General features: G+C 36.6%; 2 protein-coding genes across 7 annotated transcripts; both read left to right on the forward strand.

Moving 5' to 3' along the window:
* The first annotated feature begins 14,204 nt into the window (after window positions 1–14,204).
* LOC113356138 lies at window positions 14,205–21,098 on the forward strand. 5 transcript variants are annotated; one of them, XM_026599168.1, is made up of 14 exons: window positions 14,205–14,574; window positions 14,724–14,819; window positions 14,970–15,319; window positions 15,412–15,737; window positions 15,837–15,929; window positions 16,024–16,114; window positions 17,164–17,257; window positions 18,285–18,382; window positions 18,864–18,933; window positions 19,330–19,433; window positions 19,530–19,646; window positions 19,752–19,828; window positions 19,924–19,968; window positions 20,051–21,098. In XM_026599168.1, the coding sequence occupies exons 2-14, from the start codon at window positions 14,735–14,737 to the stop codon at window positions 20,562–20,564; spliced, it is 2,064 nt and encodes a 687-aa protein (XP_026454953.1). In that variant the 5' UTR covers window positions 14,205–14,574; window positions 14,724–14,734; the 3' UTR covers window positions 20,565–21,098. The 5 variants fall into 5 exon arrangements, with proteins under 5 accessions (XP_026454953.1, XP_026454954.1, XP_026454951.1 ...); XM_026599169.1 differs by having other exon boundaries at window positions 14,206–14,574; window positions 14,724–14,841; window positions 15,409–15,737; XM_026599166.1 differs by having other exon boundaries at window positions 14,206–14,574; window positions 15,409–15,737.
* A 275-nt stretch (window positions 21,099–21,373) lies between these two features.
* Window positions 21,374–24,956, forward strand: LOC113356139 (DAR GTPase 3, chloroplastic-like). Of its 2 annotated transcripts, none has more exons than XM_026599171.1 (9): window positions 21,374–21,639; window positions 21,861–21,989; window positions 22,098–22,214; window positions 22,615–22,758; window positions 22,835–22,921; window positions 23,113–23,228; window positions 23,429–23,610; window positions 24,223–24,286; window positions 24,367–24,956. In XM_026599171.1, exons 1-9 carry the CDS (start codon window positions 21,469–21,471, stop codon window positions 24,491–24,493), a joined length of 1,137 nt encoding a protein of 378 aa, XP_026454956.1. In that variant the 5' UTR covers window positions 21,374–21,468; the 3' UTR covers window positions 24,494–24,956. The 2 variants fall into 2 exon arrangements, with proteins under 2 accessions (XP_026454956.1, XP_026454957.1); XM_026599172.1 differs by having other exon boundaries at window positions 23,429–23,606.
* The last annotated feature ends 47,133 nt before the right edge of the window (window positions 24,957–72,089 follow it).

Raw genomic sequence — 72,089 nt, forward strand, 5'->3', positions numbered from 1 at the left:
GATTCACTTGAATCAATTCATGAACATTATATCTAGGGTTTGCAAAAGATTGCATTCCTTAATATACAATTGTATTAGTTCATGAACAAACCGATTTTAGAACATAACCTACTCAAGTATGCAAACATGTATGCATAATTATAGTTCCGGGCTTGGTCTGGTTCGCTAGTATGCGAACGGGTACGCATACTATCATACGTGACCAGACACAGTTGAATTCCCGGACTTGAACTTCTCAGCCGGTATGCATATGGGTATGCATACTAAGTTCACGTACTTCAACTTCTAAACAAGTACGCATACGGTTATGCATACTATGGTTCCCGGACTTTGAATAACTTGCAACAGTTAGCATACAAGTACGCATATTGTGCTATATTCAATCAATGGTTAATTGGACTAAACTCCATCTTAATCATTGAAACATTCTTGGAAGACGGGAATAACTGTCTCACACAAACTATTAGCTTCAAAGCAATTTTCAAGTGATCAATAGATGAATACGAAATATTCTGAGTCTACATCAAATGACTGTCTCACACAAATTATGTAAGATGCTACCAGGCGATTTTTACATGATCATATTTTGACTTTCTTCAAGAATAAAGATGAACTTGGTTAAAGCGAAAGCTCACCAACACATATATCGAGAAATATGTAAGCGAGTTAAACTCAGCTTGAAATATCAAATGTGTATAAATTAAAGTCTATATAGCTATACGACTTTTGTCTCAACAGGAGATAGAATAAAAATAGACTTCTGAGTGATAGATGAGTTCAAATCTCCACATACCTTTTGTTGATGAAGTTCCACAAGCTCCCCTTAGTAGTTCTTCGTCTTCAATCGATGAACGCCGTGAAGTATAAAGCTCAACTACACATTCTATCCCAATCCGAGACATAGCTATAAGTAGACTATAGTTTTGGCAACTAAACTTGACAACAAGCTTGAGATAGCAACGATTGCGAGTTTAACCCAGCAGTGCTCTAACAAAGAGCAATATGATAGAAACAAGAAACAGACTCAAAGAAAGAGCACGAGAACACAAGTGAAAAAATATTTATTATAAAATGTATAGCCGTTTCTATGGCATTAAGTTACCACAATCGCACGTCGTAATTGCAGCATGATACTTATTCATCGTTTTTTGTTACTTCAGCTTTTTGAGATAGACACAAGCGAATGAGCGATCCTTTTTGTCTCCATTCTCTTGTAGGATGGGGTAAAAAGGAGGATAATAAAGAATAGATCGGGGGAGAGTACGCAAAGTATGGTAATAGCCAAGCTTACATATCCACCACCAGGAATGACTTGGCTGAAATTCAGACTTCCAACCCAACTGACTTTAAAACCATTGCTAAACTTAAAGATAGATTGGCCTTCTTGTATCACGAAGAAATCTATTGGAAGGATAAGTCCAGAGAGGTTTGGTTTATGGAAGGTGATAGAAATACTTGTTATTTTCATAAAGTCACCCTTTTTAGGAAAATGAGAAATGTTATTAGCTGGATCAAATATAATTTGGATATTATTCTAACTGATAGATAAAATATAAGAAAATCCTTTACAGATTATAACCTCTATTTTTTCCACCCTCAGCAATTTCAAGATATTATCCTTTAGAATCTTTCTCTTAAATCTTCTATAGAGGAGAAAAACTGTCCTTAATACCCCGCTATCTGCTACGGAAATAAAGAATGTTGTTTTTAAATATGATCTTAAAAGGCTCATAGTCCTGATGGTTTCACAAATATCTTTCACCAAAAACATTGGGATATTAGAGAGAATTATTGATATGACCCAGACTTGTTTTAGGATTGGCCATGTAGCTAAATTTCTAAATCATACTAACATAGGTCTAATCCCTAAGGTCCTTTTGGCTGAGGTAGTCTCTCAATTCAGACAAAATTGGTATTTGTAAATTTATTTATAAAATTATGTCCAAAAATCTAGCCAATCGACTGAAACCCGACTCTTATGGACCAACTCATTTCCCAAAATCGCAGTGTTTTTGTCCCTGAAAGAATTACATGCCAAAATGTGTTGCCTGTTAATGAGGTTGTCTGTTATGTTAAGCATCATAAGGGAAAATAAAGAATAAATGTTATAAAATTGGAAATGCTTGAAGCTTATGATAAGTTGAAATGGTCATTTCTTAGTAAGGTTCTCAGGAAGCTTGGGCTTTGTGACCATCGGGTTAACTTAATAAATCAATGTCTTTATATAGGTTTTATTATGTTCTCCTTAAATGGTGTCCCTATTATCTTAATCAAAACCTGATAGCATACTTAGACATGGAGATCCTCTTTCTGCCTATATTTATATTCTCTACTCTAAGGATTTGACTGCCTATATTGACAAACTTACTAGAAATGGCCTTATTGAAGGTATTCAAGACTGTATTAATGTACCTGCCATTACTCATCCCCCTTTTGCTGATGATTGTATGCTCTTTTCCAAAGGCACTGCAAATGATTTTCAAAACATCAAAGACTATTTTCATAAGTACTGCTTATCTTTTGGACAAGAGTAAATTTTGATAAATCGGGTATCCTGTTTAGCCATAAAATCCCTGATCACTTGATGGATCAGTTATCTTTGCTACTAAATATCCATATAAGGGATCTTAAAGAGAAATATCTTGGTACTCCCATCTCTTTCAAAGCTTTTAGAATCCAAACACACATGTGTATTATGCAATCTATTGATTATTGAATTACTACTTGGTACCATAAACTGTTATCCCATGCCGCTAGAATTTTTCTTGTTAAATACGTTAGTCAAGTTATCCCTTTGTTTCAGATGGTTGATTTCCTTATTCTTAAGTATCTTTGCAGAAGAATGGACTCTCATTTGTGTCAGTTTAAGTGGGGAAAAGCGTGACCCTAATGATAGGAAACTCAATTTGCTTGGATAAGACATTTTGTTCTCTCTTAAATCCGATGGAGGTTTAAGTTTTTAGAAAGCTGAATCGAATCATCTGGCAATGTTTTCTATAAATGCTTGGAAACTAGTTGTTATTCCGGACTACATTCTTGGTTCCATTCTAAAAGATAGATATTTCCCCAAGTCTGATTTTCTAAATGCCAAGTGTCCCGGAAACTGCTCCGAGACATGGATTTTTATACTATTAAAGAGCTGGTCACATCATTTATTTCCTATATTATGGCACATGGTCATTTTATTGACCCCCGATGTGATAAGTGGACATCGTTTTTGGGTTCTGCTAAGCCAAATCCTCAGATCCATCAAGATCCTAGTATTAAAGTCTCATACTTCATTAATCATGAAACTAAAACCTAATACATAAGTAGATTAAATACCCACTTTGGAAATGTTTCTTTTAAAAAAATTGTTACTATTCACTTAAGCTAGATTTGCAATCCTGACAGGAAGGTTCGAGAAATTTTAAAGAATTTTAGATTCATTATTTAATCTCCGTACTTGGGTCTTAGAGGTATCAGACCTTCCTCAGGTAGTAATATTTGGAAGTGCATTTGGAAACTTAGAATTTCTCATCGGATTTAATTATATTTTCTTAGAAGGTTGTTAGAAATACAATTCTTTTTAGGACTAAATATTCTAGGATGCCTATGACTTCTGTTGTGTGCTACATATGTTTTTTACATGATAAGTCTATGATGCATGCCTTTGTTCTCTGTCCCTTTGCTAGTCATGTTTGGTATCTCTCTTCTTTCTGCATGCATGCTTACTTCAAACTTTAAAGATAAAAATATGCTAGATTGGCTCCTTTTTTGGCTTATTGATCATCTGTCGTGTTTTCATGAAAATTCCTAGTGTTTCTTTGCTTCCATTATATGGTCCATTCGGAGTTGTAGAAATAATCTAATTGTTTATACCAGAAAATAATTTCAGGCGCAGAACACGAATGATTTGATGGTGGTGATAAAAAAGTATGGTTAGAAAGTGAATCAAAGATAAAATAGACACGAATTTAACGTGGTTCGGCGAGTAACGCCTACATCCACGGATGAATCCCCTTAGGATGAGATATTTTATTGATAAGAGTTACAATGGTTTTCTATGGGTATGAAACCCTAGAATCGCTCCCTACCTTAGGGTTTTCACCCATATATTTATATAAATATAGACTTGTTCGCCAAGTAAACTGGAATGCTCCAGAACTTTCTTCTTGAGTACATTGACGAAAACGGGCCGGTGGAAATGGGACAACGCACACGGGTGCTGGGCATGGATCGAAGGTTTTCTCACTAGCAAGGCTACAGTTAGCCTATATTGGTACCCAAATATTAGGGTACAAACACTAATCTTCAATAATAAGAAAGAGACCCCATTTTGTGCTTCAGTTGTTTTTGAGTTTTCCTCTTCTACTCAAGCTGAAACCCGGATTGTTTGGGTTGTTTTGAAGAAAGTTGTGTAACTGAAGCTTACACATGTAATTATTGAAAGTTACCCCAAGGATTTGATCGACCAATTCTCAGCAGGGAAATTTGATAGTGATCAAAGGATGAGTTCCCTCTTTTTTTTTTTATTTAAAAGTTTTCAACTTGTTGCTTGTAAATTTACTTTCCAACCGAATTTTTGTAACGAGGTTGCTCATGCTTTGACCCACTTGGATAAAATAAAATCTGTAATCATGATTTGGTTTACACCTCCATTACAACATCTGATAATTGTTGGGGTAAATCTTCAGCATTTTTAAAAGCCTTCATCTATAATTTTTTTTATCTCATGACCTAAAATATTATTTTCAATATAATTTCTCACAGAAATGCAAGATCCAATTCATAGAATTGAATGGTTATCCACTCACACAACATAAAAAATAAAATAAAATAAACTTCCTATTTCTGAACATTTTATACATTCATTATTACAATAATGTTTATTGTAGTAAACATAATAACAATTTTATTATTCTGAACAAAAATCGTTGAACTAACATATTTGCACTGATTCTGCAATAGTTTGATACAGGATCGTCATGTGCTTGTTTTTTAGAGAGTGTTGTCTTTGAACATCATTATATGGAAGGGAACTACGCAGTCGATATTATTGTTCAAAATAAGCCGCATATCTCAAATGTCTGAACAAATATTTCTTCCTTTTTCTTGTCTCATGTTTTGTACAGTGATGTGTCTGGGAGAGCTTTCCACAGGCTTCTCAAGTAGTTAGCTTTTTTACTTTTATTTAATTGGGAGTTATTGGAATTAATTAAGGGCTAGTGAATAAGATAAAGTTGGGTCATTTTGAAGTAACTTTTCAGAACCCCTTATCCATATATTTATTGTAATGATTAATGTGTCTTTATATAATTAAGACTAATTTGTACTTAATTATTAGAGATAATTTTATTTAATTATTTAATTATCATACAAAGGTTCTGCTTCTCAGTCGGCTCTTCAGAATTACATCCAAGTATGTGGTTTACCTTCTAATTATTGTGTTGATGATTCTGCCCACCCCCTTGGCAGTCACCTATCTCGACGCAATTAAGAAGCAAATCCCAAACCAATTTTCAATGTCTATAAGAGATTCCATTCTGTGGAAGTGTAACCGTGTTAAGCATGCTCAAGATTACCTGTTGGCCATACCTATCAGTGGTCTGAATCAATGCCTTGGTCCTAGACAGTTTCGTGCTGTTGTTTGTTATCGTCTTGGTATCCCCTTGTTTGCTGAAGGTGGCATGTGTTCTAGATGTAATAGACCTATGGACATTTTTGGGGATCATGCTCTTCACTGTGCCAAGGATGTTGGGATCAAATTTCGGCATGACCATGTACGTGATGTTGTCGTTGACATTTGTTGCAAAGCTGGTGTGCCTGCGCGTAAAAAAGCGGCTCTTGGGCTTCTCTCTGCTGATAACAGGGACTTATGTCATGCTGATATTCTTGTTCTTAATTGGGAAACTGGACAAGATGTTTGTATGGATGTTACATGCGTCTCTCCCTTTACAGGTGATGGTATCCGCGCTTTTGTCCCAGGTCAAGCTATTGCCAATGTTGTTTTGCGTAAACACAACAAATACTTGGATCAATGCACTTCACACGGTTATGGGTTGGGGGTATTAGCCTTTACCACGTTGGGGGAACTTGGGAATGATACTTTGTGTTTTTTTGAAGAGATTGAAAAATTTCCTAGTTAGTAATGATGTCGGTAGAGGTGTTGGGAAATTTCTTTTTCATAGACTAGGTGTTGCTATTCAGAAGGGACTTGATGCTCGGCTTGTTGTTAGGCTACCAACAAAAGTCTTGTACGATTCTATCGTTTGATTCGTTTGTTTTGTTTTAGATAATGAAAATATTATAAATTAGGAGATAATTATTATATTATTTTTTAAAAAATTAGTTTCTTTTTTTAGGTTGTTTTTCTTCTTTCTTTTTCTTTTGAATTTTTCTTTACTCGGATTTGTATGAAAAGTCATCTTGGTTATAATTTATAAATCATGGTGATTCTTTTAAATTTCCATGGTACAAATTTATAGACCACTCTTACTTAATGAAATGTCATAATGATTTATAAATTTGTACCATGGACATTTAAAAGAGTCCTCATGTCTTATAAATTAAAATAATGACGACTTTTTACTGTCAATTTCTGGTTTAAATTCAAAAGAATAGTCATGGTTAAAATTTAGAATATTGACATCAGTAATTAAAAATTGTACAAGTTCATTTTTTTTTCAAAATGGGAAAGAATCATCATGGTTGGAATTAGCCTCCCAAGTTTTCAAGTAGAGTCGTCACAATCGATAAATTTATACCTTGGCGACTTAGAAGAGTCATTATCGTCTATAAATTTGAACCATGGTGATTTTTCATGATCAATTTCAATTTCAAAATCTAAAAGAATAGTCATGGTTAAAATTTAGAAAAATGACGACCATAATGGATACCATACAAAGACATTTCTATTTTAATTAGCGAGAACCAGAAACCAGAAACCTTTTTGTCCAGAAACAAGTCCCGGATAGGGCTAGAGATATTTCTATTTTAATTAGCGAGGACCGTTACAGTCAAAATCAAGACCATGAGGACTCTTTTTATTTTTTTACTCAGAATTTAAGTGGGTTGTCATGGTCGTGATTCGTCAACCATGACGACTACAACAAAAATTTATGATAAAACGAGAAAAAAGAAAAGAAAAAACTATTGGTGGGTTTGTTCGTAGAATTTACGATTCCGAGGATTTATAATCCCATGGGATTACAAATTCTGGGATTCATGTAAATCCCTCATGTGTTTGGTAACTCATTTAAAATTCGTAGGATTCATATAATTATCTTGGTTTAAAGTCCATATAATGTTTGGTATTACTCTCAGAATCTTAAAATTGTATATATATGAGATTTAAAGTTTAAAAAAAATGGGTCCATAAATCCCTTGATAAGTTTCCCAGCAAATCTTAGGGGGAGGGGTCGGACTCCATATAAAAGATTTGCTGGAAAACAGATTCCGGTGGGAAACGTGATTCCAGGGATTTGGGCAACCAAACATAATGCCACTAAATCCCATGGACCCATAAATCCCACCTTTAAAATTCTACATCCAAGCCCACCATATATAAAAAAAATTATGCGTGTCATAATCTCAAGGGTTATGATATCTAGCATTTTTACTATGTTTAGACACCCTTCTCCACCCCGCAGATGAGACTAAATTTGGGGTCCCTAGTTAAGACCATTTAAACGAGGTTTTTAATACATGGCTCTTACTAAAAGGGAAAAAAATGAAAAATCCACCTACACTGGTAGGATACACACGGTATTAGTCATCCTTTATTTTTGCTTATCTGGAGGGATTTGGGCAACCAAACATAAATCCCACCTTTAAAATTCTACATCCAAACCCACCATATATAAAAAAATTATGCGTGTCATAATCTCAAGGGTTATGATATTCTAGCCTTTTTACTATGTTTAGACACCCTTCTCCACCCTAGCATATGAGACTATAATTGGCAGTCCCTAGTTAAGACCATTTAAACGAGATTTTTAATACATGCCTCTTACTAAAAGGAAAAAAAATGAAAAATCCACCTACACTGGTAGATACACACGGTATTAGCCATCCTTTATCTTTTGCTTATCTTTACGCCCAAAAGATGACCTGTTCCGAAACAGAGATGGATATGTGCTCTTCCACCACCCGTAGAAGATCATTTACGTATGGAAAACAAAGAAATACCACTTATTTTAGACGAAAAGTGTTTATTGTATTTTGCATGTTGACTCATGTGGTCCTCATAATTCCACTGTCAAGGACAACATGGAGAATTCTCAATTAAGCACTAATTTAATATTTTATATTTTAATTTAGTATTTTCTTTTTTTGCTAAGAAAGATTAAATTCATTAAAAGAGAAAAGATTACAATTGTTCAGTGAAAAAGTTTGGCTCCGAAACTTTCACCATTGATCCTAGGAGTTTTACAGTATTTGGCTGCCACATTCGTTAACTGTGTGAAACTTTTATTTAGCAATTCAAATCCGATAGAACTAAAGGAAATCCATAAGTGACTTACAATCATCTAAAACATAATTGTTAAACCAACTCAATTGGTTATTATTTAAAATTCAAACAATCTAAAACTACTTTTGCATCACTAATAATGCCAGCATCGATCTTTCCTTGTTCCTTTGCCTACAATACGATTTCTAAGAAAGCAAGACTTTCATATTCTTCGGCATTTCTAGTTAAACCTGAAATTGTCTTGCACCCAATATAGTTCCTTGCAACGTACTAAATAAGAGAGAAAATCGAGAATATGTTTCTTCGTCTTTACAAAAGAAAAAAAGATAGGAGTAATTAGTTGTGACACGTTCACTAAAAAAAAAATCCTTTTGTTGCTTTTGGATACTGATTGAAATTGCGTTGCTGTGTCAGGGACGCTCGTTTTTCGGCGTCCGACTCCTAAAAGTTTTTGGGTGTGATAAAAGAACTTGAGATCGTCGATCTCTTCCTTCAAGATTGGGATAAGTCGATGTCGGTCGATGATGTGCTTCCTAATGTCGAATTCCGAAAACTCATGATCAAACCAATACCAGAAAGATTAGTATCTTTGTCAAAAGAAGCATCACAATAAACTATAGTACAATCATCATATAAGTTACTAGTGATAACACTATAGTCCAAGCCGATTGGTTGTATAGACGGAGAATCAATACGAGTAACAACATTATTGAGGTATTAATTGCATAATGTCACTCACTAATTTTAGCGTTATTCACTAATTCAGTTCAAGCCGACTGGTTGTATAGGCGGAGAATCAATACGAGTAACAACATTATTGAGGTATTAATTGCACAATGTCATTCACTAATTTTAGCGTTATTCACTAATTCAGTTCGCCATTGATTTGCTTTTTTTTTTATATACCAAAGAGCATATAGATTGGGCCGATCGACCAGAAGGCCCGAAGGGAAGGACTCCCTATTATGGCCATTTTTTTTTGTAAAGTGAAGCATAATGCAAATGTGCAATTTGATAAAAAGATTGGAAATGGTTACTATTAAAAAATCGAAAATGTCCCTCCTTAATTTTAATTTTTTTAATTATATAAATATGAAAAGTGATACTTTCACCCCTTGTCAAGAAAAATGATACTTTCACCCCGTGTCAGGAAAGTGATAATTCGCGTCGTGTCAGGAAAAACGATATTTTCGCTCCGTGTCAGGTAAAGTGATACTTTCACGCCGTGTCAGGAAAAGTGATACCTCCCTTCGTGTCAGGAAAAATGATACTTTCTCGCCGTGTCAGGAAAAATGATACTTTCACGCCGTGTCAGGAAAAATGATACTTTCGCTCTGTGTCGGGAAAAATAATACTTTCCCGTCGTGTCAGGAAAAGTCAACTGTCACTCCGTGTCAGGAAAAGTGATACTTTCATCCCGTTTCTGGAAAAGTGATACTTTCACCCCCGTGTCAGGAAAAGTGATACTTTCATCCCGTGTCAGGAAAAATGATACTTCACTCCATGTCAGGAAAACTGATACTTCACTCCATGTCAGGAAAAGTGATACTTTCACCCCATTTCTGGAAAAGCGATACTTTCGCCCGGTGTCTAGGAAACTGATAATTTCGCCTTTTGAATTTTACCTATTTTAAGTAAAAATGAATTTGTGAAAATATCTCATTTTCTGGAACAGAGGTGGTATATGCCTGAAAATATCATTCCAACAAAAAAGAAGATGCATAATGAATCATGGAGCCATCACAAAGGATACATAACAATTTATACAGATGTATTTTTGTTCATGCATCCACTAATTTGGTTATGCAACCACTAAAACGATGTATATGCCTCAAAAATAACATTCCAACAAAAAAAAGAATGTATAAAGTGTTATACAATCAGCGGTGTTTCGTTTTTTTTTTCTGGTCGTCCCTCCCCACCGTGGTTGCGGTGCTCTAGTTCAAATGGGATGTTACGATAATCCTTTTCTACCATATTGATAATATTATTCGGAATATTGTCTGAATAATGAAAACTACTTACATCATCTCTAGATATTTTTGATAGAATGTGTGCTACTTATTATCAAGCCTATTAAAGACTTGCAAAACCAAAATCTACTACTATTAAACTCATGTTTTATCAGTTGCATAATGTTTTGGTCAAACAAGTGAACATGTAACTCCTTCTCGTTAAGAGACCTTACTACGGCTTCACAATCCAATTCAAATATTACTTTAACTATTACCATCTCCTCCATCCAGTTCACTGCTATTTCCAATGCTTTACATTCGAAATGGTCAGCTCCATATTTCTCATAGAAGCTTATTTTTTTAACTAGTAGACATTTACCTGCAAAATTACTATATGATTAGACTAATATTTCCTTTTTTTTGTTTCAAATTTGTATGATCCATCTACATTTATTTTCACAAATTCCTTTTATGGAGGATTCTAACTTTAATCTATAAGGCATAGATGCATTAGTATCATGAACATTAGACAACTCCGAGTTTTCGAATAGTAGATTCTAGCAATATTAGTTTGAACATTAGGCTTAATGTTATGTAATATAAGCGAGCATCTGTATTTCCAAACATACCAAACAATGTACACAATTCTATAAAGAAGATTTTCATCATTTAAATATAAAACAACAATGTTATAATTGACAGAAAAACCAACTAATAACCCAGTCATGGAAGTTAACATATTTGATCAAATATATCTAGTATAACTACACCCCATAAAAAGATGGTTTATAGTCTCCATACTGGTCCTACAAAAACAATAGAGTGTTTCTATTCATACTTATAGTTAGCTATTTTGGTTATAACTGGAACAATATCCTTAATGCACTTCTAGATAAACATATGGGTTCTATGAGGAATTCAAAACTTCTATAAATTCCTCCAAACATCCTCATGAATAGTATCACTATAAATAATATTATTGACATCGCTGCTACATATAGTATTATAAGCTCTCTTTACAGAGAACTTTCCTTTTCTACATGACTTTCAAATAATGAATTCTTTTCCTACATTTGGTATTCTCATTCGTAAGATTAAAGTAGCACAATCCCGAGAAAAAGATATATCAACATTTCAATCTCTAGTACCTGGTAAGAAAAGATCACAAACAAAAGTAAAACTTTATATAACCCAACAATCTAGCCTATTAATTTTAGTACCACATTTCACACCCCCTTTCTGCACAATTTCAGGACCAGAGTAATTGCTTTTCCTTAACCAAGAAAAGTCATTTTTTTACCTTATCTAAGTGAAGAAAACTACTATTTTTAGAATATTTTTCCATTAAGAATCTGCTAACAAAGAGAGTCCTCAGCATTACAAGCTTTCCAGGCAACTTAAGTTAACAAAGAAGTATTGAATTTTTCAAGATTTGAAATAAACGTGATTGATAGGGATGCACAAAAACCGAGCCATATCCAAAAATTGACTACACAAATCGTTTAAGCCTAAACCGAATTGAATCATTTATTTAATGGCTTCAGATGGTTTTAATTTTTTGAAAACCGTTGTTGTTGGTTCAGTTTTGGTGAACTTCAAATCAAATCGAGAATCATTAGTTTTAATCGACTTAGATATTTAGTAAATATTTTGTGGCTATCTCCATCTAATTTTGTACGTAAGATCCAAATTAACATGGTTTCTATTTTGTCCAGCAGGATTATGTCTTTAATGATTTTCATAGTCTTCTTTTACCATAAAAAAAGTAATGTTGCGATGTCACTGTAATACAGGGATAAAATCGCCGAGGGACGCGACTAGCGATCTGAGTTCGAAACTCGTCAATACCAAATTCTCTGTTGATCAAAAAAAAAAAATGAAAAAAAAATGTAATCATTTTGTACTATGACATATCTTTGCCTTCCTTTTGTTTTATATTAAAATTTAGATAGTTAGATGCTTGGAACCGACATAATTGTCGGTTTAGCTATAAGTTAAGGCAGTTCGTATTTGCACAAACCGATTAAGAAATAGTTTGACACGGTTCCAGAAACCTAACAACCGTTCTTCTTAGTTTCGATTCTGGTATTATATGAAACCATATCATATACAGTACTGGTGCAGATGTACTAAGATTTTTGAGCATTTTTCTTTAAGTACAATCATCTGTAATTGGGATGCTGTTCTGACATGAGCTCTTAGCCATGTTTTTTTCCTGTGTTTAGTCATGCCTTTATGACTGAATGCTTCTTTAATTAAATTTTCCTTTTTCAAAAAAAAAAGCAGTACTAAAGAAGTTATCACTTCTCCGAACTATGCATGATAGTGACGCCCAATTTAGAAATTACCACCCAATTTAACATTCCATTAAAAAAAAAAGCCCATCCTAAGGGCGCAGCGCATACTGCAGCTTACCATCTCATCTGGATGCATGCTTGATTAGGCGAAATTACCTATGTATTTAGAATGTTAGTATCTATTAATTCTGACACACGAGACAAGATTACCTGTATATTTAGATTACAAACATAAATACAAGGCAGAATTACTCACGCGTCTAAACCACCAACATAAATGAGACAAGATTACCTATGTGTTTAGAATGTGAGTAATTTTTGAAACACGAGGCAAGAACTATTCAGATTGTCAACATAAATATGGAGCCAGGATACAGAACGCAAGGGTCCAAATTACCTATGTGTTTAGATTATGACCATAAATACAAAGCTCTACGTGTGCAAAATTACCCATGTACTTGGATTATCAGCATAAATAAGAGGTGAGATTAGATTAGCAGTGTGTTATAGATTTTCAAGTTTAAGAAAGTGAAAAAAAAAAGGGAATACTCGACCCCACCCGACCCGACCCGACCCGACCCGATCCGAAAATATGGACATTGGGGTAGGGGTGTAAATTCGGGCAGGCCGGGTCGCCCGACCCAAAAACTAAGACAGGCCGGGCAGGCCAGGCTTAATATTTGTGAGCCCGTAAACAAATTCAGGCCGGACAGGCCGGGTACAAGTAGATAATTTGCTACCCAAAAACCGCCCAAATCCCGCTTTTTATACGGGCAGGCCAGATCGGGCCGGACATGCCACTATTTTGATTTTTTTTTTTAAGTTTAAATTTTCAAATGAACGGTATTAAATACAATATCCTTTCCTTTCCAACATCACATATCGTAAGTAAAGTGATAGTATTATTTTATATTTAAATTACACTGACAAATTTTTAATTTTAGGCTATAATAAATAATTAATTAGAGTACAATAAACTTTCTAATAAGAAAATATATTACCATTAATGTTTTGAAAAGGTTAATTATAAGTAAAAACAATTATATATTTTATTTTTCTTGACACAAAATTGACAATTATAAAATTGCAACTTTTAAGTCTTTTTAAGAGGATATTAAATGATTAATAGCACATAGAAGCCTTTCAGGCCGGGCACCAGGCCGGGTATCAGGCCGGGCATCATAATTAATCGCAAAGCCCGAGACCGTCCAATAAATTAATCCAGGCCAGGCCGGGTAACCCGCAACGGGCCATAACAGGCTTTGGACAATTTCAGGTACAGGCGGGCTTGGGCGGGTACGGGCAGGCTGAGTTTTTTCGGGTAATATTTACGCCCTTACATTCGGGGTTTAAGTTCACACTTCACACTTACAGAGAGAGAGTAAAAATAGGGGGAGAAAAGGTGAGAAAAATGTTGAAGGAGAAACTTAACAGCTTAAGGCAGCTGAGTAGAGAGTAGATGGAGAAAGGTTGAAAAATTTAACAAACAAAAAAAACTCTTAGTAAAAGTCAGTAGTGGAGGGTTTGGGTTTGACCAACTCTCTCTCTCTCTCTCTCTAACTCACTCCATCATCTTCTTTACTACATTCATTCATTCATTTCTCTCAGTCTCTCTTTGTGTTGCCTTTGAGTTTGGCGTTTCTGTCCCACCCTGCACGCACCTAACTCTCTCTCTCTCTCTCTCTCTCTTGTTGGTGGCATACCCAGATTAATCCAGAACACAAGACTAATCATCTTTCTTTCGATTTCCATACAGATCTAATAAGCCCCCCTCCTTTGTCCTTGTTGCTTCAGTGAGTCAGTCATGTTTTGTACTTTGTGCTGTTACTTGATCTAAAGGTCTGTCTTTTTCTTTTGGAAAAGTCTAAAGGTGTGATTTTATTTCCTGGGTTTATACTTACTTTTTGTTACTTCATGTTCTGTGTATTATTATTTGAGGGTGATTTTAGGTTTTGATTAGCTGTTTTTTTTGTTTGTTTGAGAAATTCAATTGATTATTGAATTTGGGGGGTTTTGCAGTTCTAGAGTTGATGGACTGGAAACCAAGTAGTGATCGAAATCGAAGTTGTGGGACTACATGGTGGAATACAGGATCAAATTTCTGGACTTGGGCGGGTATTATTGACACCTGGTCTTTGTAATGTCCTCCCTCAGTCTTTTATTTGACTAATTGAGGAAGATTTTATTGTAAAAATGGTTACTTAAGTGAATATTTATTTTATCAGACTAGGGTTTGCTTTAATTTTTGTTTTTTGGTATCGGAAGGTCGACGGAGAAGTGAGATATTGTATTTAGTTGTTGAAACAATGGGAGGGATATGCTCGAGGAGATCGACTGTTGAGCATGCTCCCAGTGGAAGTTTACCACCTAATGGTAATCAAGATGAACATGATGCTTTTGGAATAAAATCCAAGACAAATGATGATGTTTTGACACCTCCACCCAATGGGGAACGCATGGAGAAACAGTTACAAGAACCAGTTGCATTTCAAGAGATGAGTAGAAATGCATATGCCACCAATCAGAATGATATTGATGATGGAATCCCACGGCTAGATAGGGCCCTTTCACACAAATCTAGGTCGACGAAATTGAGGCCTGCTGCAGTAGCTAAGGTATGAATATACTCTGAATTGTCATTAGAATTGTTATATCAATATTGTAATTGTCATGCCAAATGATAGACTGAATTTACCTCGTGCAGCAGGTTTCAGAGGTTAGCTCGCTTTTGGGCAGAGCTGGTACTGCCGGGCTTGGGAAGGCAGTGGAGGTTTTGGACACTCTTGGAAGTAGTATGACAAATCTGAACCTCAACAGTGGATTTGTTTCTGGCGTTGCAACAAAAGGCAATAAGATATCAATTTTGGCTTTTGAAGTGGCAAACACAATTGTCAAGGGTGCTGCTCTTATGAACTCCCTTTCAAAGGAAAACATTAAACATCTAAAAGAAGAAGTACTTCCTTCAGAAGGTGTACAGCATTTGGTATCGAAAGATATGGACGAACTCCTAAGGATTGCTGCTGCTGATAAGAGGTGGATCATTTTAATTCATCTCATCGTTTTAGTGCTGGGGGCCAAATCTTTTCGCATACTGAAGGACTAACCATGTCGCATTGCTGTATCATGATACAGGGAGGAATTGAAAATATTTTCAGGTGAAGTTATCCGATTTGGGAACCGTTGTAAAGATCCTCAATGGCATCACTTAGATCGGTATTTTGAGAGGTAATCGTTGATGGCATCTTAAGTTGTCATCATTTCTGCGTTATTGATAGGTAACTCATGTTTTTCTTTTGCTTTTGCATTGGTGGTTTGGTAGGCTGGCTTCAGAACTTGCCCCTCAAAGGCACCTCAAAGTGGAAGCCGAAACAGTCATGCATCACTTGATGACTTTGGTTCAGAATACAGCTGTGAGTATTTTCTTTATTATTACCAAACTAGTAAATTGAGATACAATGTCCTTCTGTTTGTGATTTAATTGTCATCAAAACTGTAAAGCAAGGACAAATTTCGATACATATTGGCTATTGCTATAATTTATTGGACTCGTTGCTGTGTGTTCGAAGAAAATATGCTTGTTTTGATTTTCCATTCCAACTATGTATCGTGGAAAATATTATGTATGGAGAGGAAGAGCAAAAGAGATGAAAAGATAAGAGTAAGGTGAATCAAGGACATCGATGCTCGAAGTCAATATAAATAGGCGTTAGCATTTAGTACATTGTCTTTCTGCTTCTTGACTTGCTTTAAAGAAATGGCTATAAGAACCAGAAAGTCAATTTTTTGTAAGCTAACATTTTTGACTTCCATCCAAGTCACTTTTCCTCAAAATGAATTAGCGCTGATTCTTTGCTCACCTTTTTTTTTTCCTCTTCTTCATTGCCGCCTTAGAACGTAATGACTGCCTCAACACTTTGCCATGCCTTACCCCACCTCTTCAACACCACCATAAAATCACCTCTCAACCATCATCGCTACCTTGTCACCACAACCACACCGCCCTGCCATGTTGCCAACCACCTGCTAATCATCTGCGCCGTCATGCCACCTCTTTCACTATTGACTTTTGTTACCGATAAAAAAAAAAAATTGACTTTTGTCATCTTATATTGCCAAATTGGCTTTTTAACTTATTTATTTTGCGGATCAGTTCTTTCTTAAGCTCACTTGTGTTTTGTAAATTTCACTTGATCTGTCATTTTTATCATTAAAATTCCTCTTAGGTAGGGCAATTCTATAATGTCAATAGCTTATGGAGCTCTTTCCAACTAAAGATAAAGAGTCTTGCTGTTGAATCTCTATTCATAAACATTCATTTCCTTCAAATAAAATATGTGTCTTTCTCTAAGTTATTTATAAGCATTCAACTCCTTTTATTCTTTAGCATCTTATTTGTCACAGGATTGTTTTATTGAGAATTTATGCAAAACAAGAGGATTGAACATTTTGTCTCTTACAGGAATTGTATCATGAGTTGCATGCCTTGGATAGATTTGAACAAGATTATCGTCGTAAGCTTCAGGAAGAGGATAACTCAAATGTTGCTCAAAAAGGTTCGAAATCTATGTTTTTCAGTTTTATGTTTACAGAGGACATTTCTGTTGTTTACTTCATTGAAGCTTGCCAAACATTTGGTCTCTGCTTGGCAAGTGGGTCCTTATGAGACATGAAATATGCAGGTCAAACAGTTGTTATAATCAGGCTTTGAAAGCTTTAAAAATATATGAAAAAATAAAAATATTTCCCAAGTCGTAACTAACAGGAGCTAGTTAAGTAGCATTCCGGGAAACATCGCCATTGTAGTATGCCAAGGTTGTAGTTTTCTCAGTTTAATGTTAAGTGATCAAAATGATTAAACACGGCCATTTTGGTGGGGAAACATCTTTAGTAGGAAACGTGATGAAACTGTTACTTGTACAAGATGGCTTAGAAGTTGTGTTTAGGTAGGCATAATAATTTTCTATGCTTTCATTTTTCGATTTAGCTGCAGTGCTACTGTTTGTGCCCAAGATGGCTTAGAAGTTGTTGGTTGTAGTCATGCCGAAAATTAAAACGTACAGCTTGAAGCTTTGTGACCCTTAGCCATTATTCAGTTCATGTGGGATAGCTGATCCTGCGGGAATCTAAATTCTTATAGTTAACGAATAGTATTTTTTAGGAAACACATTCATGAGGGATAGCTGACCCTGCGGTAGTCTAAATTCTTAAAGTTAACAAATAGTATTAGTAGGAAAAAAAAGCGATACATTTGCACTTCAATTCCTGTATAATATAATGGTATGTCCGTACTCTTAAACCATCCGTATTAGAATCTGAATCCTCGTAACTCTATCCACTCATATAATTTCAAATTCTAAAAACGAAATGACTGTTGTTCTCCTTGGAATTGGCTGCCCTCTTGAGTTCTCCGTTTAGTTACATTGCAGTTGTGTTAGTTGTCAAACTAAGTTGCATGGAGAATACGAAACAATAGAATAATATCTTCTTGTGCCATGTTTATTTATTTTAGTTACCCATGGGTTGCACTTTTTACACAGTTATCGACGAGCTATGGTATAACTGGGTTATGTTGGCATGTAGGAGATAGTCTTGCGATTTTAAGGGCTGAGCTAAAAAGCCAGAGGAAACATGTAAGAGGTCTGAAGAAAAAATCTCTATGGTCAAGAATTTTGGAAGAGGTAAAGTGCATCTTGATCTTCTCAGATAATTTCATTCAAATGCCAACAGAATGACTTGGCCGTGATACTGTTTATTGTATGGGTGGATGGATGGGTGCAAAATTCATGTTTTCAGTGGGTTAAATGTGAATACTTGGGAAACGCTAATATTGGTCCTGATACCACCTCATTTATACAGAGCTGGGTCGCTTTTGCAGAAGCAATAAAAGTTTTGCTTTTTAATGATTCGATGACAATATAAATTTCACATAAATGGGACCAATTAGCTTCTTTTTTTCTGGAGAATAACCTATTAACCTAAATATGTCCAGAAGTTGTTTTCAACTAATGTTATTTACATTTTCCTGCTCACCCCATGGATTGTGTATTCAGAATCGCTTAAGTGTTTTTTCTTATACTTCTAAAAATCCAGCTCTTTATGTAGTTACCCGCAAGGCCGCATTTTGAGTTTCTGAAAGGGTTGATATCCTATGTTTTGCAGGTAATGGAAAAGCTTGTAGACATCGTCCACTTCTTACATCTAGAAATTCATGAAGCATTCAGCACTGCTGGTATTTGTCTTACTTTAAAGTTTATGTTCATTTGTTACTATGACTAAGAGATCCATGGGATAGTTTCTTTGTGAACCCTTGATGTTCGAATGTAACTAAAGGTGGACTCTTTTATAGAATCAGACAACAATTTCTTGAAACACCAACTAATTATAGATATGAAAGGAATCAAGTAGTGTCTACAGTAAACTGCCAAATTAAAACGTAACAAAAATTCGGAACTGGAAAACCTACTTTCAAGTAACGGAATATGGGTACCGTACATGTCTGTTCAACTAACTAGTTTACAAGCTTGATATGTTAAGTCTACCCAGTACCCACAAACGATATTTTTCTTGGTGATCGATGCGAAACACAATATTCGTAATGTTGTCGTTTGTGTGGCCGATCTTGCAGATAATGATAAACTAGTGAAAGAATCTGTGAACAATCATGAGAGATTGGGTCCTGCTGGTCTTGCTTTGCATTATGCGAATATAATAACGCAAATTGATACCCTTGTAAGTCTTTGTAAATCCAATTATGCCTACATCATTTTATTTTAATTAGAATCATAAAGTCAGTCACGAGGCATGACTAACATTGGGTATGATTAGGTATCTCGATCGAGTTCTGTGCCTCCAAATACTAGGGATAATTTGTACCAGGGATTGCCACCTACTGTGAAGTCAGCTTTACGCTCCAAGCTACAGTCATTTCAAGTCAAGGAAGAGGTATCATTTGGCCTATTTTAGAATTTCTAATATTCACCAGGATTTCCTTAATTTTGTTTCAATCATTAAAACCATTCTAACCACCTATCTTTTCTTTCACTCCAGCTCACTGTTCCACAAATCAAGGCTGAAATGGAGAAAACTTTGCAGTGGCTTGTTCCAATTGCTACAAACACTACCAAGTAAATTTCTATGACGTTTTGTTAGTAGGCGATATTTTTGGTTTATATGGTTATTCATTTATTTAATATTTGTTTCAATGTTGTTTTGAAACCAGGGCTCATCACGGTTTCGGTTGGGTTGGAGAATGGGCTAATACAGGGTTAGTAAAATACTGAAACTTCTAACTAAAATTTGTGTAGACCAAAAATAATGTAACAGTACCTAATAACGTTGTTTTTCAGATCGGATGTAAACCGAAAACCATCTGGGCAAACCGAATTAATTCGAATTGAAACACTGCACCATGCAGAAAAGGAGAAGACTGAATCTTATATACTTGAACTGGTAGTATGGCTTCACCACCTAGTTAGTCAATCAAGATATGGCCCCAATGGTGGAATCAGATCTCCCATCAAATCACCAATTCGATCACCGAACCAAAAGACATTTCAGTTATCCTCACATAAACCTAGCCCACCATCACCACTGCTAACGGATGAAGACCAGCAAATGCTGCGAGATGTGAGTAAAAGGAAACTGACTCCTGGAATTAGCAAGAGCCAGGAGTTTGATAAGACCAGATTGAGCAAGCACTGTAGATTAAGCAAGAGTAATAGTCATTCACCAACTACTGGATTTAATAAGGAGTTCTTCCCAATTAGAAGGGTGCCAGCAGTCCCAGTCATCGATTTTGATATCGACAGGATCAAAGCTCTGGATGTCATTGACCGAGTTGATACCCTGAGAAGTTTATAGCATCTGTTTGATTTGTACAAGAGCTGATGATTTGGCGCAGAAGACAAGGCAGTGTGTACTTTTATTGCCTGCATATTTGTACAAGAGCTCTGATGATTTGACGCAGAAGAGAAGGCAGTGCGTACTCTCACGACTGCAGTCGATGTAATCCTGCTGTAGTTTCTTCTTGTTACGTGTGCCGCGTCGGAGTTATGTAAAGGGTCTGAGGTGATCTGAGTGATAAGAGGTATGCCGTTTGTAAGATAAAGATAAATTTACAAGGGTGATGTTCGATACTACTCTGTGGTTACGGGTTGAATGATGAAGGGGTACTCCTTGCTGTACATAAGAGGGTTTTCATTGTCGGGAAGTAAAAAAAAAAATACACCTTTGCTTCGGATAGTTTTCATTAGTTATTATCATATATGTAAATCAATGAGTACTAGTTCAGTAAGCTCATGCATCTCGTTCATATGATTTTCCATAACTGTTTCGTGCCATGATATTTGCACTTGACAAAATAATTTTGTGAATTAAGAAATGACTGCAGTGAAATCTGAGCAACATGCAATATGCCAATATCTATTTGAACTTGAGCAATACCAAAACCATACTTGGAAACACCTTTGCTAATGAAACTCATTCTGGTCTAGAAGACAGGAAAATCTTAGCATTTGAACATCAGCCATTTGAACTCTTGCTGATGAGGCAGCCTTGCAGACTGAATAAATAGCCAATGCAGTGTAACCCAAGTGTAAGCTTAAGCTGGTAAAGAACAAGGGCCTGCCTGACTAGGTAGAAATATCTAGCACGAAGAAATCCCCAAAACAGAACTCTTATCTACCTTCCCCTCCTCTTCTCTTCTCTCCCACTCTGAACCTTGAACCTGTAAGAAGCACCTACACTCAAAATCTTAAGAGAAGCAATGTCTATTCAGAGCTCTGGTCTGAGGCTACCACCTACTATCACCACCACCACCACCACCAACACCAGTAAAACCAGTCACCCTCTTCTTCTTCGGAAGCAAAACAAGTCAATACAAATGTGTCTTGCATCATCAACGGTTGTTCATCCATCTCAAACATCTTCTATTCAGGTAAATAGACAATCTTTTCTTTTTAATTTTCCACTACAAGTAGCAGTAGCAGTAGGATTAGTAAAGAGATTTTTATTCTATTTTACCCAGTCTGAATTCATTACTGATTGAAGAAACACATAATTCTAAAACCCAGTTGTTGAATTTTCTATTTGTTGTGTCTCCTTCGCGGGATAGTTGTAATTTAAAGGAAGGGTAACTTAGATGTAAGATATATGCAGATTGTGGGTGGCAAGGCGCCGAATTGGTACAGTAATGGGGATACATATGAGGGGGCTGATGGAGAAATTGATTGGCCTGATTTAGATGCAGACCTACAATATTGGACCAGATTACTTCGTCCTGTTCAGGTATAAATAAGGTGTGCTCTTCCAAAATGATCTTTGGAGATGGGAGCTCGTGGTCTAAGAATGACTGTTGGAAATGTGTAGTCATGACCTAACATGAGGTTTTTGCAGTGGTATCCTGGTCATATTGCAAAAACTGAGAAGGAGCTTAAAGAACAACTCAAATTGATGGATGTTGTCATAGAGGTTCGAGATGCAAGAATACCTCTTGCCACAGGTCATCCCCAGGTGGGAACTCTATTCACTTGATTTTGGTTATGTTTACATATATCTGCTTTTAGATTATTCATTAGAAGCTATGACCTAGGAACCGCGGAGACTGACATGGATGCAGAGTAAGGCAAGTTTGAAAACACAGGACAGAATCATGCAATTTGTACACCCGTAGAGATAGCCATTACAACTTCAATGTTGTAAATCCCAAGAGACAAATTGCAGTGGTATTTCGGTCAGATGCTATCCACAGCAAAAATCATGCGAACATGCATATGCTGTGTTTGACACATTTCCTTGTGTCCGACAACGACCTCTTCCCACCGAGGAGTTTGTGCTTAGTAGAATCGCAGTCATGTGTGTTGATGACATTTTCTGCTTTTAACCGTTCACATACTGTTTTATATTGGAGCAGATGGAGGCTTGGATTGGCAGTAGGAAAAGAATTCTAGTTCTCAATAGAGAAGATTTGATTTCCACTTCCGATAGAAATGCATGGGCACATTATTTCGCCAACCAGGGGACGAAAGTTGTCTTTGCCAATGGGAAACTTGGGACGGTATCTTTCTTTTAGAGCTTATGTCTGCTTGATCTGTACACGGACAAGCAATATGTATTGATTCTTGGCTATGCAGGGAGCCATCAAACTTGGGAGATTAGCAAAGTCTATGGCTGTTGGGGTGAATGTCAAGCGTAAATCAAAAGGATTACTTCCCCGTGCAGTGAGTTTCCTGTTAGCTCTGAACTTGATGTAGTACTAATAGGCCATTATTGTTGGATCTGTTTCCTTGAGAACGGTTCAGAAATCAATTTGTCGGCACCAAAAGTTCGTCAAATTGTTATTTTGATTTTATTTTATGAACTTGCTTATATTAAATCATATTTGTACTATGCTCTGTTCCTTACATATCAGGTTAGGGCTGGAATAGTTGGGTATCCAAATGTTGGTAAATCTTCTCTTATTAACCGTTTGCTGAAGCGGCGTTTATGTACTGCAGCTCCTAGACCTGGTGTCACAAGGCATTTGAAGTATGTATTTTGTTCAGACCCTATATAAGCATAAGTGCATGATCAAGATCTTTCTTATAGCATAAGCTCCCAGTTTATGGCCATCTTTTCTTTTATAAACATGCAAATATTCTGTACATGATTAAGGATGACCAATATATAACGCAATCATGCAGTACTTTCTTCTAATTGTTTGGTGTTTTATCTTTCTTATGAAAAAGATGGGTCCATTTTGGGAAAGATCTGGAGCTGCTAGATTCTCCTGGTATAATCCCGATGAGAATAAGTGACCAAACATCTGCAATAAAGCTTGCTATATGTGATGACATTGGAGAAAGATCATATAATGTCGCTGATGTGGCTGCAATTCTTGTACAGATGCTGATGAGGATACCGACAGTAGGTGCATTTCCTGAATTGGCTTAGTTCGGTCATGAAAAACGTTTTAATACGCACATCTGGTTCATTTTCCAAGATGCATGCGCCTAGAGAACTTTAGTTGCAGAGGGTAATAATTCATGTTAATATCATAGAGTAGAAGCTTCAACTGGACGTTTTTGCGATTCTTAATAGCTAGCTTATAGTTTTAATTTCTCGATGAAGAAATATGGTTTAGTCACGATTTCCATTTGCTTGGTATTAGGCTAAGGGGAAATGTTACTGTGTTAGTTACTGCTTTTGACCAGTTATGGGGTTGGTTTGTCCAAACCGATCAGATTCTTGAAATCTACAATATCAATATGTATGTATTGATGGTTTAAGGGCACTAAGGTGGCTAAGTGCGAAAAGGGAGGACACTTTTGGAAGAATTGTTCTTCGAAAGAGAGTTTGAATTTGGGTCATTTTCCCATGTCAACTGTTTGGAGATTTTTTAAAAATGATAGAATAAGTTAATTGGGATTTCAAGGCTGCTTTTACATCTTTCAGTTGTGAATACCGGTATTTTGCTCTTAAGTTTGTCTGATATCTTTTTATGGTCAACTTCTAATGATTACAACATCTACATTCTTATTAGGTTCAAAAGCTCTTTATCAGCGTTACAAGATCATTGCAGAGGGTCCTGGGCACAGTGGGAAAATGTAAGTTGCTTGCGGTGGAACAGGGTATATACCATTATTTTCATTTAAGTTCTTGATTTCATTTGGATTCTTAATTGCAGATTTGTTGATAAATTGGCTCTTCAAATGTTCAACGGAGATGTTCATCAAGCATCATTTCGTCTCTTGACAGACTTTCGAAAAGGGAAATTTGGTTGGGTTGCACTTGAGAGGCCACCAAAACAGTAATTAATGGTTGGCTATTTCAAATGGTTAAATTTTGACACTTCCATATAGTTTCTCTGGATAAAATCTATGTAGATACCACTGAAATTTGGAGGCTGCACCTGGATATCAGAATGGATGCATGTTGACCTGATGTTATAACTCGTCAAGGCCATGCCTGGTATCTCGCAGGGACATATCACTTCGGGGATGCTTGGTCTGATTTTATAGTATGCAAATTTTCTCGCCAATTTGCAACAGGCTCGCACTGAAGGCTGAATCTGCTGCAAAGTTTTGCAGTAAAGAAATCAGAGAGAAAATATGCTCGCTTTATATTCCGTTTAAACTTCTCTGTAATATTCGTCTCTCGTGCAACCGTATTCCGATCTCCTTCATGTTCCTTAAAAGAGATCAAAATCTTCCTATATAAATCTTTGTTTATGTATAAATTTCGAAAATATCGTTGTTTGTGTCTGTGAGTTGCAAATTTTGAGTCTTTTGAGTTTTGACCAACTTAAAACATTAGCTTGCAGGGTCATTTTACCCTTCTCGTGCTGAACCACAGTTTTCTATTTGAAATTGTTAAAATCTTAATCGACACTTGCTCTTGCATGGAATTTTAGAGACTTCATATCTACGTCTACTGTCCAGCTGCATTCTTTGAAGACTTGATTTCTGCAAAACGATCTTGATAAGACTCTCCACCTACATTTAGCATGACTGCATCACGAGGGGGAAAAACCCAGTCGACATGATTTATATTTGAGCATCAGGTAATAACATTGCTAACTGAACTGAAATAAACTTTGCCCAAGTACATTCCCATTTTGAAGATGTTTGACAATGTTAAAAAGTGTGTTATTAAGACCAGCTTGTTCCCAGATCCAACTAGTCCACATGAGCTAGAGACTCAGAGAGGGTAAACTCCACAAATTACGAATGATGCTGCAATTAGTGAATAAATGATTAACTCTCTCCGGGTGACAGAGACCACTTTGTTATAAAGACTAATTCTGACCTACAAATTTTATGACTTGCTAAACAAACCCCAAATGTGGGAAACGTTCCGACAACATGGTTAGAATGACATTATCAAGACATGGTGGCACCATTTTTCTAAAAAATCCAAACGACGATGAATTTGAAGCTAAGATTTTGGTGACATGTTCTTCGTATAAAACTCAACATTTCTACTAAAAATGAGAGTATTCCGAAATACGAAACTTCACCATCCACAAATTTTAATTTCAACCGTTAATCTTCAACGATTGATATTTAAAATGGTAGATGGTGGTTTTATACATCTCGGAATGCTCTCATATTTGGTTGGAGTGTAGAGACTTATAAGAAGAACATGTCACCAAAAAATTAGTTTCAAATTCATTACCGGTTGGGTTTGGTAGAAAAAATGGCGCCAAAATATTAAGATCATGTCACTCTAACCATGTAAACGGATCCTATCCCCATATTTGAGAGTGCGAATTCGTGCACACTCCTTAACGAGTGTATATTTCACATTTCAATCTCTACCTTTGATTTAATTTAGGGAGTTATGTAACGACGGTCGTAATTCTAAACATGGAGGGTAATAGAACCATCAGTTAAATAGTCAACCAATCAGAAAAATATGTGAAATATACAATCGTTAAAGGAGTGTGAACAGATTTGGACTCCATATTTGATATGAATAAGACAATTGGGCACATGAACCCATAAGTATACTTGTGAAAATAAAGAAAAATGAACATATAAGCTCCATTTACTGTGTGACCTGTCCAGGTCACTATCACTAGTATTACCACATGGATATTACCGCATGGATAAATTGAGTATAATTCCGTCAAAAAATGCAAAACAAGCTCCAAAACCAAAATCGAGGGACACAAAATGGCCCATGTTAGTTCGGGTAGGGGGTGGGCCCATAACCTCAATATGTGTCTGTCAGTTTTGATGTTGTTTTCTTTACTTAGACAATGCAGAATTGTTGTAACTCTAACTTTCTCCAGTGAATCAATTGGTATAGGATGATCTAGGCTTATGAAGTTCCATAGGATACTCCGGGCTTACGAAGTTCCATTGAAAATTGAATAATTTGTCATATCATATCTTACCCAATGTGGAGCTGGCAAAGTGACTAACTCGATGGAACATTTGTTAAATTTGCCAGTTTACTTATTGTGGCAGAGTCTTGGCCACCTGGAGAGTGTCGTTCCGCGCAGCCTAGTCTTTCTTTCCATCGATAGTGATTCTACCTATTATACCTATTATTGTGGCAAAGAATCCCACCAAACAATAATTAAACAATATTATTTTATTAAAATTTGCCCGTTTATCATAGCGGAGAAACACATTTTCCAGTTCATTTGGTAAGCAAATTCATGCCCGGCTCTGAGGCAAAGTACCCAAAATACAACTTTGGGTAACAAATGGTTTGGGGTATCAAAAAATTATTTTGGTTCGTCTTCAATACAGAAGAAATCAACATTAAGGAAAAAAAAAATCCTAGAGAGATTCCGACTGAATTTATATGGCTACCTAAACGAAATATTGGGTGGCAATCTGTATTAATATAATTCGTTTAGGCAATCTGTATGGACTAACTCCAATATTATTCTGAGAGCACCAACTAATAAAACGAGCTCAATCAAGAAATATATCCAAGAGTTATATCTTTGTTTCTTAATGTAATCAACAAATCAAACATATAGAAATCCGTGAGCCTGATTAATATAAAAAACAACTTGGACGGTATCGAAAACCAATATCCAAGTGTTAATTAATTCAATCAACAACCAAAGGTCGGATTCACAATTGATTGAACTTATGCACAATCTGTGATATTCCAACTATATAAACAAATATAATGCGGAAAAGAAATAACAAAGACACCAGAAGTTTTGTTAACGAGGAAACTGCAAGTCTAGATTTGTACACCACACTGTATTTAACCGCTACAGACACTAGCCTACTGCAAGTTAACTTTGGACCGGAATGTAGTTGAGCCCTAACCAATCTCACACTGATCAAGGTACAGTCACGTTCCTTACGCCTCTGAATCCCAACAGAACTCTACACACTTGATTCCCTTAGCTGATCTCACCCACAACTAAGAGTTGCTACGACTCAAAGTCGAAGACTTGATAAAAAAATCTGTATCCCACAGAAAAGTCAATTGAATAGATAAATCTGTCTTCCACGGAAATACCTATGAGTTTTGTTCTGTCTTTTGATAAATCAAGGTGAACAGGAACCAATTGATACACCGATCTTATATTCCCGAAGAACAGCCTTGTAATATCAATCACCTCACAATAATCTTAATCGTATGGTAGCGAAACAAGATATTGTGGAATCACAACCGATGAGACGAATATGTTTGTAACTACTTTTTATCATGCCTATCAGAGTTTAAATCTCGAGCAACCCTTAGAGAAGATATTATTCAATACGATAGAACAAAGCAAGATCAGAACACGCAGCTACAAAGAAAATAATTGGTTCTGGCTTCACAATCCCAATGAAGTCTTTAAGTCGTTAACCTATAATGGTTTTAAGAAAAACCTAGGTTAAAGGAGAATCGTCTCTAGTCGCAACTAGTATCACACAGGAGGTGTGGGGATATGTTTCCAAGTTGCTAGAGTTCTCCTTTATATAGTCTTAAAATCAGGGTTTGCAATCAATGCTACCTTGGTAACAAAGCATTCAATATTCACCGTTAGATGAAAACCTGATTAGAATCAAGCTAATATCTTTCAACCGTTAGATCGAACTTAGCTTGTTACACACAAATGAAAAGTGACTTCATTTATATATGAGTAACCGTACCTAAACGTGTACACCTTGTTGGCTCAACAATAGTTAACTGAACTTAGGCATATGAACGCTTTCTTATCAACCTTGTTCATCTTAACACAACTAGTTCAAATGACTCAAATGAAACTAGTTATAGAGTTGTTCAATGGTTTATATTCTCATAGAAGTATACATGACACTATTGAAGCAAAATCGATTTTGATTCACTCGAATCAATTCATGAACATTATAGCCAAAGTTTGCAAAAGATTGCATTCCTTAATTTATAAACGTATTAGTTCATGAACAAACCGATTTTAGAACATAAGCTACTCAAGTATGCAAACGGGTACGCATACCTAAGTAGCCGGACTTGGTATGGGTTCACCAGTATGCGAACGAGTATGCATATTGTCGTACACCACCAAACTCAGTTGAATTCCCAGACTTGAACTTACGCCAGTACGCATACGGGTATGCATACTAAGTTCCCAAACTTCAACTAACCAACCAGTACGCATACGGGTATGCATACTATGGTTCCCAGACTTAGAATAACTTGCAGCAGTTAGCATACAAGTACGCATACTGAGCTATATCCAATTAATAGTTAATTATTCTAAGCTCCCATTTCAATCATTGAAATATTCTAAGAAGGCGGGAATAGCTGTCTCACACAAACTATTATCTTCAAAGTAATTTTAAAGTGATCAAATGATCAATACGAAACATTCCGAGTCTATACTAAATGACTGTCTCACACAAATCATATAAGATGTTACTAGGAGATTTTCACATGATCATCTTTTGACTTCGTCAAGAATATAAGATGAACTTAATTAAAGCGAAATCTTACCAACACATATTTCGAGAAATATGTAAGCGAGTTAAACTCATCTCGAAATATCAAATGTGTATAACTGAAGTCTATATAGCTCTACGACTTTTGTCTCAAATAGGAGATAGAGTAGATAGACTTTTGAGTGATAGATGAGTTCAAGTCTCCACATACCTTTTGTTGATGAAGTTCCACAAGCTCCCCTTAGTAGTTCTTTGTCTTCAATCGATGACCGCCGTGAAGTCTAAATCTCAACTACAATTTCCATTCTAATCCGAGATTTAGCTGTAAGTAGACTAGAAATCAAGACTTATAGTTTTGGCAACTAAACTTGAAAAAAAAGCTTGAGATAGCAACGCTTGCGAATTCGTCCGAGCAGTGCTCTAATAGAGACAGGTTTATCTATTCAATAGACTTTTCTGTGTGAGATAGATTTTTTTATCAAGTCTTCGACTTTGGGTCGTAGCAACTCTTAGTTGTGGGTGAGATCATCTAAGGGAATCAAGTGCGTAGAGTCATGATGGGATTCAGAGACATAAGGAACATGACTGTACCTTAATCAGTGTGAGATTGGTTAGGGCTCAACTACATTCCAGTACGAAGTTAACTTGTAGTAGGCTAGAGTCTGTAGCATCTTAATACAGTGTGGTGTTCAAATCTAGACTAGGTCCCGGGGTTTTTCTGCATTTGCGGTTTCCTCGTTAACAAAATTCTAGTATCCGTGTTATTTGTTTTTCGCATTTTATTTTCTACATAATTGAAATATTACAGGTTGTGCGTTGTTCAATCAATTAGATAATCCAACCTTTGGTTGTTGATATAAATTGATTGACACTTAAACATTGGTCTTTGGTACCGTTCAAGTGGTTTCTTATATTATTCAGGCTCACGGATTTCTATCTGTTTGATTTGCTGATTACATTGAGAAACAAATATATAACTCTTGGATGTATTTCCATTGTTTGAGTCTGACTGTCTAGTTGATTATCTTGGAATTATATTGGAGTTTGTCCATACAGATTGTCGAAACGAAATATTGGGTGTGGTTGTTAGACCCACGCATTTTCAATTGGTATCAGAGCAGGCAAACACGTTTAAGACCTCATAAGTATGTGTTTGTGGCAATCTGACTCTATGGACAGAAACACTATCTCTATAAACGTACCTTCAGTCTTCGATGGCTCGAATTATTAATGGTGGAAAATTGCTATGTGTGCCTTTCTTCAAGCGTGTGATTTGCAATCATGGGTTCGTGTAGTTAATGGCTATGATCCTCCGGTTGTTACAGAAGGCGATGTAATTATTCCAAAGGATATTGGTGCATATGATCCTACCGAGATACTCGCCGCAAAGCAAAATTCTGACGGATTAAATGCTATCATCGATGCCATTACCCCATATATATCTTTAGCACCATGTGAATACGTGCACTAAGTCTAAAGAAGCCTGAGATATCTTAGAAACTGTATTCGGAGGAAATTCCTTTGAGAAAGAAGCTAGGCTTCAAAACCTTAATTCTGATTGGGAAAACCTTCGTATGGCTGATGAAGATTCATTTGATGAGTTTAGTCACAAAGTGTCTGAAATTGTCAATGCATCTTTTGCATTGGGTAAGACTATTCCTGAAAAGGACATTGTGATGAAAATTCTCAGATCTTTGCCAGCCAAATACGATTCTAAGAAACATGCCATCGTTGAAGGAAATAGCCTTAATACTTTGTCCAGAAATACTCTAGTTGGGAAGTTAAACATCTTTCATCATGAGCATGCATCCAAATCTGGGAAGGATATTGCTTTTAAAGCACAAAAGAACACTAAATTGCTTGACAAAAGTAAAAGTGTTGGCAACTCTGTTGTTGATCCTATTGAGACTGATTTATCAGATGAAGATCTTGACAACTCAGTTTCACTGATCACAAGACAGTTTAGAGATCTTCTTTGGAAGAGAAGTAAACGGTTCATCGTAGATAAACCCAAGTCATCAGTGAAACCTCATGACCGTGCTCCTCCTAAAAATAGGGACACAGTTATTCCTCAGTGCTTCAAGTGTAAAGGTTTTGGTCATTTTTCTAATGAGTGTCCAAATCGTAGAAAATACACTGGGAGCAAAGGTCTTGCTGCAACTCTTGATGAAATATCTGATCACTATGATTCAGATGAAGATGAAAACTCAAGTGTTGCACTCCTTGGTGAAAATATTGATTTCGATAATTGTAGCAATACGTACATCAATCTTGATATTCTTCCTGGAGAAACTTCGTCAACCACTATGGAGGATAAAATGGATTTTCACTGTCTACTGAAAATTCTATTTCACATGTTTCAGGTACCTCAATTTGTTTAGCAACATGCTCAGCTATGGTGTCTGAACTGTCCTCCACATTGACATGTTCTTATTGTACTTTTAAAGGTCATAAACTCTCTAAGTGTTTTAAGTACAAACATAAAATAAGATATGTCAATAAACTTCAACGGAGAGCAAATCAATTAGCAAACAAGCTCAAACTTGTTTAGAAGACTAATTCATTTGAGGTAAGCAAAGTCAATTCTTCTTCGAAAAAGTTAATTTCTATAGAATTGATTAGACCTCTCTGGAAAAGAACAAGGTCTAAACATTCTGTTAGAAAGGGTATTAAGAATTCCATACATGAATTGAATGGTGGACAAATTATTGTTCACCCCAATACTGCTTGGTCGTGTTGAAGGTGCATCTTGTCTCATGTGCCCGGTCAAAGAGACAAGAGTTGAGCACAAATCAGGCTCTAGGAAAAAAAAATTGTTTTATTTTATTTTATTTTTATTTTTCTGGAATTATGTTGATCGTTTTATATCATAATTGGTATTGAAAAGGCTTTTCCCTTTTTGATCATTAAAAGAGGGTTAAATTCGACAATTCGGCCTTTTCTATGGATGTGAATTGGTCGTACGTGAATCCTTTTACTTGTATAAAGGTTCTGTAACCCTACATTCTTTTTTCCTTCTCTGAAAACTCCTTTTTATCATAAGACTGCTTGTAGAGTCTGGTTTGTGTATTCTCACAATCCATATTGGAATGGAGACTCCAAGCATATTATGTCTGCTGATGGAAAAGATGTTAATGTGATTGTTAAGCCATCAATCATGAAGGAAAAATATAAATCTCATTCCTCTACAACTTTGAAAAGAAAAAGAAAGAATATGAAGAAACCAAGGGCTATCCCCTCTAATCTTCAGAAGTTTTCTGATGTTCTTGAAGAGTTGAAGGAAACAAGGAAGGAGATTCAAAAAATAAAGGCTTTTGTTTTAAGTACTCTTGAAATCCATAAGGCCTTGGTTCGGCATCAGTCAAGAAGGTTCGTTGGAATTGACTCCTTTCTTCATGAACCTTACGTTCCAATGACTGTTGACGACAAGGAGTTCGGGGACCAGCGACGGAACCAGGATTCTATGTCTGGGTGGGCTAAAAATTTTTTTGGTACCAGTGCTTTATTTTGTTATTTCAATCGCAATTATCATAAATGCACCGTAATATTCGACTTGACATGCTATATTTTTTCTTTTCTTTTCTTTCTACATATCAGGTTTCAATTCTAGAGTTCTTCCCTGAGAACAATTCTCGGAGGCGGATGCGGCTTTGATATTACACTTACGCATCCGTTCTTAACCTTCTAATGCTGCTTCTCTCTTATGCCTTTCCATATATTTGTGTTTGCTGAGGGAGAAAAACAAAAAGCTGACGAACTAAGCAGTGATAATCTGTTAACTGGTGTGGCGAACTATTGTTGGCAATTTTGGACTAAGGATAACCAATTAAGCAGACACGAGGAAGTGGGAGACGTTATGCTACTCTTCACACCCTTTGCTAGTTAATTCATGAGTAGTAAAAGAACTAAAAGGAGTAAAACAAGAACATACACAAGGTTCATCGAATGGACACATATCAGGTGAGCACAAATACATGTTTTTTACTTTAGTCTTTGAATGGTTGAGATGATGTTATCAAAGTGTGGGGTCGTCAATCTCCTTGAATCTCTTCTATATATCTTACTAATGGGCTAATTCAAATTTTAAACTTGGGCTAAATTTCAGAGATGTCGAAAATTACATGGACAAATCATCTTTTTAGAAATTTTGGGGTGGGCTTTAGCCTAGGTAAGCCACCCCCTAATACCGTCCCTGTCGGGGACGATAAAGAATTTTTCAGTGGTCTTAATGTCTAGGAAACTTCTTATGAGAATTTATTCTTGTGTTTTAAGAAGGATAACTAGGGTTTGGAATAACCTATATTGTGATTACACATTGCTATTTCTAACGATTTTCATCTTGCAATGTTTATAGATTTATTTATTTAAATTCTAAAGTTTATTTGGAAGATGATTTTGCAGTATTAATATTTACTGGTTTTGTATATTGCAAATAATGTCATGGGATATTTGTGTTTGAATCCGTGAACTATAATTGCTCCATATATGTCAAAAGTTAAAGTCCATTATGTCATTATGCAAATATTGATGGAAAATACAATGAACTTTTGATGTCAATGATTAAGTCTATTGCATAATTATGCAAATATTGATGAAAAATATAATGAATCTTTGAATATTCTGCAGTATTGATCTTTCACCGATCCACTTCTATGTGAAAGTACTGTATGGCTCCGTAAGTTTTCTTATGTTGAGCATTTCCGATTAAATTATTCATGGGTTCTCTTGTGGTTAATTTAATTGAGTTTTCTGGATACAAATTCATGTTAAATGTAATTTGTTAATGTCCAAAGAAACCCTTATTTTCTTGTAAAAGTAAATGGGAGCTTGGTGAGGTTTTAAAAGAACCTACAACTGCACCTGCAAGTATACAGGGTTGTTGTAGATAGGTGGAGTAAGAAAAGGTTTGTCCACAGGGACTCGGAGGGAGCTATTGGAGTTTTCTAGCTAGACTGAGCTAGTGACAGGCAGTGAAAGTAAGAGACAAAGCACTGAAGCATGAATAAGATGGTGTTTACAGGGGCAGTGAAAATGGTATTTACAGAAGCAATAAAAATAAAGCAAGAGAAAGACCAAGGCAGAGAGCCAAGGGCAGGGAAGCTCAGCAATTAACCAAAGGCAGTGAAAGAGAAGTAAACAAAGATGAAGTAAAATACTAAAGAACACTAGGGATTTGATTCCACCATCTAACCTATCTAGGCAGTGTTACTTGTGAACTAAAATCTTGTCCCTAATGGACCTAGGTTAAGGTTCAAGCCTCTCTATGGTCCAGGGCTGCATTAGTGGAAGAGAATTAGCTTAAATCACTAGCATCACCCCTAGCATTGAGTGTCTGTTTAAGGCACACTCAATCACAGATGATGTTTGATCCCTAAACTTCATTACCTCCCTACTTCAGTTAGATGTGGATGGTTAAGTCTCTAAATTCTCTAGTTCACCCCTAGAATTGAGTGTCTTCTTACAGCACACTCAATCACAGGTGACTTCAATCACCAAGAACTCTAACATCCTAATTCAGTTATACCTACAAGAATGTTCACTAAGTTATTTTTCTACCCAACAAGGTCTTCAGGCTTCATCTAAGCCCCAACTGATGATCTATAACATCTTGACAGTAATTGATGACATGATAAACATAAAGTTTAATTGAAATTGCAAATTAAAAATTAACCCTAAATTAACAGTAAATTGACATTGGAATTGAAATTGAAATTAACCCAATTAGGGGGTATCTCGGCTAACCAAGAACACCCTCTACACACAATACATATCCCCTATTTATACCCAGGACACCCAATTAGGGTTTACAAACCAAATCCCTAAATTTCCCCCAAAAACAGTAAAACTAGGGTTTTAAATTCATCTCACCTAATTAGACGGGATAACTGCTCCATCTCGTCGACCCATCCTTCCTCTGCTTCTCCTGGTCCATCTCCTGTCCTTAATTGTGTTTCTAGGTCGTCCTATTTCATCAATTTCTCACCTAGGGTTTCAGTGAGATGAGAGATGAGAAATTGATGCAATAGGCCGCTAGAAAAATAGGGGAATGATGCGTTTTGTGTAGGTGATAGCCATGATGGCTTTTTGGAAGATGTGTGGTGGTGATGGTGGTGCGGCAGGGTATGGTGGTTGCAGACGGGGTGAGCTCGATTAGGTTCTGGCTAGGGGTTGTTTGGTTTGTGGGATATAGACTTAGGTGTTTGAGTGTTGAGCGGGATCATCGAACCTTGATGTTTGGTGATGAAAGGCGTAGGATGATAACTTCTGAAACGGATCTAACGGAGAAATTGGGACAGATCGTGAGCGACCGTTGGATGCAAAAATACAACGAAACTGACGGCTCAAGATGGAGTTAGGTGCTGTAGTGTAAGGCGGAGATATCAAACTTCGATGCACAGCAAGGGAGCGACCGTTGGATTCAACTACCATCTAATCTGAAGGCTTGGAATTTCAGCGCTGTGGTGCTTGGCAGAGACTTCAGATTTTGATGCTCTATGAAGGAGCGACCGTCGGATGCTTCTGAGAACTGATCTGATGGCTGAGAACGGAGGCGCTTTTGTGTGTAGAAAATGAGGTTGTGCGCACCATTCTTCGCGGCTTCCTTGCGTAATTTCTCCCGGCTTTTCACTACTTTTCTGCTCTTTTCGCTCCGCGACTCGTCCGAACTTTATTTATTACCTAAAAAATGCAAAATTAATTAATAAAAATATTTATTCTTGAAAACAATGAAAATACAGAATATGGGATAAAATGTAGAATTAATGCATAAAAGATGAGTTAAATTGCCAACAAAAAGGGATAAATATATACAATATTTGGAACTCATCAAATACCCCCAAACCTGAATTTTACTTGTCCTCAAGTAAAACAAAACTAAGGAAATCCTAACTATACCACTGTCGCTGGTCTCTCGAATGCATTTAGCGTATGCACTAAGCCTTTTAAACCACTAAGTGTCCCTAGTGGACGAGTTGAAGTCTCGTGAAGGTTTACCAGAGGTGTGCCTACAAAACCTAAGGACAAAATATAAGCTCATATTCCATCAAACGTGACATGTGCAAAACAGTTTAAGCTCACAGCAAAATGGAGATGTCAATCTAGCTATCGAAGGCACAATCCTAGCACTGATAACAAAAAAAGACATGTGATAAGAGTGTAAAGTGTATCTACACATGTGTAAAGAAAGATCTGAAGTCATGACTACTAATCACCAAGAGATAGTTTCTCAGGCTAAGAACTGAGGTCGAAATCTAGCTAGCTGTCCGGACTTTACGAGAATTGTGAATGAGTTGGAGGTATTTCACAATTACTCGCGTTGTACATCAATGGCATACACCCTCCTTGCTTATTACAAAAAACAACAAAATAACTCTTTACATGACTCTTATTTACATTGACTACTCTCTTTTTATTTTTGGAACAAGAGATGATGGAATTGAACAATACTTGATTTTTTTGTATTTTTTTTTTTTTTTTTAAAACATGGAAACACTTTTGATACATAACAAAAAGAAACAAAAAATTACATGACACTTTGCAAGAGGTAGCCCTTTTTGATGCACCCAGTTAAATTCGATGGTTGTCTTTCTTAATGTAACCTCCACCTTCTATCCCAACCAACCAAAGAACAAGCTAGTCCAGTTTCGTTCAGTATTCTAAAGTGATTGGCAATCGTAACTTCCTATCAAACACCTTGAAGATCGAGGCCATACATGTATTGGTAGATCGTGCGCGTGCAAATTTCTTATCACTATGTGAATTGTGCTAGAATCAGGGTGCCTAAATATCTAGACTAAGACTCCTAATAATACATATTTGCACAAGAGTCAACATTTCAAGGTAAATGAGCTCCATTTTTATGATTTTTCATTTTTTAATTTTTTTTGAGTTTTGATTTTTCAATTTTTTTGGAATTTTTCAATTTTTTCAAAAAGAAGAAGAGTTCGTTTTCAATTATAGCATATTATCGTGGTATCTACTCTATACCCCCAAACCTAAACTAAACATTGTCCTCAATGTTTCAAAATATGGAAAGAATTAAAATAAATCATATGGAAAGGGACATGCTGAGTAGAGTAAAAGGAGAGAGAATACCCGATTTCGGCGAAAGCAGAATTAAAACTCCGTTATTCAAGGAAAAATCCAACATATTTCAGCCGAGATCATATTGGATTAGCAAAATATATACAAAAGGAACAAAAGGGTTTTTAAGAAATTTTAACTACTGGATTATATACAAAAAATTCACCATACAATCTAAAGAGTTGAGGATCAACCCAAAAGACAAAGTGTAGAGTTTCAACAGCTTCAAATAATAATAGGAAAGAAACGCAAGTGAAACTGTGAAACAAAATGAGCTACCCCCAAACCTGGATTTTACAGAAGATATAATTTTGAAAACAAAATCGCGCAGTTTCGGGGATTCATCGTGCAAAAGGTCTAGCTCGAAATGAACTGTGCTAGGGACGGGAAAACATGCTAATTCCAACTGTGGTTCCTCAAATGTATTATACTTAGAAGCAAAATAGTCCAAGAGGACTTGGGAAGCACACAGTTCCAAACCTAGGTTGGGCATTCTCAGAAAAATTGGTTTTACAATATTGGTACAAACCAAATCTAGGTTGGGTGGAAGGCCATCGGATTGTGACTCGTGTAGGAGGATAGGCACATCATTACTAATCACATCAACATCTCCTAAGTCTTCTACAAGTGTCACAACATGCTCACAATCATCAAACAGTTTAGCAAGTTCACACTCAGAATCATCAACATCATCAATAAATTCATTCTCATGCATTGGCAAATCAGGAGAAATATCACAATGTGACCTAGGTAGAGAATCAGACACATCAAATATATTTTCATGCATATTAGTGTCTACAGAAGATTCAACTATTCCTATGTCATGTTCATCTTCACAGAATAATTGTACGAATCCCATGTCAATATCAAAATCATATGAATTACAATGAGTATTAGAAAAACAACATTCATGAAGGTCGAGGGCGAGAAGCCATATGTTTTTGAACCAACAGGTTCCACAATATTTTCATGTTCTTCTAACATATCATCATAATCATCATCATGGTAGCATGCATATTGGTCCTCATTAACAGTGGTGGTGTCGTTAGTCAATTCATGTTCCTCTAAATTAGGTTCATATTCAACATCATTTACATGAATGGGACTAGACACTTCATTAGGGACAACATACATTTCCTCATGAATTTCCTCCTTTTGTAGGTGAAGCAAAATCTGATCTAAATATGCCTGAATTCGTGATGTAGATCTATCGAAGTTTTGCTCACTAAGTCTTAAAGCTTCTGTGGTGGAGTCTAAATTCATGGGAGTACAAAATTCTTCATGTTCAAATTGTGGTGATTGGTACATGTGTGCATGGTCATTAGGGTTTATAAAAGATTGATCGCAACCCTCAAAGGATTGATTATGGTCCCAATGACTACCATTCTCACAATTTATGGGCATTTCATACCTTGGATTTTCTCTAGATTGCCTAAAATTATGCAAAATATGACAATTCTCAACAGGGTGGTCTAAACTACCACATGCGGGACATGCATAGATTTCAGGTTGCCTAAGAAAATTAGATGTGACAGATTCCTCATGTGATTGCATTTCTAAAGCTGCGATTCGAGCTTCTAATTGATCCACAAGAGATGATTGTGTGAGTGAGGCATTAGCAAAATGTTCATTTTCACGTTGTGGCAAATGATGCATGTGTGAATAGTCATTAGGGTTCATGTATTGAGGCTCGGGACTTTGAAAATGTCCATAATAATTTCTATGACTATTGACATCATGGTCTATGGGAGGTTCATAACGTGAAGTTTGTCCATACGCAAGTTCTCTAAGGGATTCGTTGTATTCCCCAACTGTAGAAAAAGGTCTATACATGACTGGGCTCAAAGGCTAAGTAAAGAGTTTACAAAGCTCAAAATTTGGTTTTTAAGGGATTGGACTTTTTGGAAAATTTTGGTTTTGTTGGGAAAATTTTGGTTTTGGCGGGAGACATTTGGTTTTGATGGGAAAAAGAAAAATTTTTGGTTTTTAGGGAAAGATTTGGAAAACTTTTTTTTTTTTTTGGTTTTTATGGGAGAATTTTGGTTTTGTCGGGATACGAAGGAAGAAGAAAAAATTTGGTTGTTAATGCGGGAGACAAATAAAATTTGGTTTTAAAATCTGGGAGCAAGTAAATTTTTTTTTTTTTTTTTTTTTTTATAAGGTTAGGAGCCCAATAATTGGGGTATAAACCTATAGTCCAAAATAAAATGCAAGCCCACAAAAGAAAAGAAAAATAACAACCAAATAATTACAAGCATATAAAAGAAAAAGAAAAAGAAAAATAAAAATTATTACAAGCCCAAATAGAAAATAAAGAAAAAGAAAAATAAAATTATTACAGGCCCAAATATAAACACTTAAATACAAGCCCAGATAAATTTAATGAGGCCCAGTTGGGTTAGCTCATGGGTTAGGCTTACTTGATTTTGGAGGGAGCCCAAATTTGGGCTTTTTATCCCTTTTTAGTTGCACAGGCCCAGTTGGGCTTTAGGATCGTCCTAAGCAGCTCAGTTGGTTCAAGCCCAGCAGCAAAGGTGGAGCAGAGCCCAGCAGAATCTGCAGCGAAGCCCAGCTCAGTTGGTTCAAGCCCAGCTTAGTTGGTTCAGAGCCCAGCAGCAGAGAGTTGGCACAAGCCCAGCAGCAGAGAAAGCAGGCTTTGGCTTTGGCTTTGGCAGCAGCTGCACAGCAACAGCACCAGCAGAAACTGCAGCTTCACAGCAGCAGCTTCACAGCATCTTCAGCAACACCTGCAGCAGCACAGCAGCAGCACTTGCACTTGCAGCAGTGCAAGGTAGTGCACACCAACAGCAGAAAACAAGCAGCAGCAAATAAGCACTTGCACACCAACAGCAGCAAACAAGCAGCAGCAAACAAGCAGCAGCAAACAAGCACTTGCAGCAGTGCAAGGTAGTGAAGCAAAAAAAAAAAAAAAAACAGAAAACAGGCAAACTAAGGTAGAACAAAGAAGAAACCAAAATTCAAAAAAAAAAGAAACAACAACAGCGCCGCTCACCGAGTCCCCGGCAGCGGCGCCAAAAACTTGGTGAGGTTTTAAAAGAACCTACAACTGCACCTGCAAGTATACAGGGTTGTTGTAGATAGGTGGAGTAAGAAAAGGTTTGTCCACAGGGACTCGGAGGGAGCTATTGGAGTTTTCTAGCTAGACTGAGCTAGTGACAGGCAGTGAAAGTAAGAGACAAAGCACTGAAGCATGAATAAGATGGTGTTTACAGGGGCAGTGAAAATGGTATTTACAGAAGCAATAAAAATAAAGCAAGAGAAAGACCAAGGCAGAGAGCCAAGGGCAGGGAAGCTCAGCAATTAACCAAAGGCAGTGAAAGAGAAGTAAACAAAGATGAAGTAAAATACTAAAGAACACTAGGGATTTGATTCCACCATCTAACCTATCTAGGCAGTGTTACTTGTGAACTAAAATCTTGTCCCTAATGGACCTAGGTTAAGGTTCAAGCCTCTCTATGGTCCAGGGCTGCATTAGTGGAAGAGAATTAGCTTAAATCACTAGCATCACCCCTAGCATTGAGTGTCTGTTTAAGGCACACTCAATCACAGATGATGTTTGATCCCTAAACTTCATTACCTCCCTACTTCAGTTAGATGTGGATGGTTAAGTCTCTAAATTCTCTAGTTCACCCCTAGAATTGAGTGTCTTCTTACAGCACACTCAATCACAGGTGACTTCAATCACCAAGAACTCTAACATCCTAATTCAGTTATACCTACAAGAATGTTCACTAAGTTATTTTTCTACCCAACAAGGTCTTCAGGCTTCATCTAAGCCCCAACTGATGATCTATAACATCTTGACAGTAATTGATGACATGATAAACATAAAGTTTAATTGAAATTGCAAATTAAAAATTAACCCTAAATTAACAGTAAATTGACATTGGAATTGAAATTGAAATTAACCCAATTAGGGGGTATCTCGGCTAACCAAGAACACCCTCTACACACAATACATATCCCCTATTTATACCCAGGACACCCAATTAGGGTTTACAAACCGAATCCCTAAATTTCCCCCAAAAACAGTAAAACTAGGGTTTTAAATTCATCTCACCTAATTAGACGGGATAACTGCTCCATCTCGTCGACCCATCCTTCCTCTGCTTCTCCTGGTCCATCTCCTGTCCTTAATTGTGTTTCTAGGTCGTCCTATTTCATCAATTTCTCACCTAGGGTTTCAGTGAGATGAGAGATGAGAAATTGATGCAATAGGCCGCTAGAAAAATAGGGGAATGATGCGTTTTGTGTAGGTGATAGCCATGATGGCTTTTTGGAAGATGTGTGGTGGTGATGGTGGTGCGGCAGGGTATGGTGGTTGCAGACGGGGTGAGCTCGATTAGGTTCTGGCTAGGGGTTGTTTGGTTTGTGGGATATAGACTTAGGTGTTTGAGTGTTGAGCGGGATCATCGAACCTTGATGTTTGGTGATGAAAGGCGTAGGATGATAACTTCTGAAACGGATCTAACGGAGAAATTGGGACAGATCGTGAGCGACCGTTGGATGCAAAAATACAACGAAACTGACGGCTCAAGATGGAGTTAGGTGCTGTAGTGTAAGGCGGAGATATCAAACTTCGATGCACAGCAAGGGAGCGACCGTTGACTACCATCTAATCTGAAGGCTTGGAATTTCAGCGCTGTGGTGCTTGGCAGAGACTTCAGATTTTGATGCTCTATGAAGGAGCGACCGTCGGATGCTTCTGAGAACTGATCTGATGGCTGAGAACGGAGGCGCTTTTGTGTGTAGAAAATGAGGTTGTGCGCACCATTCTTCGCGGCTTCCTTGCGTAATTTCTCCCGGCTTTTCACTACTTTTCTGCTCTTTTCGCTCCGCGACTCGTCCGAACTTTATTTATTACCTAAAAAATGCAAAATTAATTAATAAAAATATTTATTCTTGAAAACAATGAAAATACAGAATATGGGATAAAATGTAGAATTAATGCATAAAAGATGAGTTAAATTGCCAACAAAAAGGGATAAATATATACAATATTTGGCACTCATCAGAGCTCCGTTGGTAGGGTTGGATATGGTAGCTAATCAAATCAAAGATTAAAATAGGGTTCAGCTTCTCCCGTCTAAGCTAACTAAGTAGACCAGGTAACTAGACTAGTTGAAGCACTCAACGATAAAACAGCTTATCCACGGTTGGATTACTTGAGTGTGAAAAGGTTTATCCCTAGGATTATAGACTAGACTTATACTAGTGGGAAAGCAGGCTCTAGGGCCACAAATCATTAGGTTCAGTCCCTGTTGCTCTTGTTGTTCTTTCGGGAATGACATTTTATGGGGGAGAGTTCTTAATTGAACTTGTGCTTAATTTCCAAATCTTTGTGGGAAGTGAAGCTGTGGAATATTGTAGGATTTATCTTGTATCTTTATAAACTCCTTGATGAACACACTAAGTTTCGACTATGTGAAATCATCGAAACAAAGTTGGTATGTTCTCCTTTAGTCATGACGCATCTCTATGATAATTTCATTATGATCCCGCTAGTTTTCGTACGTTTGCCAATTTATATTGACAAAAATGGGGAGAATTATTGTGTAGTTCACACTACAAACACATATGGTTTACGGATCATTATGTAAGGGTGAGTGGCTTACATTGTGAGATGAAGTATTGACTAAGGGGGAGTGATACATATCACTGTAGTATTATTGTCAAAGTTGTGATACAATTGGACTTTGATGATGTGTGATAATACTATGACACTATATAACAATGATTGAGAACAACTGTTTTCTTATTGTTATTGCTACGGATCTTCAACAACGATAATTTTGAGTTGAACACGTCCAGAATCACTGGAGTACTTGGAAGTGACGAAGATTTCGAGTAATGTTGAAGAACCAAGGAAATCAAGCATTTGGATGAGAAGCTACAAAGTTTATTTATTTTGTAATTCATATGTATTGATAGTTTTGTTACTAATTGAAAAATGGGAAGATTGTTAGAGCACTGCTCGGTCGAACTCGCAAGCGTTGCTATCTCAAGCTTGTTTTTCAAGTTTAGTTGCCAAAACTATAAGTATTGATTTCTAGTCTACTTATAGCTATGTCTCGGATTAGGATAGAATGTGTAGTTGAGCTTTAGACTTCACGGCGTTCATCATGGAAAGACAAAAGTATGTCGAGACTTGAACCCATCTATCACTCAGAAATCTATTTCTATTCTATCTCCTATTTTGACGAAAAATCAAAAGATGATAATGTGAAAATCGCCTGGTAACATCTTACAAGATTTGTGTGAGACAGTCATTTGATGTAGACTCGGAAAGTTTCGTATTGATCGTTTGATCACTTAAAAATTGCTTTGAAGCTAATAGTTTGTGTGAGACAGCTATTCCCGTCTTCTAAGAATGTTTCAATGATTGAAATGGGAGTTTAGAATAATTATTATTGGATATAGCACATTATACGTACTTGTATGCTAACTGTTGTAGATATATTCCAAGTCCGGGAACTTAGTATGCATACCCGTATGCGTATTGGTTTAACAGTTGAAGTCCGGGAACTTAGTATGCATACCTATATGCGTAGTGATTTCAACTGATGTTGGTAGTGAACGACAGTATGCGTACCCGTTTGCATACTGGCGAACAGACCAGGTACGGGAACTCTAGGTATGCGTACCCGTTTGCATACCTGAGTGGGTTAAGTTCTCAAATCGGTTTGTTCATGAACAAATACATTTATAAATTAAGGAATGCAATCTTTTGCAAACCTTGGCTATAATATTCATGAATTGATCCGAGTGAATCAAAATCGATTTTGCTTCAATTGTGTCTTGTATACTTCTATGAGAATATAAACAATTGAACAACTCTATAACTAGTTTCATTTGAGTCATTTAAACTAGTTGTGATTAAGATGAACAAGGTTTATATGAAAGTGTTCATATGGCTAACTTCGGTTAACTATTTTTGAGCCAACAAAGTGTACACGTTTAGGTACGGTTACCCATATCTAAATGAAGTCACATTTCATTTGTGTGTAACAAGCTAAGTTCGATCTAACAGTTGAAAGATATTAGCTTGAATCTAATCAGGTTTTCATCTAACGGTGAATACTGATTGCTTTGTTACCAAGGTAACATTAATTGCAAACCCTACTTTGAAGACTATATAAGGGAGAACTCTAGCAACTGGAAAACATAATCCCCACACTTCATGTGTGATACTAGTTGCGACTAGAGTCGATTCTCCTTTAACCTAGGTTTTTCCAAAAACATTATAGGTTAACGACTTAAAGACTTTGTTAGAGCATTGCTCGGTCGAACTCTGGTAGACGCATTTATGTGTCTATTTTGATCTCAATTTTCTATATTGTTAGTACCCATTTTCGTACTTATTTGGATTTTTATGTCTTTACAGGTGTTTTTGGAGAACTAAGCTTTTATGGAGAAAGTTGCTCGAAAAGTGGCATTTGAACCTCCGGAGGCACCCAGAAGATGTACTACACGCACCACGGAATTATGATGGAGACGCCCCAGAAAAATGTTATTCGCACCCGTAGGACACCTGCTATTCGGACTCTCACTTTGGATAAGGGGCACCTCAATTACTAAGGGGTACCAATTTGTTATTCACACCCCTGGTCTGGATAAGGGGCACTCATCACCTGACTTTTGAATTCAGAAATTGGTGGGAATTTGTTGCAGCGTCTGGGAAATTTTTGGCAGTGATTATAGGCAGGTTCGGGAGAGATTCAAGCCCAGATTTTGATTGAACTGGATTAGTTAGGTTTGAAAATAGTTGGTATGATTATCTAATACGTTTAAACAGGGCTATATATCGATTTGAAGCAAAACAGGGGTGAGGATATTTCGTACTTTTCTGGACCGGATTTGGGAGTGATTCAACCGGACTTTTCTCTCAGCTGGACTCGGACTAACCTGTTAGGATACAACAGAAGTGGTAATGGGTTTGAATTGGAAGAAAAACAGGACTACGACACAACATGGGAGAAGAAAGTTATCGAGTTATTTTTGGCTATAAACGTAGGGTTGTGGAGAGGATATTCTAGAGGATTCCATTCTAACAGGAAGGTTGAGATAAACAAGGTAACAGAAGCCGCAAAGAGAGTTTAGAAGGAAAGAAAATCCGAAACTTGCAGGAAAGGAAAAGGGGATATTTTGGAGATTTCTTGGAGTTATAATCGGTATGTGATGTATAAATAAGAGTTTCCAAGTCCCAGAGAAGGTTATCAAGACCTTGGGGTAATTATCGAGAGTCTGGGGAAGGTTCGGAGGTCGCAGAGGCTTGGGAAGAAGATTGCAGAGAAGTTCTGCTGCTGCGGAGAAGGAGAAGAAGCTGAAGAACATAAGACTTACAGAGCCTGTTGCATATTCCACATCAGTAGTTAGGTATCGTTTATTAACAGTGCTTTCCATAGATCTTTAGCTATTGTTTTCATTCTTTATGCAACTCTTTCTCTGTAACAGTGGGTTCTGCAACACTCATATTCGTTGCAAAATCGCTGCTTTATCCCTTTTCACCTTTGTAAACACCTTTTTGAGCAATGGAAAAATATTTTGAGCAAGTTTTCACCATGTGGAGCTAAACCCCATCACTGAGATGATGGAGGAAGCCAATTCTCATCACTGTGCTAACTTTATTTAATTCTTTTTACGACTTTTACAATAATATAAATTGAATTATGATTTTAAATTAATTAGTTGTTATTTAATTTGATGGGTTATGCTTAGCTTTAGTGTTTTGATAACCCATGTTTACCATCTAAAATTAATGTCTTATTATAAAATCTACCTTGGCAAAGATTAAGAGTCATTAATTGTTGTTTTTGGAGCTATAATTGTCTAAGAATTAATATTGAAACCATAGAATTATAGTTTGGTGAAATCCTGAATCCCAATAATCTCTCGATATTATCGTTATCTTTTCTTTTAATTGCTAGATTAATTTTATTTAAGTCTAAAGTCAACAACTTCACAAGTACGAGAATCAAACCCTTTCTTACCACTGTAAAAACTACATCAGCTTTTGGCGCCGCCGACGCGGACTTGTATTTAGGTTTAGGTTTTAGGTTTTTTTTTTTTTAGGTTTTGTATATATATATATATATTTTAAGATTATTTTTTGTTCTCTTTTACGTCTTTGGTATTTTTTTTGCTGTACAGGATTGGCTTGAAGCGAAACGTGGAAAGTTGAACTTGCCTTACAAAAAGGGAGAAACTAAAGATTTTATTTTTAGACTTTTATCTCATTTTTAGTAGTTTCTTTATTTCTTTGTAATTTTTGTTTATTTGTTTGTTTATTTTTAGTATTTTATTAATTGTAAAAAAAACACGTTGCACAAACCAATTGCATCGTCAGAATTACCGAATATAGGAAACCTGTGAAAAAGTACGCTGAACCCGTGCCTTGGGCCTTATGGGAGTTACCATCCGAAATTCCACAAACCTCAACCCGTACCTGTAGGTATATTTTGTTGAGGTATCCTATGCTTACCTAATTTAGTAAACCCTGCATTTGCATGTGCACGATTTTCTTGTAATTCTGCTTGTGTATGCACCGTTGGTAACATATGGGAGATAGACTTGAGGAAAAACGACATTTTTAATTTGACTCCGACTCGTTACACCGATTTAGGCGGTACTTCTATTTTTGTCAAAATGGTTAAAGAAAATGATGATGAAGTCCCGGTAAAAACCCTTAGGGATCGTTTAAACCCGTCTAAAGTAGTGTGTGAGCCAGGAGTAGTTTTACCAACTTCTGCGGTCCAATTTGATATTAGAACTGAGACTATTGGTATGCTATGTAAGTTTAGGGGGTTAGAGAATGAGAACCCTATGCCCACATAAGAGACTTTGAAACGATTTGTGATACAATGAATTATCCGAATGTCTCCAAAGATGTGCTTAGGTTACGTTTGTTTTACTTATCCCTCTATGAGAAAGCCAAAGAGTGGTATCATTTTATTCCTTCTAAAACAATTACCACCTGGGATGGTCTTGTAGAGTTATTTCTTAAGAAATTCTACCCACACCACAAGATTGTTGTTGTTCGACAGTCTATATATCCAAACCTTTAAGCAGAAATTAGGTGAAAAACTTCATGATTATGTAGAAAGGTTTAGTGAATTGTTATACCAGTGTCCACATCACGGCTTTGAAAAAGCCCACATGGCCCAAATTTTATATGAGGGCCTTGATAGTGAAACTCTTATGCAGGTAGAAACAATTAGTGGTGGAGAATTTACCCATCAAAACCCAGATGAATGTTTTGACGAGTTCATCGAGTTATCTGAGAAAACTAGGCAATTGGCTTCAATGAGAGAACCAGAAATACCTAGAAATCCTATCCATAGGATTGATAGAGTTGATTATGGGTCAGATATTCTTAGGCTTCTAGAGGCCATAGAAATGAATCAAGGGTCACACCATGCCAGATATGAAGGGCAAGCCCATGCTCTTTATAACAACTCTAGGTTTGAAAACCGTCAGAGATTTGATCCATATTATGAGACTTATAACCCTGGTTGGAGAGACCATCCTAATTTTTCATGGTCTAAGGGCCAGAATCAAGGCCAGTCTAGTAATTCTCAGTATCCCTCAACGTTTGGCTATACTAAGAATCCTTTAGGACCAAGAAAATTTCAAAACCTTTAAAATAAGAAGATCATGAGTTTAGAAGAGTCTCTAACCATCTTATCTCATAACACTGCAATGTTTAAACAATCAGTTGAGAAAGTTTTACAGGAAAACTCTCAGGCTATATCCGAGCTAAAAACCCAGGTTAGTCTAATTGTTGAGTCTTTGCAAGAGAGAGAAAAAGGTAAGTTCCCTAGTCAACCAACACCTAATCCTAGAGGAATCAATTCGATACCAACCCTTAGGAGTGGTAAAACGGTAGAAAATAAGTTAGCCATGCCTAATAGTGGACATACTGTAGATCCACCCTTTAGTTCCCAGGAGGAACCACTAGCTGAACATACTGACAAAGTTTCTAGTGATGCCAATGTGATTCCTCCTGATAGGTCTCATTTTGTGCCCAGAGCCCCATATCCACAGTTGTTAGCTCCAACAAAGAGAGAGTCGACTTTCAACGAAATAATGAAAATATTTAAGCAGGTAAACATTAATATCCCTTTACTAGAAGCAATTAGGAAAATGCCTGCTTATGCCAAATTCCTTAAGGATCTTTGTACATGAAAGCGTAAGATTAATGTCCATAAGAAAGCCTTTTTAGGTGGTCAGGTAAGTTCAATCCTTCTAAATCAAACATCCCCTAAGTATAAAGACCCTGGATGCCCCACCATATCTTGTACAATTGGTAATCACATGGTTGATAAGGCATTACTTGACTTAGGAGCTAGTGTTAACTTACTCTCGTACCATGTGTACACCCAGCTAGGTCTTGGAAAGTTGCAGCCAACTAAATTGACATTGCAATTAGCTGATAGGTCTGTCAAAGTACCTCGTGGTGTCATAGAGGATGTTCTGATTGAGGTTGATAAATTTATTTATCCGGTGGATTTCGTTGTTCTAGATATTCAACCTGTTCAGGACCCCAGTGCTCAAATACCGGTGATTTTAGGTCGCCCATTTTTAGCCAAAACTAACGCAGTCATCAACTGTAGGACCGGACTTATGAACATATCCTTTGGTAATATGACCACTGAACTAAATGTCTTTAATGTTAGTAGACAACCTTATGATGAATTAGAGGAAGTGAATATGATTAGTACTTTAGTTCAGGATCTAGTTCAGGATAACTGGGACAACACTTTATTAGATGATTCTTTGGATGAATTTGATGAGATTCTCTTAAGTTAGTTAGGTGACCAAACTGTTGAACTAGAAGAAGTTCTCGAGTACTTTAAAGACCCTACGGACCCGAAAATTCAGGCAATAGTGCTAGGTCTTACAGAGAGTAATAATGACCCTAAGTTTGGGGGTAGAGAACTAAACGAAGCTCTTGAGCATTTTAAAGACTCAAATGATCCAGAAATCCAAGCAATAGTTAGGGGTTTGTCTGAGAGTAGTGATTACCCTAAGTTTGGGGGTAGTGATAGTTCTAGCGATTGTCAAGTTTCCCCATTAGAAGTCCTTAACTTGGGACTAGGTTTTTTTACGTCTGAGGTATTACTTGAGTCTCTTCAGACTCCACAACCCGATCCCCCTGATACTGTCCAGGAGGAAATCCAGGAATTAGAAACCCATAGTTCAGAATAATATCTTTGTCAAGACACTCATATGAAGCCCAAGTGGGCACCACAGAAAAACCCAGTTGTCTTGCAGGAAACCTTGGATGAGGATGTGCTGTCTGTTCATTTTTCTGATTTGGTGCAGTTGTCTTATAATTGTGGCAATTTTATTTGATTTTGTTGACCCACAATTGTTTCGACTATTGATATATGATTTGAAAGGTAATTAGCCATTTTGGGTATTTGAGGTCTGACTGAAGACTTTAAATTTAGCAATTCTTGGGAGGTAACCCATGCTCATGCAACACGGTAATATCTTTCCTTAACTCTTTTGCTTCAAATGGTAACAGTTTCTCCTTGTTCATGCTTTTAATTTTATCTTTAGAACATTGAGGACAATGTTAGATTTAAGTTTGGGGGTATGGGAGAAACTTTTTGTTGCATTAATTACACTCCAGATCCTAGAAATTTATGCTTATTAAGAATGACACTAACCAATCTAAGTGGATGGAAGCATCTTGATTGTAGGAGTTGAGGAACCAATCTGAGTGGATGGAAACATCTAAATAGAGTCTATTCATAAAAGCACAGATCTCAGGTGTTAGAAATCACATGGTAGTTTCACCATATCTCGTTGAGTCCTTTTCACCTTCTGTTTTTATTTTATTTTATTTTTAAAATATGTTTCTAAGTGATTTGGTGGGGCCCACACATCGAGTTGTTACCACTGCTAGGATGAAATAGAGTGATTGAGTTACTAAAAAAAAAAAGACCAGACCAAACAGAATAATTCTCAAAAATAAAAATTAACACTTGGATAGCAATATGTGTGTGTCTCCCTATCTCCGTCGCCTAAACAAACGTGGAACGTAGGATCCACGGGAATGACCATGTAATCTGCTGACAAGAAGCATGCGCCTGGATCCGCAAGATCTAATCATATTTTTAATTTTTTTTTATTAATTGTTAATGTTCACTGAATAAATTGACAGCTGGTTCCCTTGTATATGCCAGACGAGTTGATATATAATTAGGATTGTCGGCCACTGGTTCCCTTGTATATGCCAGTTGCGTTGATATTAGTCAGACCAGTATCTCAATCCATTAGGATAGGTTCATCTTGGCATTGGCCTTCAGACAGATATGGGAAACACTGTTCACCTTAGTCAACATCAAAACCATCTACGTTTTTCTCTATATCCATCTTCTTAATCTATTCATGTGATTTGTTGACTCCGGATATTGATGTCCATAGTGCGACTATCTGAGTAGATCTATGTCACTTATATATTAATTTTAGTATGATTGAGTGCAAACTCGTGTACACCAATTGGAATTTCGCATCAGGGTACTTCCTCATGTAGCCAATGAGAGTATGCCAACCAAGGAGATTCTTTAGTGCTATTCCAAGGTTCTGCGTAGATAGCTAGGGTCTGGAGTAAAAGGTTTTGTGGGTATATCTCTTGTAAACCCTCCCGAGACTATAACTCGGCCACTAGGGCCACCTAAGGGTTTAAAGGCTTGTTGCATACGCTAAATGCAATCGCGATGCCTGCGACAGTGAGTTAGGATTTTATATTGTAGATTTGATTTGCTCGGGACTAGCAAATAATAAGTTTGGGGGTATTTGATAGACGCATTTATGTGTCTATTTTGATCTCAATTTTCTATATTGTTAGTACTCATTTTGGTACTTATTTGGATTTCATGTCTTTATAGGTGTTTTAGGAGAAATAAGCTTTTGTGGAGAAAGTTGTTCGAAAAGTGGCATTTGAACCTCCGGAGGCACCCAGAAGATGTACTACACGCACCGCGGAAGTCTGTTGGAGACGCCCCAAAAAATGTTATTCGCACCCGGATGACACCTGCTATTTGAACTCTCACTTTGGATAAGGGGCACTTAAATTACTACGGGGTACCCATTTGTTATTCACACCACTGGTCTGGATAAGGGGCACTCATCACCTGACTTTTGAATTCAGAAATTGGCGGGAATTTGTTGCAGCGTCTGGCAGATTTTTGGCAGTGATTATATGAAGGTTCGGGAGAGATTCAAGCCCATATTTTGATTGGAATGGATTAGTTAGGGTTGAAAATAGTTGGTATGATTATCTAATACGATTAAACATGGCTAGATATCGATTTGAAGCAAAACAGGGGTGAGGATATTTCGTACTTTTCTGGACCGGATTTGGGAGTGATTCAACCGGACTTTCTCTCAGCTGGACTCGGAGTAACCTGTTAGGATACAACATAAGTGGTAATGGATTTGAATTGGAAGAAAAACAGGACTACGACAAAACAGGGGAGAAGAAAGTTATCGGGTTTTGTTTGGCTATACTTTTGGAAGTTACGTAGGGTTGTGGAAAAGATATTCTAGAGGATTCCATTCTAACAGGAATGTTGAGATAAACAAGGTAACAAAATCCGCAAAGAGAGTTTAGAAGGAAAGAAAATCCGAAACTTGCAGGAAATAAAAAGGGGATATTTTGGAGATTTCTTGGAGTTATAATCGGCCTGTGATGTATAAATAAGAGTTTCCAAGTCCCAGAGAAGGTTATCGAGACCTTGGGGTAATTATCGAGAGTCTTGGGAAGGTTCGGAGGTTGTAGAGGCTTGGGAAGAAGATTACAGAGAAGTTCTGCTGCTGCGGAGAAGGAGAAGAAGCTGAAGAACATAAGACTTACAGATCATGTCGCATGTACCACAGCAGTAGTTAGGTATCGTTTATTAACAGTGCTTGCCATAAATCTTTAGCCACTGTTTTCACTCTTTCTGCAACTCTTTCTCTGTAACAGTGGGTTCTGCAACACTCATATTCGTTGCAAAATCGCTGCTTTATCCATTTTCACCTTTGTAAACACCTTTTTGAGCAATGGAAAAATATTTTGAGCAAGTTTTCACTGTGTGGAGCTAACCCCATCACTGGGATGACTGAGGAAGCCAATTCTCATCACTGTGGCATCTTTATTTAATTCTTTTTACGACTTTTGCAATAATATAAATTGAATTATGATTTTAAATTAATTAGTTGTCATTTAGTTTGATGGGTTATGCTTAGCTTTAGTGTTTTGATAACCCATGCTTACCATTTACAATTAATGTTTTATAAAATCTACCCTGACAAAGATTAAGAGTCATTAATTGTTTTTTTGGAGCTATAATTGTCTAAGAATTAATATTGAAACCATAGAATTAAAGTTTGGTGAAATCTTGATTCCCAGTAATCTCTCATTATCTTTTCTTTTAATTGCTAGATTAATTTTATTTAAGTCTAAAATCAACAACTTCACAAGTCCGACAAATCAAACCCTTTCTTACCACTGTAAAAATTATTCGCATGCGTTGATATCTCAAGCATGTTTGTCAAGTTTAGTTGTCAAAAATATATGTATTGATTTCTCGACTACTTATACCTAGGTTTCGTACTAGGACAGTTAAGTGTAGTTGAGCTCCAGACTCCACGACGATCATCTTACGAAGACGAAGAACTACTCAAGGAACCAGTGGAACTTCATCCGACTAAAAGGTATGTGGAGACTTGAACTTATCTATCACTAAAAAGTCTATCTCTCTATCTCTTATTCTTGAGACAAAGTCGTATAAGTATGATAGTTTTCATACATACACATTTGTTATTTCGAGCCGAGTTTACTCGCCTATCTTTTTCTCGAAATATGTGTTGGTAAGCTTTCGCTTTAACCACTTTTCATCTTAACCCGTTACGAAAGTCATGATGACGTTTCAATCTTGAAAATAGCTTTGATGACGAAAGTGGTGAATAACGACTATTATAACATTATTGAAGAATGTTTCAATGATTGAAATGGAAAGTTGAGATTACGTAACCAACTATGGATATAAGCATATATAGTGTGTTCGCACATTAGTGTATAAATCCATGTGCCGGAAACCAAGTGTGTGCATATGTATGCATACGGTATTGGTGAAGGAGACAGGTTGGGTACGCGTACCAGCGGAAGTTCTCGAACCGAAAATTTCTGCTGAGTTTGTAAGTTTGCAAACTGTTAAACCAGTCACCTTAGGTACGCGTACCCACGAAAGTTTTCCACCGAAAATTTCTGTTCAGTTTCTAAACTCAAATCTAGTAGCTATGGCACGCGTACCCGTACGCGTACCCAAGCTGGTTATATTTCTCAAATTGGAAGTTCATGAACTTAAACAATAAATCAATAAGGAATGCAATCTTTGAAAACCGTGGCTATATTGTTCATGAATTGATTCAAGTGAATCAAAAGATGATAATGTGAAAATCGTCTGGTAACATCTTACATGATTTGTGTGAGACAGTCATTTGATGTAGACTCAGAATGTTTCGTATTGATCGTTTGATCACTTGAAAATTGCTTTGAAGCTAATAGTTTGGGTGAGACAACTATTCCCGTATTCTAAGAATGTTTCAATGATTGAAATGGGAGTTTAGAACAATTATTATTGGATATAGCACATTATGCGTACTTGTATGCTAACTGTTGTAGATATATTCCAAGTCCGGGAACTTAGTATGCATACCCGTATGCGTATTGGTTTAACAGTTGAAGTCTGGGAACTAAGTATGCATACCTATGTGCGTAATGATTTCAACTGATGTTGGTAGTGAACGATATTATGCGTACCCGTTTGCAAACTGGCGAACAGTCCAGGCCCGAGAACTCTAGGTATGCGTACCCGTTTGCATACCTGAGTGGGTTAAGTTCTCAAATCGGTTCTTTCATGAAGAAATACATTTATAAAATAAGGAATGCAACCTTTTGCAAACCTTGGCTATAATATTCATGAATTGATTCGAGTGAATCAAAATCGATTTTGCTTCAATTGTGTCTTGTATACTTCTATGAGAATATAAACAATTGAACAACTCTATAACTAGTTTCATTTGAGTCATTTAAACTAGTTGTTATTAAGATGAACAAGGTTTATATGAAAGTGTTCATATGGATAACTTCGGTTAACTATTTTTGAGCCAACAAAGTGTACACGTTTAGGTACGGTTAACCATATCTAAATGAAGTCACATTTCATTTGTGTGTAACAAGCTAAGTTCGACCTAACAATTGAAAGATATTAGCTTGGATCTAATCAGGTTTTCATCTAACGGTGAATATTGATTGCTTTGTTACCCTGCTTTGAAGACTATATAAGGGAGAACTCTAGCAACTGCGAAACCTAATCCCCACACCTCCTGTGTGATACTAGTTGCGACTAGAGTCGATTCTCCTTTAACCTAGGTTTTTCTAAAAACATTATAGGTTAACGACTTAAAGACTTTGTTAGAGCATTGCTCGGTCGAACTCTGATAGACGCATTTATGTGTCTATTTTGATCTCAATTTTCTGTATTGTTAGTACCCATTTTCGTACTTATTTGGATTTTTATGTCTTTATAGGTGTTTTTGGAGAAATAATCTTTTGTGGAGAAAGTTGCTCGAAAAGTGGCATTTGAACCTCCGGAGGCACCCAGAAGATGTACTACACGCATCGCGGAAGTATGTTGGAGACGCCCCAGAAAAATGTTATTCGCACCCGTAGGACACCTGCTATTTGGACTCTCACTTTGGATAAGGGGCACTTCAATTACTAAGGGGTACCCATTTTTTATTCACACCACTGGTCTGGATAAGGGGCACTCATCCCCTAACTTTTGAATTCATAAATTGGCAGGAATTTGTTGCAGCGTCTGGCAGATTTTTGGCAGTGATTATAGGCAGGTTCGGGAGAGATTCAAGCCCAGATTTTGATTGGACTGGATTAGTTAGGGTTGAAAATAGTTGGTATGATTATCTAATACGATTAAACAAGGCTAGATATCGATTTGAAGCAAAACATGGGTGAGGATATTTCGTACTTTTCTGGACCGGATTTGGGAGTGATTCAACCGGACTTTTCTCTCAGTTGGACTCGGACTAACCAGTTAGGATACAACAGAAGTGGTAATGGGTTTGAATTTTGGAAGAAAAACAGGACTACAACACAACAGGGGAGAAGAAAGTTATCGGGTTTTGTTTGGCTGTACTTTTGGAAGTTACGTAGGGTTGTGGAGAAGCTATTCTAGAGGATTCCATTCTAACGGGAAGGTTGAGATAAACAAGGCAACAGAAGCCGCAAAGAGAGTTTAGAAGGAAAGAAAATCCGAAACTTACAGGAATTAACTTAGTTTCTCTTATCCGGAATCGAATTGGACTAAACAATTCATCCTGAAAACCTTTTCTTTTGTTAAGCCATAAACAATTCATACAAACCAAATAAATCAACTTGTATAATTATTTACCTCAACCGGAAGCAATTGAAACAACAAAGACATTAAAGCACCACAATTGCACCGAAATTTTTAAGCCTAAACGGTTGATACCAAACAATAAAGCAAGATAACAATAGTTTTTCTTAACCGGAAACAATTGAATCACACACACATCCAAACATAAGCAATGGAATAAACATCAATTGTACCGAAATTTTGGTAAGAAAAAATAATAAATATACGCAATAAAATCAGGCTTTTCTTAAACAAGAAAACGATTAACTAACAAAGTCGTTACCTCAAATTTCGCATCCTCTTCTCCAATAATGTTTGCATCTTCTTTCCAGGGAGAATTGATACCGAAATATCATTATGTTGTCATCCTTATGCAAGACAAAAGAATAACAACAACCAACCTTTACCAGAGCAAGGTTGAAAACCGGTTTTTAACTATTGCAAGCAAAAGTTGAAAACCCCGAAACACAATGCTTTTATGCAAAACCAAACGATTCAACATATTGTGACTTTTTCACATATTGTTTCAATCAGAAACCCTCAGGATCCTTTGATAAAGCCTACCAACATGGGCTAGAACTTAATCCTGCTAAACCAAAAAGTTACCAAACCATAAGGGTTCACATCATATGAGATCGAATATCAAGGTTATGGAAACCGAAATCAAACATCCCAAAAACATACATTGCAAAAAGATAAAGCATTCAAGCACATGCTATGTAATCAAAAACTATCACAAGAAAAATTATAAATCAATAATTTTATTCATAATAAGATAGTTTTATTCATAATAGACCTTATACAATTATTGAAAGAAATCAAAAACTGATGTCTGTTTTCTTTGCAACTTAGCCCTTCATATCAGTGCTAAATGAAGGCAGATTATTACTTTCAGTCTTCAGCTTGTGAATTTCTTCAAGTAGAAAACCTTGTTGCTTGACCAGAATTTCTCGCAGGTGAGAAATTTTCGTGAAGGATTCTGCAAGAGCATGTAATTCTGTCTTTGATTGAACACATAAGTGTGTCGATGCTTCAATACACTGATATTTCTTCAGCATATTTTCTCTTTCCTTCTTGCTAAGCCAATCTATCTTTTTGATTTTACTCTTAATATCAAGAGAAGATGCAGACTTATTCTTAAGTTTATCTTTCTGATCTAGCATCTTACCAGAGAAGATGTTGGATCCAGACTCATGGTTCGGACAAGGAATGACCAAAGAGGGAGACGGATCTTTTTATAATTTTCATACTTCCAAAAATATAATATTCTTATAAATACGAATATCTCAAATATTTTCAATTACTGGATTTATTCCCATAATTTACACATAAGTGCCTTGATTTTTCTTCTTCCTCACTCAAAGATTCAGCACACATGGTGAGGAAAGAATTCTAATGCCGATCAGTTGGTATTAGTATGAGATTTTCTCTCATTATGGAATTTTGAACAACCAGAGTGTTCTTGATCTAGTATAGTATGAAAGGATCTCCTTTTGTTACCTCGAACTGACGAAGTATTATGAGATTGACTAAGGTTGCCTACGCAACTTTTAGCAATCCTGTTCTAGAGACAGTTTTTGCATTTTGTCTTATTTTTCTCTTTACCATTAGATGATTTAATAACATCGGAAGACATGTCCATTTTTAAAATGGGTAAATCACTAACGGAGGAGGAAGAAATAAGGTTGAAAACTAATGCAATATTAGTTGTTTCCTCTTCTTCAAAATCATATGAATCAGACCTCTCACCTAGAGTTACAGCCATAGCCTTGCTTCCAGTGTATTTCTTAAGATTGGGACAGTCCTTAGAAATATGACCAAACAAACCCTTTACACTTAAAAGCACTGCGGCTGAATATTCATCATCTTTTTCATGATCCTTTTTGACAGGAACTCGATCATGTGGGCGAGAAGATCGATGAGTATCCTTTATGAATCTCTTATTTCGTTTCTTTAAGAGATCTCGAAATTGTCTAGTAATCAATGATAATGATTGTTCAATTTCATCACCAGAATTTTCTGCAATCTGTTCATCTGAATCATCCATCTGTTTATTCCTCTTCATTGGAGCTTTCAGAATTTTTGCATCTTTAAAAGCGATTCCTTTACTTTGAATAGACTGTGATTCATGATCAAATATCTTTAACTTTCTAACGAGTGTGCTTCGTGAGAGAGTTGAGATATCATTTGCTTCTATAGTTGCATGCTTGTTAGAATCGTATCTAGGTGGCAACGATCTGAGAATTTTGCACACTATATCTTTTTCAGAAATAGTCTTTCCAAAAGAGAAAGAAGCATTAATTATCTCAGAGAGTTTAAGATGAAACTCTTCAAAAGTGTCGTTGTCATCCATTCGAAGGTTTTCCCATTCAGACGTAAGAGTTTGAGGTCTATCTTCTTTCTCTGATGTGTTTCCTTCGAATACGATCTGAAGATTATCCCAAGCTTCTTTCGAAGTGTTAGAGCATAGCTCGGTCGACCTCGCATGCGTTTCTATCTCAAGCATGTTTGTCAATGTTAGGAATCAAAACTATAAGTCTTGATTTCTAGCCTACATAGCTAAGTCTCGGACTAGGATAGAAAAGTGTAGTTGAGCTCAAGGACTTCATGGCGATTCATCATACAACGACGAAGATCTATAAAAGGAACCGTGGAACTTCATCAACAAAAAGTTATGTGGAGACTTGAATTTATCTATCACTCAAAAGTCTATCTATTCTATCTCCTACTTCTTATGAGACAAAAGTCGTATGCAATATAGACTAGATCATACACATTTAACATTTCGACCTGAGCATTCATTGCTTATCTTTTATCTCGAAATTGTGTGTTGGTAAAGCGTTTCACTTTGATCAAGTTTATCTTCACCTAGTGACGAAAGTCATGAAAAGTTTCAATCACTTTGAGAATTTCTCTGACGTGTATCGGTCTGTGAATAACAGCTACATAGTGTCCTTTGAGAATGTCTCAATGATTGAAATGAGAGTTTAGATTGCATAACCATGTATTCCTTGAACCGAAGTTTTTGAACTTTGTTGATCAAGAGAAATCAGGAGGATTGTGGAATTGGCTTGCCAAGTCCGCAGACCTAGCCCGCGAACTGTCGGAAGTTCTCGACCGAGAATTTCTGCTGGATTTTCCAAAACTCGTTTGTGTGCTAAGTCCGCGAACTGGCGGAAGTTCTCTTTCCGAGAATTTCTGCTGAGTTTGGAAAACTCAACCGATTAACTTAAGTCCGCGAACTTGTTTGTGAACTTAAGAGGTTATGATCTAAAGATGTGCTCTGAACATGAAACATTAAATTATTAAGGAATGTTTTATGCAAACCGTGGCTATAATGTTCATGAGTCGATTCAATCGAATCGAATCATCTTTGTTTCAATTGTGTCTTGTGTAGTTACATAAGATCTCATAGCAATTGAACAACTCTTTAACTAGTTCATTTGAGTCAATTGAACTAGTTATGGTGAAGAAGAACAAGGTTGATATGAAATGCTCATATAGTTAACCTTTTGGGTTACTATGTTGAACCAACATACACGTACACGTTTGGGCATGGTTTTCACAAACCCAGTAAACGTATAACTCAAGTGTGTATGACAAGCTAAGTTTTCGATCTAAAGGTTGAGAAATATTAGCTTGAATCTAAATCAGGTTTTCATCTAACGGTGAATAAGGATTGATTTGTAACTAAGGTGAAACCCTGATTTGAAGGCTATATAAAGGAGACATCTAGCATTGTGCAAAACTAATCCCCATACGTCTGTGTGATACTAGTGCGCTCGCTAGAGTCGATTCTCCTTTAACCTTTGGTTTTCTTCTCTAAAACCAGGTTAACGACTTAAAGACTTCATTGGGATTGTGAAGCCAGACCGATACTACTTTTATCGTAGTTGTGTGATATGATCTTGCATCTTCTATCGTACGAGTACAATCGATTGATTGGCTTGAGATCATGAGAGTTCTCCGATAGGCAAGATAAGGAAGTCACAAACATCTTCGTCTCACTGTTTGTGATTCCTCGACAAACCGCCTGTGTAGTCAGGAAGGATTGTAGAGAGGTGATTGATTAATCTAGGCTGTTCTTCGGGAATATAAGACCGGATTATCAATTGGTTCATGTTCACCTTGATTTCATATCTTAAGACGGAACAAAACCTAGGGTTTATCTGTGGGAGACAGATTTATCCTTTGATAGACTTTTCTGTGTGAGACAGATTTGTTTATTATCAAGTCTGCGATTTTGGGTTGCAACAACTCTTGGTTGTGGGTGAGATCAACTAAGGGAATCAAGTGCGCAGTATCCTGCTGGGATCAGAGGCGTAGGAGTACAACTGTACCTTGGATCGGTGGGAGACTGATTGGGGTTCAACTATAGTCCAGTCCGAAGTTAGCTTGGAGTAGGCTAGTGTCTGTAGCGACTTAATACAATGTGTATTCAATCCGGACTAGGTCTCGGGGTTTTTCTGCATTTGCGGTTTCCTCGTTAACAAATTTTTTGGTGTCTGTGTTATTTCTTTTCCGCATTATATTTTATATAATTGAAATAATACAGGTTGTGCGTTCGTGATCATCAATTGGAAATCCAACCTTTGGTTGTTGATTAGTATTCATTGATCCTTGGACATTGGTCTTTGGTACCGTCCAATTTATTCCTTGTATTTAATAAAGACTCGCTATTGTTTTTAGCTTGAGTAAAAATCAAATCAAGAGAGAGATATTAATTCCTTGAGATACTTTTATTTAGATTGAGTCTGAATGTCTAGTTGATTCTCTAGCAAAGTATTTCGGAGTTAGTACATACAGATTGCTAATCGAAATATTGGGTGGTGTTGTTAGACCCCCACTTTTTCAATTGGTATCAGAGCAGGCAAACACGTTTAAGACCTAACAAGTCCGTGTTTGTAGCGATCTGACTCTATGGACAGAGGTGCTATCTCTATTAACGTACCACCAGTCTTCGATGTCTCCAATTACTTATGGTGGAAAATTGCTATGCGAGCTTTTCTTCAATGTGTGACGTTCAATCATGGGTATATGTGGTGAATGGTTATGATGCGCCCGTTGTTGCAGCTGGAGACGAAACTGTTCCCAAGAATATTGGTGAATATAATGCTGCCGAGATTCTTACTGCAAAGCAGAATTCTGAAGGGTTAAATGCTATCATACATGCCATTTCCCCAAGTCTTCAACACCATGTGTCTAATTGCACTAGGTCTAAAGATGCTTGGGATATCTTAGAAACCGTATTTGAAGGAAACTCCAGTGAAAAGGAAGTTAGGCTTCAAAACCTTAATTCTGATTGGGAGAACCTTCGTATGGCATATGAAGAAACATTTGATGAGTTTAATCACAAAGTGTCTGAAATTGTTAATGCATCTTTTGCATTGGGTAAAACTATTCCTGAAAAGGACATTGTGATGAAAATTCTCAGATCGCTGCCATCTAGATACGAGTCTAAAAAGCATGCCATCGTTGAGGGAATAACCTCAATAATCTTTCCAGAAACACCTTAGTTGGGAAGCTAAAGATCTTTGACCATGAGCATACATCCAAAGTCGGTAAGGATGTTTCCTTTAAAGCACAGAAGAGCACTAAATTACTTGCCAAAGGTAAAAGTGTTCATCTCTCTGAGGATGATCAGTCTGAGAATGATTTTTCAGATGAAGACCTTGACAAGTCGGTCTCCTTGATCACAAGACAGTTTAGGGAACTTCTGTTGAAGAGAAGTAAACGGTTTTCAAGAGATAAACCTAGGTCATCAGACAAACCTCACGGTCGCGTACCTCCTAAAAATAGGGATGCTGACGAGGCTGATGACGAGGACATGCCTCAATGCTTTAAGTGTAAGGGTTTTGTCCATTTTGTTAACGAATGCCCAAATCGTAGAAAATACACTGGGAACAAAGGTCTAGCTGTAACACTTGATGAAATGTCTGAAACCTATGATTCCGGTGAAGATAGGAAATCAAGTGTAGGACTCCTTGGTGAAAACATCGATTTTGATACTTGTAGCAATACATATATCAACCTCAATGGGATCGGAGAAGAAGGAAACCCAATCAAGCTGGAAGATTCTCTAACTGGAAACCCTGTCAGTAATGTTTCAGGATCTACTGTATGTCTAGCTGCTTGCACATCTCAGATGCCTGAATACTATCCAAGTTTTAAGTGCTCGTTTTGTTCGATGAAGGGACACGAACTATAAAGGTGTAACAAATACAAGCACTAAATAAGGCACGCCAGCAAACTCCAACAAAGAGCAGATCGATTAGCAAGGAAGCTGAAACTTGCTCAGAAGACCGCCGAGGTATGTAGGATCTTATCTTCGTCTAAGAAGTTGGTTTCCAGGGATAGAGTAAGACCATTTGAAAAGAAAGTATGGTCGAATCGTTTTGATAGACAGAAGTCTGAAGATTCCTCTCTTGAGGAAAATGGTGGACAAATTGTTGTTCACCACAACACAAATTAATTGTGTTGTTTGGAAAATCTTGTCTCATGTGCCTGTTCAAAAGAGACAAGATCATGAACGTACAGGCTTTAGAAAAGGGTGCTTTCTTAGGTTTGTTGTTTTATGTGTATCAAATAAAAGAAAGGGTTATTATCGACAATTCTACTCTTTATAGGGTTTAGAGTTGAACGACCATGAACCTGTTTATAGTTTTCAAACCCTACATTCCTTTTTCCTCCTTGATATTCTTTGTATCTCAAGACTGTTTAATGAGATTGTGAATTCCATCCACAAAAATCAGTTGGTTATAACTGTTCTCAAAGCATCGTGTCTATGGAGAGAAAAGATGCCAACATGATTGTTAAATCTTCAATCAAGGAAAAAGAAAAATCTCCTGCAACTCCATCCTTTAAAAGAAAAAGGAGGAATACAAGAAAGCCAAAGGCTGTGCCTTCTAACTCTCAGAAGTTTTCCGATGTTCTTGATGAGTTGAAGGAAGTACGAAAGGAGATTCGTGAAATAAAGGCTTTTGTGTCGAAGTCCTTAAAATTCAGAGAGCCCTGGTACGACATAATCATCCAAGACAGTTCTTTGATATAAACTCCTATCTTCGCGAACCGTATGTTCCAATGGCTGTTGACAACAAGGAGTTCGGGAATGATTCTGAATTTCTCAAAGGCATTGTCGCCTAGGATGTCTTTTTTTTGGATTAGTTGGAAGAATAACTAGTGCTTTGCAGAGCGATGATTGTGACCACACATAGCTATTTTTGCTTTCATCTTCTTATGTTATTTTTTAGGTTTATTGGTATTAAATTCTAAAAATATTTGGAGGATGATGTTATTGCAGTATTAATCTTTATGATTTTGTGATATTGAAATTTGTTTATGGGATATGTATTTTTTACGTCCGTGAACTTGAAGGTCCCATATCGCGGTCAAAAGTAAAGTCGTTCATGAATTAGTATTCGTATTGATGAAAGGACGAATGGACTTTTGACAATTACAAAAGTTATGCCTATGCAATCATGTATTTGATGGAAAATAGGATGATATCTTTTGTTTGACAAGGATACAGTCTATTATATCGTTATGATGGAAAATAAAATAGATCCTTGTATGTTATCCACAGTATTGATCTTCATTGATCCATCTTGATATGTTTCACCGTGAAGGCTCCATTGTGTGTCTTATGTTGAGCACGATACAACTAAGTCAATTATTCTTATTGGCTTGTAGGTTTTTCCATAAGATGCTATATGTCGAGCATTAGGAACTAAATTAATCAACCAGTTTGGTTATTTAGTTTGTACTCCATAAGTTTTCTTTCTTATGTCGAGTACATGTACGGTTAAGGTTGTCATATTCTATGATGAACTTAGTCGGGGTTCCATAAGTTCTCTTATGTTGATCCCAAAATAATTAAATTGATTACTTCAGTGATTAGTTTGGTTATTTGTATTCCAATTAGATTAATTATAGGTTCTCTTGTAATTAATCTAGTTGAGTTTTCATATATTCCACAAATTCTTGTGTTGAGTATATGAACGGCTATGCTAATCATGTTCTATTGGTTAATGTAGTCGTATATTCCGTAAGGTTTTCCTTATGTTGAGTATGTGAACGATTAAGTTAGTCATATCCGTATGATTACCTTAGTCGTAGCTCCATAAGTTTACTTATGTTGAGCACTTTCAATTAAATTGATCACTTTTGTGGTTTGATTTAGTTGCGTTTTCAATTGAATTAATCATGGATTTACTTGTGATTAATTTGGTTGAGCTTTGGATATAGAAAATCATTCCTATGGTTTTTGGTGTCCAATTAAAAAATACTTCTTTTCTTTCGAAATTAAGGTCGCTCTTGTTGTTCTTTCGGGAATGACATCAAATGGGGGAGAATTCTTTTGAGCTTGTGCTTAATGGTAATATCTTGCGGGGTGTGCGGCTGTGGAATCTTGTAGGGGTTATCTTGTATCTTAAAACTCCTTGATGAATGCATTTAGCTTCGGCTTTATGATTGCATCTAAATTAAGTTGGTATGTATTTTTGTTCTAGTCTATGAAATGTCTCTTGTGGAAATTTCATTGTGATCCCGTTCTTGTAACTTTGTCAATTTTATTGACAAAAAGGAGGAGAAATAATGTAGTTCACACTACAAATGCATATGGTTTTCGGATCATTGTGTAAGGGGGAGTGGTTTCCATGATCGAGATGGAGTATTGACTAAGGGGGGGTGATAAATATCACCGTATTATTATTGTTAAAGTCGTGATACAATTGGACTTTGCTATTACATAATAATACTATGACACTGTATAATAATGATCGAGAATCTCTATTTCTCTCATTGTTATAGCTACGGATCTTCAACAACGGTGATGCTAAACTTACAACCTTTAAGATCATTGGAGTACTTGGAAGGACGAAGATTTCAGGGAACGTTGAAGATTAGACTATGGAATAGGAGCCACTAAAGTTTATCTTTTCTGTATTTCATATCTATTAATAGTTTTTCACTAAAATTGACAAAGGGGGAGATTGTTAGAGCATAGCTCGGTCGACCTCGCATGCGTTTCTATCTCAAACATGTTTGTCAATTTTAGTGATCAAAACTATAAGTCTTGATTTCTAGCCTACATAGCCAAGTCTCAGACTAGGATAGAAAAGTGTAGTTGAGCTCAAGGACTTCATGGAGATTCATCATACAACGACGAAGATCTATACAAGGAACCGTGGAACTTCATCAACAAAAAGGTATGTGGAGACTTGAACTTATCTATCACTCAAAAGTATATCTATTCTATCTCCTACTTCTTATGAGACAAAAGTCGTATGCTATATAGACTAGATCATACACATTTGACATTTCGAGCCGAGCATTCATTGCTTATCTTTTATCTCGAAATCGTGTGTTGGTAAAGAATTTCGCTTTGATCAAGTTTATCTTCACCTAGTGAAGAAAGTCATGAAAAGTTTCAATCACTTTGAGAATTGCTCTGACGTGAATCGGTCTGTGAATAACGGCTACATAGCGTCCTCTGAGAATGTCTCAATGATTGAAATGAGAGTTAAGATTACATAACCATGTATTCCTTGAACCGAAGTTTTCGAACTTTGTTGATCAAGAGAAATCAGGAGGATTGTGGAATTGGCTTGCCAAGTCCGCGAACTGTCGGAAGTTCTCGACCGAGAATTTCTGCTGGATTTTCCAAAACTCGTTTGTGTGCTAAGTCCACGAACTGGCGGAAGTTCTCTTTCCGAGAATTTCTGCTGAGTTTGGAAAACTCAACCGATTAACTTAAATCCGCGAACTTGTTTGTGAACTTAAGAGTTTATGATCTAAAGATGTGCTCTGAACATGAAACATTAAATTACTAAGGAATGCTTTATGAAAACCGTGGCTTTAATGTTCATAAGCCGATTCAATCGAATCGAATCATCTTTGTTTCAATTGTGTCTTATGTAGTTACATAAGATCTCATAGCAATTGAACAACTCTTTAACTAGTTCATTTGAGTCAATTGAACTAGTTATGGTGAAAAAGAACAAGGTTGATATGAAATGCTCATATGGTTAACCTTTTGGGTTACTATGTTGAACCAACATACATGTACACGTTTGGGCATGGTTTTCACAAACCTAGTAAAGGTATATCTCAAGTGTGTGTGAGCTAAGTTTTCGATCTAAGGGTTGAGAAATATTAACTTGAATCTAAATCAGGTTTTCATCTAACGGTGAATAAGGATTGCTTTGTGACTAAGGAAAAATCCTGATTTGAAGGCTATATAAAGAAGACATCTAGCATTGTGCAAAACTAATCCCCACACGTCTGTGTGATACTAGTGTGCTCGCTAGAGTTGATTCTCCTTTAACCTTTGGTTTTCTTCTCTAAAACCAGGTTAATGACTTAAAGACTTCATTGGGATTGTGAAGCCAGACCGATACTACTTTTATCGTAGTTGTGTGATCTGATCTTGCATCTTCTATCGTACGAGTACAATCGATTGATTGGCTTGAGATCGTGAGAGTTCTCCGATAGGAAAGATAAAGAAGTCATAAACATCTTCTTCTCACTGTTTGTGATTCGTCGACAAACCGCCTGTGTAGTCAGGAATGATTGTAGAGAGGTGATTGATTAATCTAGGCTGTTCTTCGGGAATATAAGACCGGATTATCAATTGGTTCCTGTTCACCTTGATCTCATATCTTAAGACGGAACAAAACCTAGGGTTTATCTGTGGGATACAAATTTATCCTTTGATAGACTTTTCTATGTGAGACAGATTTGTTTATTTTCAAGTCTGCGATTTTGGGTTGCAGCAACTCTTGGTTGTGGGTGAGATCAGTTAAGGGAATCAAGTGCGCAGTATCCTGCTGGGATCAGAGGCGTAGGAGTACAACTGTACCATGGATCGGTGGAGACTGATTGGGGTTCAACTATAGTCCAGTCCGAAGTTAGCTTGGAGTAGGCTAGTGTCTGTAGCGGCTTAATACAGTGTGTATTCAATCTGGACTAGGTCCCGGGGTTTTTGTGCATTTGCGGTTTCCTCGTTAACAAAATTTATGGTGTCTGTGTTATTTCTTTTTTGCATTATTTTTTGTATAATGGAAATAATACAGGTTGTGCGTTCGTGATCATCAATTGGAAATCCAACCTTTGGTTGTTGATTGATATTAATTTATCCTTGGACATTGGTTTTTGGTACCGTCCAAGTTATTCCTTGTATTTGATAAAGACTCGCTATTGTTTTTAGCTTGAGTAAAAATCAAATCAAGAGAGAGATATTAACTCCTTGAGATACTTTTATCTAAATTGAGTCTGACTGTCTAGTTGATTCTCTAGCAAAGTATTTCGGAGTTAGTCCATACAGATTGCTAATCGAAATATTGGGTGGTGTTGTTAGACCCCCATTTTTTCACGAAGTTTGACATGTTGATACATGATGTTGTAGATCACGGCTTACAACATGTATTATAACATTCAAACCATCTGAATTCTGCTTTGCAAGAGCCTTTTCTTCGTTTGAAAAATCTACTAAGCATTTAAACTCAGTTTCCGAATTTTCTATCTTTGGACGAATATAACCATCGACGACTAATAGCCATGTATTAAAGTCTCGTGATTGAAGAAAAGATCTCATAGCATATTTCCACCATAGATAGTTTGTTCCGTCAAATCTTGGCGGTACATTAATTGAAGTCGATTCATGAGAACTCGAGTTCATTCTTATAGGTTGGATCGCACCAAACACAGATTGTTAGATATTTTCGTGTTTGCCTGCTCTGATACCAATTGAAAAGACGTGGGTACCCAAATATACCTCAATCTAAAACTTTTCCACCTATAAGTCTTTTTCCCGAAAGTGATTGTCTGTAGACCGAGTCGAGACAATATAACTAATCGGTTCACACTTCGTGTAATCGTCTATGGATACGAGGTCGAGACAATACGACAACAAGATAACTTGCGTGATTGACTATGGATACAAGATTTAGAAAATACAACAACGAAGTATGTTTACTTGATAAATGGTTCGGACTTAAGAATACACAATAGGATTACTATCAAGTAAATAGGAATTAACGTTTGTGTATTTTACTTCTAATTATAATAAAAACAATTATAATTGCAGAAATAGAAAAGTAAAAGACACAACAAGATTTTGTTAACGAGGAAACCGCAAATGCAGAAAAACCACGGGACCTTGTCCAGAATTGAATACTCTCAGGATTAAGCCGCTATACAAAATCAAACCAACTTCGTATAGTTGAGACCAAGCAACTAAACCTATAGTTCACCTAGTTCCGTCTGTATCCCTGCGCCTCCAACTTGCAATAAGTCACGCACTTGGAAAAATTCCTTTGGTTCATATTCCAAACAGTAAAAGAACAACAAATATGTTCGGTAACAGCTCTTTTCAACAAAGTGATATGAGTTCGACAAAAGGCTCTTCCGTTTATCCCAATAAAATCCTTTGTCAGGTCCTTAGATCTATCTAATAGCAACTACCAAAGTAATTGTCAAGATTTTGCAATCAATACTTTGAATCACAAAGAATTGTATTGATGCCGATCTACTCAACTAATCAATCCAATCTATCACAAGGATAAACAAATTATAGTTGGATCCTCTTTACCCGAAAGTATTCTGCATACCAAAGATTATGAACCCAAATCAGAAATCTTCAAAGTCTTCCTTGTCTTCAAATCTTCTTAGATCTTCAATAAACACCTGTTGATGCGTGTCGTAACCACAACAAATTAATCAAGATATTTCCCACTAATTAACTGGTAATATAGCGGTAGTAAGAGATTGTTCCCACAGAGAGCTGTGTGATTGATATGTTATTTAGATAGCAAAACAAAGTAAAAAGGGGGTTGGTTTATGAATAAATAAAAAGATAATAAAAAGAGATGATCAAGGAATCCTTCGCCGTTACCAAGCGATAGATGGATTAGTATACTTATCTATATTCGTTAGAACCATTCATCATCAACCGTAGGAAAGAAGCTGGCGCAGTGCTATCCTCAAAGTCCCTTGTGTAACCAGATACCGAAGCGCTTGCATATCAAGTTCTGTCCAACCGAACCACCAAGTAGTAGCGCACTCAAGGTGTAACCCAGCGGAAGCTTTAAGTTATGTAAACTTAGGTTGATCCTAGCAGTTAGACTCTTAGCGCAAGGTACGCTTACTAGTGTTGTCTTCACACACGATTGCTCCACAGAATCCCTCTGTGAGGTCTCACGTTCTCTACTTGTGTAAGGATTATTCAACAATTACACGGATATCCTAACCCTTTACTAGCAATAGAATGATCAATAGAATAATCCAATTGTACACTTGAACAATGTAGAGATCAATCATAAACCCTGATTATAGTGAAAAAAACGATAAGATGATAAAACTCTGAATAGATTTGTATAATAATGTAGTTCACTCTAGAACATTGAATTCATCCTCAATCAACAAAAGTTTAGCTTCTCATGATTACACAATTACCCGGTTTCCCCCTAAAGGGATAAACCCTAGGTTTTTAATGAATAACAAAAGTATAATATGAGATGTGATATGTAGAGATCCCCTATAATTGTTGCGGAAGTCCTCTTATATAGTTTCCATGAGGTCTAGGTATTAGAATCCACTCGGGACCAAGTTTCCTTGATTTGGAAGTCAAAATACGTCAAAAGGGACCGTATAGGTTTGTCTCAGTCAGAATTGTCGAATACCCCAAAGCAATGCCGAAAGTTGGGGGTCTAAAATACACCTTCTCTGCCCGAAATATGGCCACTTTCGGTATTGCTTTAGCAATGCCGAAAGTTGTGTTGTAGATTGTCGTTTTTCGTCTCGACTGTTTTGGCCGTAATTTCTTCGTCCGAACTCGGAATGACCTCATTCTTTCGTGGTTATCTTCATAATTGAATTCTATTCAAGATGGTGATCAGAAATCCTTAATTTGGATGAGTAAAACTTGGTATTCTAGTCCTTCTTATGGTTTCGACCTTCTTTGCTCCTTTTCGTCGCACTTCTTCCACTTCTTTCAGTTTTAGACACTTGGATCTTTGAGAACTTCACTTTATAACTCTTTTGAAGCCTTTTCCATTCTTCTTGGGATGATTCACCTGATATGACACATAAACTAGAAAATAATCATAATAACGAGTAATATGCAAGAATTATAGATAAAACAAGTATGGAATTGACATTCTAAACATGTAAATCAAGCACTTATCAAATTCTCCCACACTTAGATTTTGCTAGTCCTCGAGCAAACTACTAAACTACAAAAACTCCATGTCGTTGAGGAAACGGTTGCACTTAGCATGTGCAACAGGCCTTTAAACCCCTAGGTGTCCCTAGTGGACAAGTTATAGTCTCGTGAGGGCTTACGAGAGGTATACCCACAAAATCTACTCCAACTTCAAAGCGTTCCAGCTTCCCAAGCATCCAAAGAGCTATGAGGACATAGAGTTTCTGCATGCTAGTAATAAGAAGTTAGAAATACCAAAGAACATATTCTCATTCTCAAATGTTGAGTGAGAAATAACCACACCATAATGAGAGAACGCGTGTTTGAGAGCGATCAATAAGCATTTCGCCTCGACTTCTGCCTCACTTAAAAGGATTTTATGATAATTACACTCAATAAGACTGCTTTTTTATGGGTCTCACATGTGTGCAGGTAGGAATGAAGATAGAAATCCTACACACGTTGAATGGTGGGAAGGAAACCTTCCGAATTATTTCTGGAGACCCCACAAAATCGTGGGAAATAAAAGACTTTTTATGATGATCTCTAAGAAAGGAAATCAACCGTTATTATTAAAAATAGAGGATTTGAGTACTTACCACCTTCATATCTGATTGCAATGATGATAACACCACTCTCACACCATCCAATAGAAACGTCTTCCTTCGGCTCGTCTTCTTCATCTTCTTGGTCTTCGTCTTCAGTCTTCAACTATTGATGATAAACTCTTGAACTTCATAAAACTTTGACAACGATAACTCTTTTCCTCAATTTCCTTGTTGCTTGAAACTTCTTTGTAGATTTTTCTTCGTTATGGCCTTATTGAACAAATAACAACCTAAATGCAAATATTTTTTTTTTCAATATATATATTTTTTCTTTTCCTATTTTTTTTTTGTATTTTGTATATTTTTTTAAAAGATATTGCAACTAAAATAATAAAAATAAAATATTAACATGGCCATTAAAGAAGTACTTTACCACTTGAATCTTCACAACTTGTATCGTCTTCGTATCATAAACTTCAATAACTCTCATCTTTTGATTTTCTTCGCTCTTGTAAATAAGTTTTCATACTTGGATATAAATTACGCTCCTAATGTGTAAGTCTTCAACATGTATGTATATAAAATCTACTCATTGTATGTTGCTTTACTTGGATTTGAAATTTGATCTTTCTTGAATTGTTGCTTGTAAACCTCAAACGTCTTCAACTTTTCTTGTAGATTTTGATGTCACTCCACTTGTTGATGATGATGGTGTTTCTATGGACCTGTTGTTGGCGATAGGGAGAGAATGGTGCTAAATGCAAATCAAACTACAAGAAGGTGGCTTTCATCTATAAACGTCACCCTCATGATTGAGGGGATATTTTGGAGATTTCTTAGAGTTATAATCGGCATGTGATGTATAAATAAGAGTTTCCAAGTCCCAGAGAAGGTTATCGAGACCTTGGGGTAATTATCGAGAGTCTGGGGAAGGTTCGGAGGTTGTAGAGGCTTGGGAAGAAGATTGCAGAAAAGTTTTGCTGCTGCGGAGAAGGAGAAGAAGCTGAAGAACATAAGACCTACAGAGCCCGTCGCATATTCCACAGCAGTAGTTAGGTATCGTTTATTAACAGTGCTTGTCATAGATCTTTAGCCAGTGTTTTCATTCTTTCTGCAACTCTTTCTCTGTAACAGTGGGTTGTGTGCAATACTCATATTCGTTGCAAAATCGCTGCTTTATCCCTTTTCACCTTTGTAAACACCTTTTTGAACAATGGAAAAATATTTTGAGCAAGTTTTTACCATGTGGAGCTAAACCCCATCACTGGGATGACGGAGGAAGCCAATTCTTATTACTGTGGTAACTTTATTTAATTCTTTTTACGATTTTTGCAATAATATAAATTGAATTATGATTTAAAATTAATTAGTTGTCATTTAGTTTGATGGGTTATGCTTAGATTTAGTTTTTTGATATCCCATGCTTACCATTTACAATTAATTTTTTTATAAAATCTATCTTGGTAAAGATTAAGAGTTATTAATTGTTGTTTTTGGAGCTATAATTGTCTAAGAATTAATATTGAAACCATAGAATTAGAGTTTGGTGAAATCCTGATTCCCAGTAATCTCTCAATATTGTCATTATCTTTTCTTTTAATTGCTAGATTAATTTTATTTAAGTCTAAAATCAACAAATGATCTTAGTTAGACTTATCAAAGTGGAGCTTTCAGTTATTCAAGTCTAATCGAATGCCTTAACAAGAAATGTTAGTTAACTAACC

This window comes from Papaver somniferum, chromosome 3 (genome assembly GCF_003573695.1).
Source record: "Papaver somniferum cultivar HN1 chromosome 3, ASM357369v1, whole genome shotgun sequence".
Taxonomy (NCBI): Eukaryota; Viridiplantae; Streptophyta; class Magnoliopsida; order Ranunculales; family Papaveraceae; genus Papaver; species Papaver somniferum.

Coding starts and splice junctions, on each gene's coding strand:
- LOC113356138 (XM_026599166.1), top strand. CDS start 14,735: ATGGACTGGAAACCAAGTAGTGATCGAAATCGAAGTTGTGGGACTACA. Junction 15,320..15,408: donor GGCCTGCTGCAGTAGCTAAG/GTATGAATATAC, acceptor TACCTCGTGCAG/CAGGTTTCAGAGGTTAGCTC. Junction 19,647..19,751: donor CATTTCAAGTCAAGGAAGAG/GTATCATTTGGC, acceptor CTTTCACTCCAG/CTCACTGTTCCACAAATCAA.
- LOC113356139 (XM_026599171.1), top strand. CDS start 21,469: ATGTCTATTCAGAGCTCTGGTCTGAGGCTACCACCTACTATCACCACC. Junction 23,229..23,428: donor GGTGTCACAAGGCATTTGAA/GTATGTATTTTG, acceptor CTTATGAAAAAG/ATGGGTCCATTTTGGGAAAG. Junction 23,611..24,222: donor GATGAGGATACCGACAGTAG/GTGCATTTCCTG, acceptor CATTCTTATTAG/GTTCAAAAGCTCTTTATCAG.